This window comes from Sturnira hondurensis, unplaced genomic scaffold (genome assembly GCF_014824575.4).
Source record: "Sturnira hondurensis isolate 20B ecotype Veracruz unplaced genomic scaffold, ASM1482457v3 Scaffold0013559, whole genome shotgun sequence".
Classification (NCBI taxonomy): Eukaryota; Metazoa; Chordata; class Mammalia; order Chiroptera; family Phyllostomidae; genus Sturnira; species Sturnira hondurensis.
The window spans coordinates 91,275-163,363 of record NW_028086190.1 but is presented as its reverse complement, the minus strand read 5'-3'; the positions used below and the strand labels follow the sequence as shown (position 1 = coordinate 163,363).

At 40.3% G+C, this 72,089-nt stretch overlaps 1 protein-coding gene and 1 pseudogene across 1 annotated transcript; both read right to left on the bottom strand.

Annotated features, from left to right (window-relative positions):
* Positions 1–21,311: 21,311 nt before the first annotated feature.
* LOC118997987 (interferon beta-2-like) lies at positions 21,312–21,984 on the bottom strand. Its single transcript, XM_037061884.1, has one exon. It carries the CDS (start codon positions 21,978–21,980, stop codon positions 21,417–21,419), a length of 564 nt encoding a protein of 187 aa, XP_036917779.1. The 5' UTR covers positions 21,981–21,984; the 3' UTR covers positions 21,312–21,416.
* A 47,763-nt stretch (positions 21,985–69,747) lies between these two features.
* Positions 69,748–70,769, bottom strand: LOC118997986 (interferon alpha-2-like; annotated as a pseudogene).
* Between the last annotated feature and the right edge of the window lie 1,320 nt (positions 70,770–72,089).

Here is a 72,089-nt window from a genome sequence, read left to right as displayed (position 1 = left end):
AATCACACACTAGATTAAATGGTTTTCATTGAATTTACAGAATGTTTCATCCCAAAGCAACATTCTTCCCATGTGCACAGAGATCATTCTTAAAGATAGAACACATGGTAGGACACAAAATGAGTCTTAATAAATTCAAAAATTGAAATCACATCAAGCATTTTCTCAAATCACAATGGCTTGAAACTAGAAATCAATCTCATAAGACACTCAAAAACTTGCAAATACATGGAGGCTAAATAACATGTTATTAAATAATACATGGATTAAGACTGAGATCAAGAAAGAAATCAAAAATAAACTAAAAACAAATGAAAATGAACACACAACAACCCCAAACCTATGGGACACAATGAATGCAGTCCTGAGAGGGAAGAGTTCATAGCATTACAGGCCTACCTGTGACAGAAAAATCTCAAATGAAAAATCTAACTCTGTACCTAAAACTACTAGAAAAATAACAACAAACAAAACCAAGAGTCTATAGAAGGGAGGAAATAATCAAGATCAGAGCAGAGATGCATCCACTCAAGATAGTGATGTAGGCCGACATTAGTTTCTCTTTGTACAACCATGCCAAAATTGCAAGTAAAATATAAAACAACCACCACTCAGGAATTCAGAAACTGAGTTGAATGGAGGTCTGACAACTACAGAAATGAAGAAATCACATCTATCCAGACAGGTACGAGGGTCATGGATTCAAAATGTGCTGGCCTCTTGCCTGTGTGCACAAAAATCTGGGAGGCATATCTCAGGAGCAAGGAATCTCACCCTATACCATCCCCACAGCTCAGGACTTTAGTGCCAGGAAGATAAGTCCCCACAACTTCTGGTTGTGAAAACCAGTGGGGATTGAGTTGGTGGAGGAGAGTGCTGGAGCCCTAAGCAGTTTGTCTTGGGCAACCCACACATGGAGGGACTCACCTACTCAGACAGGCTCCCTCTGAGATCCAGCACCACTGACCTGGAGAGCAGCCCACAGTGTCAGCAGCATTATGGATGAGATATGAGAGAAATTCAGAAGGACTACAGAGTCCTTTGGAGGAAAAGGGATGGCACGACTACTTTCTCAAGGTAGAGAAATGGGAGAGTGCTGACCCTCGCCTTGAGAGGCTTTTATTGGGTTCAATTTGCTCAGGAATCAGGTAAAGTTCATTAACCATTTCAGGCAGTAAGGATCAAAGAATAGAAAGCATACAAAGAACTATGAAGGACTATTTTGAGTCAGGGTCTATTAGCTAAAGGGCCACAAAACTTTGAGAAACAAGCTTATTTCCTGCTCAGACTCCTATCATTTAATTGAGAGCATTCTTAGTAGACAGGTTTTATGGAATTTTTTTATTTTTTCTTAAACCTGATCACCAGGGGAACCTGTCCTTTCCAGCACAGGGCTGCACCACCCTCTGTCATTATTTCAGGCTTAAGTCAGGCAGTGGAAGTAAGGCAGCCAAGAGATTGGGAGACTTCTCACAGACAGAATGAGGACTCAGGCTATATCAAAGCTGAGGGGTGAAGGTCCATCACCCTTTTCTGATGTAGCCCCCCAAGTCATTCCCTGGGGTCTCCCCATGATCATGCCTGTCTTAGGTCATGCATGCCTTGAGGAATCTTACCCATTATTGGCTAATGGATCAAGCATGGGGGGCCAGGCAGGGTGAAGTAAAGTCGGTAGAGGTGGTACCCCTAACAGGGAGATAAGCTTTGTCTCCTTAGTGGCATATGGTCCAAAGGTTGGACCTCACTCAGTCTCAGCCATGCAAGGAGTGGGGCGGGGGGAGGTTAGAGCTTCTGAAACCAGGCAGGGCAGTTTCCAACAAACCACAATGGCAGCTATATACCGAGGTGGTATATATATGGGGAGACTGAAGTGCCTGGCATCAAGGCAAGCAGAGGCCATTGTCCTTTGCTGAGCCCTGCTCTGCACTGAGCTAGTAGGCTGGTGCCATATCTGAGACTTCATCAACCTGGCTAACACTGTGTGATTCACCTTGGAGATCCACAGAGGCTCTACCCCACTCAATTTATTGGCCCACTCAAGCTGCTTTTCCATAAGAATGGCTTGGCTTGGCTCCCAAATCCTGTCAAACAAGTAGCAGCTGGCTTCAGTGAGCCCTATCAATAGCCAGATTAGACTCAGAACTTGGCTTCATCTAGGAATCTCCAAGTTCAGCAAAAAATAGCAGCGTTGCTTTGTAGTTAAGCCAGTGTGCTCTGGGAAAAACACATGTAGGGGCCAATCACGGTCTGCACCATCTGGGAAGTCCCAGGGCCAATGCATCCAGTGGATAGCTACATACCACTTCAGAGTACCACCACCCTTCCCCTGCATAGCTGATCCTCCATGGAAGGTGGTCTGTGGTAACAGACAGTCTGTGTACCTGACTGGCCTCAGTAAATCCCTCTCACTGATCTGCCAACAGCAACCAAGGCTCCACTACAACAGGAGAGTAACCTCACACCATACAAATGGTGCAACTTGAGTACCCAACTTGGTTTATAGAGGAGGCTGCACCACTGGACCCTACAAGACACCTACTATATTAGGCCACACCACCAAGACGTGAAGTCAAAGCACCGCTACCTAATTCATAGAAGCAAACTCAGGGAGGCTGTCAAAATGAGGAGTCAAAGAAACATGACCCAAATGGAAGAACAGGTCAAAACTACAGAAAAGAGCTAAACAAAATGGAGATAAGCAATGTATCAGATGCAAAGTTAAACACTCCATTTATAAGGATGCTCAAGGAAATTAGTGAGGACCTCAGGAGCATAAGAAAGACCCAGTCAGAAACAAGGATGCAATAATTAAAATAAAGAACAATTTACAAGGAAACAACAATAGAAAGGATGAAGCCAAAAATCAAATCAATGATTCTGGAACAAAAGAAGGCAAAAACAACCACTAAGAACAACAAGAAGAAAAAAGAAACCAAAAAAAAAAAGTGAGGATAGTATAAATAGCCTCTGGACAACTTTAAGAGGTCCAATATTCACCTCATAGAAGTGCCAGGAGAAAAGAAAGAGCAAGAAATTGGAAATCTATCTGAAAAAATAGTGAAAGAAAACGTTCCTATTTTGATAGAGGAAATAGACATGCAAGTCCAGGGAGGACAGAGAGTCCCAGTTTTGATGAGTACAAAGAGGCCCACTGCAAGACACATTATTATTAAAAGGCCACAGGTGAAAGATAGAGAGAGACTATTAAAAGCAAGAAAAAAGAAGTTAGTTACTGGAGCCCTGGCTGGTGTAGCTCAGTGGATTGAGGGCAGGCTGCGAACCAAAAGATCACCAGCTTGATTCCTTGTCAGGGCACATGCCTGGGTTGCAGGCCAGGTATCCAGTGGGGGCCACGTAATTGGCAACCACACATTGATGTTTCTCTAACTCTCTTTCTCCTTCCCTATCCTTCTCTCTAAAAATAAATAAATAAAATCTTAAGAAAAAGAAGAAGTTAGTTACTGGAAGGTTGCCAAATGGGATGGGGAAGGGGGAGAATGGGTGAAGAGGTGAGGAGATTAAGAAGTCCAAAAGGGTAGTTACAGAATAGTCATGGGGATTTAAAGTACAATTTAGGAAATGGGGCATCAAAGAACTTTTACATATGACCCATGGACATGAACAATGGTGAAGGGATTGCCTGAGGGAGTACGGGGCACATGGTGGAGAGGACCAAAGTGGGGGAAAATAAGGACAATTGTAATAGCATAATCAATAAAATATAAATTAAAAAAAAACAAAACAGAAATAAATGCTGAAGACACTACAAAAATTCAAAAGATCAATGAATCCAAGACATGAGTCTTTGAAAAGATAAGCAAAATTGATGAACCTTTTCCCAGATGCCACAACAAAGAAAGAGAAAGGACTAGAATTAATAAAAGGACACATGAAGGAGGAGTAACCACTGTTACCACAGAAATACAGAGAATTGTAAGAAAACACAGTGAATGAATATATGTCAAGAAATTGGATGGACAGCCTGGGCGAGAATACATTTCTAGAAACATACAATTTAGTCCAACACTAAATCTCGAAGAAGCAAAAAACCTAAATGGACTGCTAACAACGAATGGAATTGAAGTAGTAATCAAAAAACTCCCAGCATAGGAAAAAATCCCTGGATCAGATGGCTTCACGGGTGAATTTTACCAAATATTCAAAGAAGAACTCACACCTCTCCTTCTCTAAATATTCAAAAAAATTCAAGAAGAGGGAAGACTACCAAGCTCTTTTGCTGAGGTCAGTATTTCTAAGTCCAAAGCTAGGTAAAGATACAACAAAGAAAGAAAATTATAAGTCAATATTCCTGATGAACTTAGATGCTGGAATTCTCAACCATATATTAGCAATCTGGATCCAGTAATACATTAAAAAGATCATACACCATGATCAAGTGAGATTTAACCCAGGGATCCAAGGTTGGTACGATATTCACAAATTCATAAATGTGATACATCACATAAAGAAAATGAAGGATGAGATATGGCATAATCATATCAATAGATACAGAAAAAGCATTCAATATAATCCAATACCTATTTATGATTAAAAACACTCAGGAGAGCAGGAACAGAGGGAGCACACCGCAACATAATAAAGGCTATAAACAAAACAAACAACAAGTGCTGGAGAGGTTGTGGGGAAAAGGTGACCCTACTTCACTGTTGGTGGGATTGCAGACTGGTACAACCACTATGAAAAATAGTATGGAATTTTCTAAGAAAACTAAAAATGAACGTGCCTTTTGACCCAGCAATTCCACTCTTAGGAGTATATCCTAAGAACCCTGAAAGACCAATCCAAAAGAACCTATGCACCCCGATGTTCATAGCAGCACAATTCAAGATAGCCAAGAGTTGGAAGCAACCTAGATGCCCATCGGTAAATGAATGGATGAAAAAACTATGCTACATTTACACAATGGAATTCTATGCTGCAGAAAGGAAGAAGGAACTACTACCCTTTGCAATATCATGAATGGAACTGGAAAGCATTATGCTGAGCGAAATAAGCCAGGCGGTGAAAGACAAGTACCATATCATATCACCATTAACAGGAATCTAAACAACAAAACAAACAAGCAAGCAAAATATGACCAATGACACTCAAATATGGAACAGGCTGACTGCATCCAGAGGGCAGAGGGGAGAGAATCACAGGGGAAAAGGGGATGGACTCTCATGAAGAAGTATAAAGGACACATGGACAATAACTAAGGGTGGGGGGCGGAAATGGGAGGGAGGCGGGGAGCATAGGGCAGGAGGCAGGGTTGGGAATATAACACAGAAAGCTGTACTTGAACGAGAATTAAAATAAAAAAATTATTTAAAAAAATAAATAAAGGCTATAAACAAAAACCTACAGCCAACATCATACTCACTAGGGGAAAACCAAAAGCATGTCCCTTAGCACCATGAACTGGAAAGAGGTGTCTGCTTTCACTACTCTTATTCAACATAGCACTGGAAGTCCTAGCCACAGTCATCAGACAAGCAGAAAAATAAAAAGCATCCAAACGAGAAAGACGGAAGTAAAACATTTCCAGGTGACATCTATTGTACTTTGAAAACTCTAACCGCTCCACCAAAAAAAGTACTAGACTTAATAATTGAATGAGCAAAGCAGTGCGACACAAAACCAATACTCAGAAGTTGATGGTATTTTTATACACCAATAATGAACTATTGGAAAGAAAAACTATGAAAACAATCCCATTTATATTTACCGCAACAACAAAAATAAGTAACTACGAATATATTTAACCAACAAGATAAAGGACCTATACTCAGAAAACTGTAGGACACTGAAGAAAGAAATTGAGGGAGACACAAGTAAATGAAAGCATAGGCTGTGTTCATGGATCAGAAGAATTAATTTCATTAATATGTCCATACTATCCAAAGCGATCTGTAGATTGAATCTAATTCCTAATAAAATACTAATAGCATAGTTCACAGCTCTAGAACAAATACTCCAAAAATTTGTATAAAACCAAAAGACCTTGAATAGCCTTAGCAATCTTGACAAAGAAGAAGTTAGAGGGATCACAATACCTGGTAAGCTACACTATAAGGCAGGGGTCACCAAAGCCTGGGCCACACACTGGTACTGGTCTGTGGCCTGTTAGGAACCCAGGCATGACGAAAGCTCACCTGAGCCCCAATTCCTGCCCTCCACTCATCCTGCCAATACTTGGAACCAAAAAGGTTGAGGACTGTTGCTATAAGGCCGCCATAATCAAAACAGTCTGGTGCTGCCATAAGAACAGACACATAGATCAGTGGGAGAGAATAGACAGCCCAGAAACAAACCTATGTCTCTATGGTCAATTAATGTTTGACAAAGGGGCAAGAGCATGCAATGGAGTAAAGACAGGCTCTTGAATAAATGGTGTTGGGAGAACTGTACTGGTACATGCAAACAAAATAAAAGTAGACCAGCATCTTACACCATACACCAAAAACTCAAATGGATAAAACACTTAATTAGAAGTCATACTACCATAAAATTCTTAGAGGAGAACATAGGTACTAAAATTTCAGATAATATTGCTATTTAGATAGCAATAGTTTTGCCACTATGTCTCCTTGGGCAAGAGAAACAGAGGAAAAATAAACAAATGGGACTACATAAAATTAAAAAGTTCTGCACAGCTCAAGAAACCAACATCAAAATAAAAAAGAAACCCACTGAATGGAAGAACATATTTGCCAACAACTGGACAAGGATCTAACCTCCAAATTATATGAAGAACTTTTATGACTCAGCACTAGAAAGACGAACAAAATCTAATTGAAAAATGGGCAAAAGACCTGAACAGACACTTCTCCAAGGGGGACATACAGAGGGCCCATAGACATGTGAAAATATGTTCAACATCACTAACCATCAGAGAGACACAAGTTAAAACCACCACAGTGAGATATGGCCTCGCAGATATGGTCAGAAAAGTCACCATTAATACATCAACCAAACAACAAGTACTGGTGAGAATGTGGAGAGAAGGGACCCTCACTGCACTGTTAGTAGGAATGCAGAGGGTGCAAACACTGCAACACAGTGTGGAATTTCCTCAAAAACTTAAACGTGGAACTTTCTTTTGACCCAGAGATTCCACTGCTGAGAATATGCTTTAAGGATTCCTAGTCACCAATTCAGAAGAATAAGTACCTTTATGTTCATAGCAGCATTGTTTACAATGGCCAAGATTTGGAAACACCTTCAGTGTCCATCATTAGATGAATGGATGAAAATGCTGTGGTATATTCACCCAGTGGGACACGATGCAGCAGTAACAGTGAAAGAATCCTTACCTTTTGCAACAGTGTGGATGGAACTGGAGACTATGATGGTAAGTCAAATAAGCTTGTTGATGAAAGACAAATACTATATGATCTCACTTATAAGTGATGCCTAATGAACAACACAATGTGTAAAAGAGAAACAAGGGCATAGGAACACAGACCAGACTGAGAGCTGTAAGAGGGGAGGTGGGAGGTGGAGACCAGTTGAAAGAAGCTAATGGGATAAGTCAAAGAACATATATGCATGATTCATGGACCTGGACCCTGGACCCTCCATCCCACAAGCATTCCTCCTCAGCTTAGGTCATGTCCATGGCTAGTACATGTAAGTTCTTTGGCTTCTCCATTTCCTATACTATTCTTAACTCCCCCTGTCTGTTTTCTACCTACTATTTGTGTTTCTTATTCCCTGTACCTTTTCCCTCATTCTCCCATCCTCCCCGCACTGATAACCCTCCATGCCACTTCCATTTCTATGATCCTGTTGCTGTTCTCATTGTTTGTTCAGCTTGTTTTTGTTTTTTAGGTTCAGTTGTTGATAGTTGTGACTTTATTGTCATTTTAATGTTCATGGTTTTCGTCATCTTCTTTTTCTTAGATAAGTCCCTTTTAACATTTCATACAATAATATACACTTGGTGATGATAAACTCCTTTAACTTGACCTTATCTGGGAAGAACTTTATCTGCCCTTCCATTCTAAATGAGAGCTTTGCTGCATAGAGTAATCTTGGATATAGGTCCTTGCCTTTCATGAGTTTGAATACTTCTTTCCAGCCCCTTCTTGCCTGTAAGGTGTCTTTTGAGAAATCAGCTCACAGTTTTATGGGAACTCCTTTGTAGGTAACTGTCTCTTTTTCTCTTGCTACATTTAAGATTCTCTCCTTATCTTTAATCTTGGCTAATGTAATTTGATGTGCTTTGGTGTATTCCTCCTGGGATCAGACTTCTTTGGGACTTTCTCAGCTTCCAGGACTTTCTGAAAGACCATTTCTTTTGCCAGATTGGGGCAGTTGTCCTTCATTATTTTTTCAAATATGTTTTCAATGTCTTCTTTTTCCTCTTCTCGTTCTGGCATTTCTATGATTTCAATGTTGGAATGTTGAAAGTTGTCCTGGAGGTCCCTAAAACCTTCCGTGTTTTTTAAAATTCTTGTTTCTTCATTTTGTTGTGGTTGAATGTTTATTTCTCCCTTCTATTCCAAATCGTTGATATGAGTCCCTGTTACATTCCTATCACTGTTGGTTCCTTGTACATTTTTCTTTATTTCAGTTTGCATAGCCTTGACTTTTCCCTCTGTTTTGTGTACATACTGAACCATTTCTGTGAGCATCCTGATTACCAGCCCTTTGAACTCTGCATCTGAGAAGTTGGCTATTCCTTCATCTCTTAGCTCTGTTTTTGCAGCTTTGATCTCTTCTTTCATTTGGGCTATACTTTTTTGTCTCAGCATGCCTGTTATGTAATTAATAGCAGAGCCTTAGGTATTCACCAGGGTGAGGCTACCTTTGTTGCTGTGTTGTGGCACTGCATGCAGGGTGGGAGGGGTCTGAAAGGGGACAATGCCACTTGCTGGGCTCTTGGTCAGCTTTCAGTCACTCCCTCGACTACCCATAAGCAAATTGGACCCTTCTGATGCTGATTCTGGGGTAAGTGAGCATTTGTACATTCTAGGACCCTGTGAGTCTCTCCAGTGATTTCTCCTGTGAAGCTGGGAGTTACTCCAACCACTACAACCCCCATGGGTTTTTTTTAGTCAGAGGCTTTGAGGCTTTATTTCCTCACATTGGAACCCTGGGTTGAACAGTCTGTCTCCATCCCCAGCTGATTCTCCCAGTTTATCCACAAGCAAATGTGGGACCACTAGCAGCCAACTGTTCCTACCTATTCTAGCCAATGCCTTGCTGTATGTCCCCTCCACTCCAGCTGCCTATCTCCACCCTTTCTACCTGTCTGAATGTTGCTTTTTTAACTCTTTGGTTGTTGGACTTCTAGACAGTACAATTTTCTAGCCGTTCTGATTATGTTTTTTTTTTAGGTTTGTTCTTGTCCCACTTTTGGTGGTGCAAGAAGGCAAAGTGTACCTACATATGGCTCCATCTTGGCCAGAAGGTCAAAATATTTAAATTTAAAATGAAGTTGTTCTTAACAACAGGAAGAAAGAACCTGATAGCTCCATCCTTAGTACAGTTGGATTATTATTAAAATATAAAGATTTCATTGAATTAAGACCTCACATTTTTTACCAAGTACAGTTGAAATACATTATTATTTTATATTAGTTTTAGGTGTAGAGCATAGTGGTTAGACATTTATGATATGTAATTTATATTATGATAGATCTAATATGTATATGCTACCATAAATACTTTCATTTCCTGTCTGAAATACAGAAATAAGATTAAATAACATTGAGATAACTATGTATTACTATTACTATATCGTGGGGATCCCTTGTTTTGTCCCAGCGACATGGAAGGCTGCTGGAAACCCAGGCATCCTCTTAAAGGGTCAGCACACAAACTCTCACTCACAGGTACTCATGTTGGGCACCCAAGGAGAGACAGTGGCTTGGGGAGCACCAAAGTCATGCAGGGAGAAACTGAACTATATGGCTTCAGGGCTAGGGTTGGAGGAACACCTGCCAATGTTCCTGGGTGGAGTCCTCTCCAGTAATATAGATTCAACACAATCAAAAAAACCAATGGCATTTTTCACAGAGCTAGAACAAATAATCCTAAAAATTATATGTAACCTGAAAAGACCCAAAATAGCCACAGCAATCTTAAGAAAGAAAATGAAATGGAAGTTATCACACTGCCTTCTATCACACTACACATTAAGACCACAGTAATCAAACCAGCATGATACTGGCATAAAAAGACATACAAACCAAATGAAATAGAAGAATAGAGAGCCCAGAAATAAACCCATGCCTAGTATTCAATTAATATATGACAAAGGAGGCAAGAACTTACAAAGGGGTAAAGATGGTTATTCAATAAATGGTACTGAGAAAATTGTAGAGGTACATACAAAAAATGAAACTAGACCACTTTTACACCATACACAAGAATAAACTGAAAACTGATCGAAGTTTGAATGGAAGGCCTTAAAGCATAGAACTTCTGCAAGAAAACATAAGCACTACATATTCTGCAATTGCTTTTAGCAATATTTTTTTCTGACATATCTACTTGGACAAAGGGAACAAAAGAAAAAATAAACAAACGGGATTCCATCATGCTAAAAAATGTTTTGCATAGCAAAGGAAACCATCAACAAAATAAAAACACAACCTACTGAATAAGAGAAGATATTTGCCAATAAGATATACAAATTTAAAAACAACTCCTAAAACTCAACACCAAATAACAAACAATCCAATTTAAAAATGGGCAGAAGACTTAAATAGATATATCTCCAAAGAGGACATGCAGATTTCCAACAAATAAATGAGGAGAGGCTCAATATCACTACTCATCAAAGAAATGTAAATTAAAACCACAATGAGATACCCCTTTGCACCAGTCAGAATGCCTACCATCAAAAAATCAACAAACTACAAATGTTGGTAAGGTTTTGGAAAAGGGGAACCCTGGTGCACTGTCAGTGGCTCGTAATCTGCTGCAGCCACTATGAAAACAGTAGGGAGGTTCCTAGAAAAATTTAAAACAGAACTACCATACGACCCAGAAATTCTACTCTGAGGTATTTATCCAAATAAATCCAAAACACTAATTTGAAACGTTATGTGAACCACTTGGTTCATTGCAGGATTACTTACAATAGCCAAGATATGGAAGAAATCCATGTGAATAAAAAAAACAGTGGTACATATATACAACAGAATATTACTCAGACATAGAAATAATGAAATTTTGGCATTTGCAACACTCTAGACGGGTCCAGGTCGAAGGTATTGTGCTAAGTGAAGTAAGTCACATAGAGATAAATAAGTACCATATGATTTCACTTATAAATGAAATCTAAATAAACAAAATAAGTGAATAAGAAAACAGAAACAGATTCATATATACAATGAAGAAAGTGAGGATTGCCAGATAGAAGTGGTGAGGGAATGGGTAAAAAAGATGGAGGGAGTGAGAAATTACACAACAGTCATAAAGATGTCAGGTAGGACATAAGGAAGATAACCAATAATATTGTAGATGATAACTATGTGTGGTGCCCAGTGGATACTAGCACCATCAGGGAATCACTTCCTAAAGTACACAATTGTCTATCCACTATGCTGTATGCCTGAAGCAAATATGCAACAAAATAAAAGAAGTAATTGAAATGTAATTAGTTGTTTACATTTGGAAACTTGGCTACACAGTCAAAGTAAAATGTGCTTTGGCAGTGAGTATCATGGGTAATTTATCATTTAGGCTACCTTCAGTTTTCTCTAGGAAAGTAATAGAAAGTATAAGCCTTGAAGGATGAGTAAGAGTTTAACTATTGTGTGGGAGGCAGAATTTCCCAGTGTTAAAAAAATAATGGCTCCCAAGGGAAGGGCCTGGTTCCTTTGGCCAGAATGGTTGGACTGTACTGACAGAGATTATGGCTGTAATGAGGCTGGTGCAGCGGAAAGGGGCTCAGTGATAGACTGTGTTCAAGATGTTAGGCTTTATCCTAAGTTACCTTAGGATTTCAAGCTAGAGAGAAAGTTGAGCACTTAAGAGCAGGCCCAGAAAATTTATTAGAATAACAGCTCTTAAAGGGTGCTCTGTGGGCTTCCAGGGGTCCCCTAGAAACTTTAAGGGGGTCCATGAGGTTAAAATTACTTTCACAATAATGTCAAGTCACTATTTGGTTGTTTTTTTTTTTTTACCACATTAGCAACTTGTACTGAAGGTGTAAAAACAATGGTGGATAAGGCTACTGGTGCTACATCGGTCAAGGCAGTAGCACAAAAATGAACTAGTAATTATTGTATTTTTCAGGATAATATACCTGAAGTTAAAGAAGCCAGTTTCACCTAAGAATGCCCTTGATGCAATAGTCAGATTATAATTGCACTACACTTTACCTTTGAGTATACATCCTTTTAACATTCTCTGTGAGAGTCTTTTACAGGTCCTGTGTGATGAGCACTTTTGCTGCATTGATGATTGTTGGGAGAAGCCTCACCGTGGTTTGACTTGTAAGCTGAAATAGCCGCTCTTTTCACAGAAGCCACTTTTACTTGACAGAATGACAGACAAACTATGGGCATCAACAATTTGGGCATTTGGCAGACATTTTCTCAAGGTATTTATGAAATGAAACTGTCACTTCAAGAAAAACATTTGTTGCACATTGTAACAGTTGAGTTCACAATAGAATATTAGAATTTTGGGGAATCTACCACTGTGAACTTGACAACTTCCCAATACTTAAAGATTTTCATGATGACAACAGTGGTGATATTAATGAGTGAATTACTTGAGTATATACATTAAAACATATGTAGATTTGTAAAATCTGAATATCGCAGCGAAGCAGTATTTTCGAAATGATCAATGCATACAGGATAAAACCGCACATGTGTAAAAGAAAATGATTCAAAGGACAGACAGGTTGACAGGTTTTCATGTAGCAGAAGTTTAAGGGTTCACTGTTCTAGGCTGGTCTGATGATAGCAGATTATCAGAACTCAACTGAAAGTTCAGTTTGAGCTTTAGACTCCACATGGCAACTAATGGTTAAGAAACTATCATGTACTGAGCTCTGGTGTGATAGATATTCCATTAGATAAATATATTTTCTAGTCAAATTAACTTTATTTTTCTAAGATATTCTTAATCATGATGAATTGTTTTATTAGTGTGATTTTTAATTCTGTCACAGTGTAAAGCATATGAAATTGGGACAATACTGATAGGATTTGAATCCAAATTGTGCTACTTGATAGCTCCCATGCTCTGTTGTCTTTGCACATAGTAGGTACCGATAAATGAGAGTTGTTATCATGGAAACCCATGCAGTGGAGAATAATCAGCTGTGTAAGAGCTTAGTAAATTTGCTGAAGAGATAAAAAAATGCTTTCTATAAAGTGCTCAGAGCAGTTTCTGTTACAGACAGAACACTCAATGAAAGTTAGCTGTTATTACAGGTTTCAATGTTATTTAGAAGTCAAACTGATTTTAATGCATGAGTCCAGTCTATTTTCAATTTGTGTGTTTAATAATCGTATGAGTTCAACTTGGTATATAACTTTGACTGCTCTGCAAATTTTAAGAATAGTGTTTTAATTTTCATTACTTTCTAAATTTGTCATTTTACGTTTTCTCTCTGACTTGACTATAATTTATCATTATGGTTTTAAAAACCTAAATAATGGTTAAAATTTGTTTTAAACTAATTTAGGCATTGTTATCTGAGCAAACAACTTATCGTATCTTTTTCCTTTGGAGGAATTTTCTTTGTAGTTCAATGTGTGATAATTTTTGTGAATGATTTATACATATTTGCATGAGATTATATTTCCTGTTCTAGTTCATAGTGCCCCAGAGTCTGAGTTTCTAATGTACTCTTTGAAGGTATATTTTCCAGCTCTTCTTGTTCTTTTTTATTATTTACATTATTTTTATAGACGAAGAGCATTGTGCAACAATTTCAATGCTAACATCAATTTTCTGGTCACATTTCTTTATAATGCTAAAGTTTGTGCTTAATGCTTTATACTACTTGAACATTAGCTCCATGTCTTTTATAATTTAATTTTAGGTTTTACTTGTCTCCTGTGGGTATTTTCCCTCTTTCTCAAATGTAGCACACTTTTTTTTCCCTCTTCACTTTGTGTTTTATTCTGCCAAACAAGATGTTCTTGAATCGTAAAGTCGTGTACTTTTAAATATTTTTCTTTTTCTTAAATTTATTTAATTATTCTTCAAGTACAGTTTTCTGTCTATTACTCCCATCTCATCCCACCCCCCATGCTCCCCCCTCCCTCCCATTTCCACCCTTCTCAGTTGTTGTCCATGTATCCTTATATATATGTTCCTCTAAATCCCTCCCCTATTTCCCCTGAAATTCCCTCCCCTCTTCCTTCTGGTCCCTGTCAGCCTGTTCTCTATTCCAGTGTCTTTGGTTATATTTTGCTTGCTTGTTTGTTTTGCTGTTTAGCTTCCTGTTAAAGGTGAGATCATATGGTATTTGTCCTTCAACACCTGGCTTATTTCACTCAGCATAACGCTTTTCAGTTCCATCCATGTTGTTGCCAAAGGTAGGAGCTCCTTCTTTCTTTCTGTGGCATAGAATTCCATTGTGTATATGTACCATAGTTTTTTGATCCATTTATTTCCTGATGGGCACCTAGGTTGCTTCCAACTCTTGGCTTTTGTAAATTGTGCTGCTATGAACATTGGGGTGCATAGGTTCTTTGGGATTGGTGTTTTAGGGTTCTTAGGATACAGTCCTAGCAGTGGAATTGCTGGGTCAAAAGGCAGGTCAATTTTAGTTTTCTGAGAAAATTCTATACTATTTTCCATAATGGTTGAACCAGTCTGCAATCACACCAACAATGGACCAGAATCCCCTTTTCCCTACACCTTCTCCAACATTTGTTGTTTATTGCTTTGTTTATGATAGCCATTCTCACCAGTGTAAAGTGGTATCTCATTGTGGTTTTCATTTGCATCTCTGATAGCAAGCGATATTGAGCATCTCTTCATGTGTCTCTGGATTGTCTGTATGTCGTCCTTGGAGAAGTGTCTGTTCAAGTCCTTTCAGCGTTTTTTAATTGGGTTAGTTGTCTTCTTAGATTGAAGTCGTGTGAGTTCTTTGTATATTTTGGAGATTAAACCTTTGTCTGAGGTATCATTGGCAAATATGTTTTCCCATAGTTGGTTGTCTCTTTATTTTAATGGTGTTTTCTTTAGCTGTGCAGAAGCTTTTAAGTTTGATGAGATCCCATTTCTTTATTCTTTCCGTTATGTCCCTTGTTCCAGGGGATGTATCAGTAAAAATATTGTTGCATGGAATATCTGAGATTTTCCTGCCAATGTTCTCCTCTAGGGCTTTAATGGTTTCCTGGCTTATATTTAAGTCCTTTATTCACCTTGAATTTATTTTGGTGTATGGTGTAAGTTGGTGCTCGAGTTTCATTTTTTTGCATGTGGCTGGCCAGTTCTCCCAACACCATTTGTTGAAAAGGCTATCTTTATTCCATTTTATGTTACTACCCTCTGTGTCGAATATTAATTGACTGTAGAGATTTGGGTTTATTTCTGGGTTCTCTATTTTAGTCCATTGGTCTATGTGCCTGTTTTTATGCCAGTACCAGGCTGTTTTGATTATAGTGGCCTTGTAATACAGTTTGATATCAGATATTGTAATCCCTCCTACTTTGTTCTTCTTTCTCAACATTACAGCTGCTATTCAGGGTCTTTTATGGTTCCATATAAAGTTTTGAAGTGTTTGTTCTATGTCTGTGAAATATGCCATTGGCACTTTATTAGGTATTGCATTGAATCTGTAAATTGCTATGGGCAGTATGGACATTTTGATGATGTTAACTCTTCCAATCCATGAACACGGTATATGTTACCATTTGTTTCTGTCTTCCTTGATTTCTGTCTTCAGTGTTGTGTAGGTTTCTTCATACAGGTCTTTAACCTTCTTGGTTAGGTTTATTCCCAGATATTTTATTTTTCTTTTTGCTATATCGAATGGGATTTTTTTCTTGATTTCTGCTTCTGCTGTTTCATTGTTGCTATGCAAAAATGCCTTTGATTTCTGGATATTGATTTTGTAACCTGCTGTTTTGCCAAATTCATTTATTAGTTCGAGCAGTTTTTTGGTAGAGTCTATAGGATTTTCCATGTACACTATCATGTCATCTGCAAACAATGACAGTTTTGTTTCCTCCTTTCCGATTTGGATGCCTTTTATTTCCTTTTCTTGTCTGATTGCTGTGGCTAGAACTTCCAGTACTATATTGAATAGAAATTGTGAAATTGGGCAACCTTGTCTTGTTCCTGATCTTAAGTGGAAAAGCTTTTAGTATTTGTCCATTGAGTATGATGTTGGCTGTAGGTCTTTCATATATGGCCTTTATAATATTGAGGAATGCTTTGTCTATTCCCTCTTTGCTGAGTACTTTTATCATAAATGAGTGTTGTACCTTATCAAAAGCTTTTTCTGCAACTATTGATATGACCATGTGATATTTGTGTTTGCTTTTGTTTATGTGGTGTATTACATTTACTGACTTACGAATATTGAACCATCCTTGCATCCCTGGGATGAATCCCACTTGGTCGAGGGGTATGAACTTTTTGATGTGTTGTTGGATGCGATTTGCCAATATTTTGTTGAGGATTTTAGTGTCTATCTTCATCAGCGATAGTGGTCTGAAATTTTCTTTCCTTGTTGTGCCTCTCTATCTGGTTTTGGAGTTAGGATGATGCTGGCTTCATAAAAAGAGTTGGGGTGTTTTCCCTCATTTTGGATTTTTTGGAATAGTGTGTGAAGAATAGGGGTTAGCTCTTCCTGAAAAGCTTTGTAGAATTCTCCTGTGAAATCATCTATCCAGGGCTTTTGTGTGATGGGAGTTTTTTGATTATTGCTTCAATTTCATATGCTGTTATTGGCCTGTTCAGGTTTTCTGCTTCTTTTTCATTCAGTTTTGGAAGATTATATTTTTCTAGAAATTTGTCCATTTCACCTAGGTTTTCCAATTTCTTGGCATACAGTTCTTCATAGTAATTTCTTACAATCCCTTCTATTTCTGTGGTATTTTCTCCTCTTTCATTTCTGATTGTGTTTATTTGTGTCCTCTCTCTTCTTTTTTTAATGAGCCTACTTAAAGGCTTGTCTATTTTGTTTATCTTTTCCAAAAACCAACTCTTGGATTCATTGATCCTTAGAATTATGCTTTTAGTCTCTATGTTATTTAATTCTGCTCTGATCGTGCTTATCTCCTTCCTTCTACTTGCTTTGGGCTGTCTTTGTTGTTGTTGTTCAAGTTCTTGCAGGCATAGGGTTAGGTTGTTTGTTTGAAATGTTTCCATCTTCTTTAGGTAAGCCTGTATTGCTATGAACTTCCCTCTCAGGACTGCCTTGGCTTTGTCCCATAAGCTTTGGATTGTTGTGAGTTCATTTTTATTTGTTTCCAGAAACTTTTTGATTTCTTCCCTAATTTCAATCTTGATCCATTCATTGTTTAATAGCATACCATTAAACCTCCATGGTTTTGGGTGTTTGGGGTTTTTTCCCTTGGGGTTGGTTTCGAATTACCATCCCTTGTCAAATGTAACCCACTTTCATTGAATTCTCCTAGATGCCACTGTTGACGTTGATGCCGCCAGGTCAAATGACTTTTCTCCATTGCGTTTTCTTGCATTGTCTTTGACCATTTTTCTGTTACAGTTTTAGTACTGAATTTTTACTATTATTTTATTTTAGGCTTTACTCCCCATGCAAAGAAATCATGGTGTTCGTGTTTAAAACCAATCAAGCATTTTTTCTTTTATTAAATCTCCACATCTGTTATCTTAATCACTTTATGTTTGGTTGTTAAATTCATTGGTTATGCTTCACTGTTTGCATTACTTTTTATGTTTGACACTCGCCACACTCCCTCCAACTCCCCAGTTGTCATTACAGATGACTTATCTTTTAAAGCAATTTAAAGATTTCTTAATTTTTGAATGAAAAACTGCATAATGCTTTAAGAACAATTTTAAATTAATTTTAACTAGTATTTGCCACCAGCTGCTACTGGGACTGTTGCTTTTAGTCAGCATAGTTAAGTGTGCATCAAAACAAAACAAATAGATATGCATGTGAAGATATGCATGTGAATTATGTTCATGTATAAGCAGATGAGAAGGTCTAAAAGTTTTTGAATAGAAGTTGAGTCCATACTATAGAAAATAAAAATATATTAACTTTGGATGCTCTCGTAATAACAGTAAGTTGAGTGCAGTATGCTAAATTAGTGCCACATATTCCAAATCTCAACATAAAAATTCTTTAGGAGTCATGTCAATTTGAATTTAACAATTGTCATTTTAAGATAAAGCAGGGGTGTCAAATTCATTTTCACTGGGTGGCCACATCAGTCTTTCCATTGCATTCAAAGGGCTGAATGTCATTTGAGGGCTTTATAAATGTAACCACTCCTGAAATAGGGGCAAGCAGCTCGGCTCTGCCGCTGGGTAGAAACAAGGTGCTTGGTCAGATAAAACAAGGTGGAGGGCCTGATTTGGCCCAGAGTCTTGTGTTTGCCACCTGTGAGATAAAGGATGATTATAAAACAATGACTTTGATATTTTTATCTATCCTGTAAGCTGTATCTGAAGACAGTACTCATCCTGGAGTAGAGAATCTTTTTGAAGGAAGATAACATGGCTGCCATCACTAGTCCTCATAGCTTCTGATGTGTTTTCCTAGACTTACTCTGAAACTGTAGCAAGGCTCACTTACAGTGAAGAAAATAACTGAAAATAAGTATGTGAGTGTCACCTAGAGTATCCCATTCCCACCCCCTGCCACCCTGCCATCTGCTGCAGTAGACATCTAGTAGCCTTTCTCTGGTGATTCATTAAGCAGTGATGCAGTGGATCAAACTAAAACAATGAAAGAATAAAGACTTTAGGTAGCCTTCCTCCTGTGTGCTCCAGGCCCTCAGCCTTAGAGTCTTGCTTGGCTGGTGGGGGTGGAGGGGTGGGGGTGGATACAGTTCCAACCAAAGTTACGGAACTCTGGTGTTATACTGCCATCTACTGTATGTACATCAAATACTGGCTTCGAGACTGGTGTGTGGGCTCTCTTCCCTGACCCACAGCTAAAGAGAAGGCAGGAAATCAGAAATAAAAGAAAAATTTTGATGTCCTACCCCTTTAAAGACAAAGAGACAAATGTATATAAAATGCAAAGTATTCTAATTCATAGTAGTAATTCTAATAATGCCAAATTTATGTTTTTACATCCGTATATTTATTCACCTTCTTACTCCACAGTAAGTTTACATATTTGATTGCTGTATTTGTATAAACAACCCAATTTAAACCAAAAGAGACATTTATATTTAATTGACAGTATTGTTTGCAAACATTGTTGTGGTTGTGGTTGTGGTTAGAGGGAAAGGGAAGGAGAGAAGGAGAGAAACATCAATGTGTGGTTGCCTCTCTTGGTCCCCTGCTGGGAACTGGCCAGTAACCCAGGCTCATACCCTGACTGGCAATTCAGCCACGATCCTTTGGATGGCAGGTACACGTTCAATGCACTGAGCTACAACAGCCAGGGGAGCACCAAAGTTTTTAGAGCCAGAAGAAAATTCACTGTCCAGGAAGAGATTCACTGATACGAGTAGCTCATGATGAGTCCAGAAATGTGATTTTTTTGTCAGCCACCTTTAGAAATCTCATGTAATAATCAGAGGATCATTCTAATGATGTGGACTAGAGAAAGCGAAATTTCATCTCTATCCCTTGGGGCTTAGATTCTGATTTCCCTTTGAAGGAAGTTGAACCCAGGATTCTGGTCCAGGACCAAGATGGCTGATCATGATGAATCTCTGGGTCTCACTATGAAGTGCTGAACGAGGAAGACTATATGCTGGGATCCTTGGAATTACTAAAATATGATCATGCAGGCTCCCATCATGCTCAAGGAGCAATATGGAAAGAAAGCAGTCAGGTGGGAGGCTGTGGGACAGAAATCAGGTGCATGGGGAAACAATTCAAAGCAGGAAATAGCAGGAGAAAATGCCTCAATACAATCTTATTGTGATTCTTCCCTTTGAACTTTCAAAACTTCCACTTACTAGTTATGTGATTCTGGGACAGGTGCTGAATCTCTCCGATACTTAGTTTCCTGATCTGTAAAGTGGCAATATCGTAGTTGTGCCTATCTCAAGTGTGCTGGTGAGGAGGGATAAGTCTGGTTACAGGTATAAGAGTTCGACCCAGGGCCAGGGTGGCACCTGCTTGTAACAGAAACAGTCATAATAACCCTAGAACCCACAGGGTTCTTACACAAAGGCAGAAATCCAGCCCTACTGGCCATGTGCCCAGAGGATCCCAGGCAGACTTCATTTTCTCAGTGTAAGCCCTGGGGAAACTCAGTGCCCTCTCTATCTCACCTGAATTTCCCTTCTTTCCCGCATCCTGGTTTTTCACTGGGCCTGAAAGGACTTCATCTGCTGCCCTTGCCCAGGATGTGGCCCCAGGGACTATGTGGACCCACAGAGGCAGAGCAGCAGCAAAAGCAGATAAGATTTTCCTGAAATTCTGTGTAAACAAGGCAGGGGAGACCAAGAACAAATTTGCTTTTCTGGGGTAGGGGGTGGGGGATGGGAATGGGGCAAAAACCTAGCCAGATAGTAGGGATACACAGTAGAGTCCTTCCTCCCTCTGGTGGCTGTGCCCTGGAAGCAGTCAGAGTCCACAGCTCCCCTCAGAAACCCCGATGTCTTGGCTTTCCTGAGAAGACTGAAAGGAAGGGGCTGCTGCTTTATGGTGTATCAGAATTGCCTGGGGCTCTCACCTTTAGCTTTGGCAGGGCACGTAAATATTTGTAAACCTTACAGGGTTAGGGTGGTAAGCAGAGCACTCCAGAGATAACAGGGATGAGTTCAGGGTGAACACAGGAGCTGAAATATTCCCATGGTTCTGCTGAAAGCCAGTCAGAGTCTGACTTCAGGGCCAGAGAGCCTGGGGTAGAGGGGAGGAGCAGTAGGCTCCCTGGTTGAGTTCCAAAGACACCTACCTGCCTCTTCCGTTTTATTTCAGGAGAGGCTCAGGCTACATTTATTGCCAAATCTGCATGGCTTTCTTGAGTTTTAGACTCCTGGAAAACAGAGGCCAGAATGACTTCACGGGCATATTTTAGAATGAACATGGAATAGGTGCCCTGAACCTTTTGATGTGGGTGGTTCTATGAGTCAAGTTGAAATAAAAACTGCCATGCTGAGTTTGTTTCAAAAAATTTATTTTGCAAGGTAAAAGCCTAAATAAATTAAAAATAACTTAATAAATAATTTAATTAAATTTCAAAAGTCTAGCTGTCCTTTCAAAGGCAGTGCATTAGCTGTCCATCAAAGAGTGACCGGCTCAAGCGTGCCTGAGGTCATGGTGGGCGTCCCTCCTTCCCAGAGGCACAGGCTGATGGATGTTCAGTTTTTGAAGACAAAATCTGTAAGTTGGTAAAGGACAGAAAAGTTCTTGAGGATGTGCCCTCGCACTACTATCCAGGCACATCTGCTGTACAACTTGGCCTCCAGATACTGTACAATCCTTAGGTAATATTCCTTGACCTGCTGCAGGGTGGTGTTTTCTTTCAAGATGAACTTTTCCTCCCCCATGATTTCCTCCAGGGCTGGCTCCAGATGGTCCATCTGCCAACTGAGTTCCTCAGAGAGTTTCTCAATGATGGTCTCATTCCAGCCCGTGCTAGAGAAGTTTCTTCTGAAAAGATCAAAGATCTGCTGGAGCATCTCATGGGTGACCAATATGGCTTCCTCCTTCTGGAACTTCTGTAGTTTAATCTCCTCGGGAAACTTGAAGTCCCTTCTGTCCTGGAGGCAATTGTGAAGGGTTCCATTCAACTGCCGTATGAGAGTCCAAGAGGCTGAGACACTGCCTCTCTGTTGGACCTGAAGCACATCGTAGCTCATGGAAAGAGCTGTGGTAGAGAAACACAAGAGCAGAGCCACCTGGACGATGCCCGCATTGGCCATGATGACGAGAGAAACGCTGCTGCTTACTTCCACCTAGACACCAAGGCACTGTGGCAAAGGCTTCCAAAGGGCTCCCAGAGTGAATGAACTTTCTCCGTGAGTACCAGCTATTTATAAGGCCATCTATCTCGGGGGGATTTCCCATTTTCAGTTCTCCTTTTCCATTTTCTTTTGTCATTTTTTATATGTTTTATAGTTTTCATATGTTTATTTTACAATTCACTGACATACAATAAACATCATACTACTCTGAGGTATACGGCATAGTGATTAGACATTTGCCTACCTTGCAAACTGATTATCCCCAAAAGTCTAGTACCCATCTGGCACCACACATAGGCATTACAACATTATTGACTGTATTCCCCAGGCTGCACTTTACATCTCTGAGACTATTCTATAACTGCCAATTGATACTTCTGATTCCTTCATGTTTTTCACCCAGCCTCCCAAACTGCCCCCCCATTTGGCAACCATCAATTTGGCATGTGTATCTATGGATCTCTTTTTGTATTTTTTGTTCATTGCTTTTGTATCTTAGATTCTACAAATAGGTGAAATCAGTGGGTATTTGTATTTCTCTGACTTTTTTCACTTAGCATAACGCCTTCTATCTGGGCCCACCCATAGTGTCACAAATGGCAGGATTTTATTCCTTTTAATGCCTGACTAATATTCCATTGTACAGATATTGTTTTATTCTCTAGTTTATGAAGGGGCACTTGGGTTGCTTGTAGATCTTGGCTGTTGTAAATAATGCTGCAATACACATAAGTGTACATATATCTTTTTGACTTAATGTTTTAGATTTTCATAAAATCAATACCCAGAAGTGGAATTGCTGGGTCATATGGTAGTTCTCTTCTTAATTTTTTGAGGAAACTATACTTTTTTCCATAGTGGCTGCACCAATTTACAATCCTTCCAATAGTACATAATGTTTCCCCTCCTCCCAAACCTCATCAACATTTGTTGTCTGCTGATTGATTGGTGTCCATTCTGACAAACATGAGATGATAACACATGGTGGTTTCAGTTTGAATTTCCCTGATGGTTAGTAACATGGAGCATCATTTCATGTGTTTTTGACTGTCTGTAAATGGCCCATCTCAATATTTCTGAGGCCATTTTTTTGTTAGAATGTAGGAACACATTTTCATAAGAGAGGTATGAATTAAAAATCTAATTACAATTTTATATCATGCTTATAAAAGCAGGGAGACATGATATATTTTAAAAGACTTTACTACAAAAATAAAATTGTAATAATAATAAAATAATGATTATCAGTTATTTAGAGTATTTTTAATCTTTATATATCTTTAGAAGGAAAGGGAAGGTGAGAGGGAGAGAAATATTAATTTATGGTTGCTTCTCGTGGAGTGTGTCCCCTGCTGGGAACTGGCCCCTGCTAGGAACTGGCCTGCAACCCAGTCACGAGCCCTGACTGGGAATCGAACTGCGATCTTTTGGATCCAAGGTCTGCGTTCAATTCACTGAGCTACACCAGCCAGGGCCTAATTATCAGTTTTTAGAAAACCTTGCGTTATCTTTCAGTCTGAAACCCTACTGTGTGCAAGGAACTGCAATACCAACTTTCATGGATCATTCAGTTAAGTAGGGGAAACAAGTATTAAGCAGAGAGATAGACAAAAATAAAAAGCCGTGAGGAAAGAAGTGTTGCAGAGAAGAGATCTGTGGCTGTGAGGGTCCGTATAATAGAGTAGGAGAGGTCAGAGAAGACTACCCTTCGTCAGCGACACTCGAGCTGAATTTAGAATGAAGGTAGCTGGGACTGTTGGTGCAAAAACTCTGTGTCAGGGAACAAACAGTAAGGGCCAAGGACAGGCCCACAGGCCACTGTGATTAACTTTCAAGTCAGAGTGTAGTGAGAGAATGGCCTAAGATGAGGCCAGAGTGCTGCTGGGAACCAGATAGCACAGGGATTGTGAAGCCATGTTAAGAAATATTTACTCATCCTAAGAGCAGTAGAAGTCATAGCAGAGTGTGAAGTGCAGTGGAGTAACTGGATTTGTTACTTTGGCAGGGGTGGTGGTAGAATACCATCTGCACAGTAAGCAGTAAGCAATGCAGGGATAAATGCAGACAGAAGAGTGAGGGGATTTACCAATACCGTAGACCAGGGAGCTGGTGGTGGAGAAGGATGAATTCATTGATGTGAAATCTCTCATTTCCTGACAACACCAGAACCAAATGTTTGAAGAAATTCACCACAATTTTACAGATAGCTGCATCAGTGTTATTGGCCATGGTGATTACAACACGTTTAAAGCCAGAGGGACATTACATTTATCGTACCAAATTGCAGTAGAGGCAAATGCAGATTTATCATTCTGGAGCAAACATGAGCTCCAGGTTTCACACCATCAGCAGAAGTCCTGTCTTCTCATCTTTGCAATATGCTCAACGTTATCTCCCAAATAGCCCTCCACTCCCATTCCTTCTTCTCACTTGGCTCCATGGAGACAACTCTCCCCAGAAAAGAGTATCTATGGGTAATGTCTGACGTATTTCTACAAAACAAAACTACTTCCATTGAATGGTGTTTATGCGATGCCTCCTAACTGGGGTGCAGAGGAAGCAATTCATCCTTCTAAACTGGGGAGTAGGGAAGACCTGATCATCATTCATTCAAATGAGTGAAGAGTGTCAAGGGTTTAAAAGATGTAGCACTCAGTCCTCACACACAGAGTCGACACTCTGGGAAGATAGCAGTGGTGGCAGGATGGTTTTGAGTTTCCCTGAGTCCCCACACAAAACCAGACACTGCAACTAGATAGAAACCAAAACCCCCTTTTACAGAAAGCCACAAAATGCCAGCAGATGAGGAAAAACCACCAATCATCACAAGACCTGCCTCATAGCACGGTCCATGTGGGAGAAAGCAGAGGGAAGCAATGGATCTACAGAGCCCCAAATAGCCAAGAGGTATTTACTGGAAAGCCATCCAGACCGACTGGAGAACAGCCCCTGAAACTGGAAGGGGTTCTGCGCAGTATAACTGCAGGGAATATGAGGAGCCTCAGTAAGTTCTGAAAGGCACTGGAACAGTTGAATATGTTAGTAATGTTACAACCAACAAGGCAGAGCACTTTTTCAGAAAGGACCTGAGCAGAAATTACTTTTAACTGCTGCATAGTATTCCATTGTGTAAACATACTCCTGCTTTTTTATGCCTTCATTTATAGAAAGGCACTTAGGCTATTGTAAATAACGCTGCTATGAACATCAGGGTGCATATCTTTTTGCATTGGTGTTTGGAGATTCTCAGGATTTATTCCCAGAATTGAATTGAGAGGTCAAAAGGGAGTATAATTTTTAGTTTTTTGAGGATACTCCGTAATGTTTTCCACCGTGGCTGCATCAGTCTGAGTTCCCACCAACAGTGCAGTAGGGGTTTCCTTTTCTCCACATCCTCACCAGCGCTTGTTGTTTGTTGAAGTACTGATTCTGACCACTGTGAACTGATATCTCATTGGGGTTTTCATGTGCATTTCTCTGATGATTAGTGAGTATTTTGATACTTAAAAGAAAGAATTCCCCATTCATCCTTTTGAAAACAAAGTTTATATAATCTGTATTGAAAATCATGCACAAATCTTAATATAGTTCAAAACATTACTACAAAATAAAAACTTCCGCACACCTGCGAAGCCAAAAAGTGAAAACACCAACACTACCATCAGAACAAAAACCTCTCTCTTGTCCTCTCCCAAACATTATCCCTCTTTCCTTCCCCATCAGTACTCTCCTCTTTGACATCAGCACAGCCTTTTAACACCCTATATTCTGCCTATTTCTGAACTTTGTATAAACACCTACTTGCACTCAATGGCATGTCTTTGAGTCGTCTATGTTGCTGTCTGTCAGTGCAGTGCATTAAATTGCGTCAGTGTTTCATGTCTGTTTGGACATGCCATGATGTTTTATCCTTTCCACTACCCGTGAACATTGGGTTTTCTCCTGATTTTTTCTTGTCATTATCATTAATTCTGCTATGGAAACCTTTGGATGTATCTTGGTGCACAATTATACCCACTTCTGTTCAGTGTATGCGTAAAGTGCAGTAACTAGGTTAGAGGATGTGCACTTGTGCAGACTTAGCAGAGAAAGCAAACATGTTTCCCAAATGCGTGCACCAGTTTACATTCTCATTATCAGTGCACCCGAGTTAGCGTTGTGCCATGCTGTTGTCAGCACCTGGTATTGCCAGGTTTCTTCATTTCAGCCATTGCAGTGGTATATAGTGATACCTCCTTACAGTTTCAACTTGTATTCCCTGCTTATTAACAAGGTTTAGCACATTTTCATATGCTTATTGGCCATGTAGATATTTTAGCTGTCAGAAGCCCGTTCAAATCTCCTGTTGGCTATCTCTGATTTTTTTATTATCTACAGATAATTGTGTACATACAAAATACAGGAGAATCTGTAGACACACTAATAGAATTAAAAATAAACTTATCAAGGTCACTGATCAATGTTAAATATTAATCACCTCTTTTTATACCAGTAACAAGTAATTGGAAAGTGGCATTTAAGATGTGATACCATTGACAATAACAAAANTATTGCCAGGTTTCTTCATTTCAGCCATTCCAGTGGTATATAGTGATACCTCCTTACAGTGTCAACTTGTATTCCCTGATTATTAACAAGGTTTAGCACATTTTCATATGCTTATTGGCCATGTAGATATGTTAGCTGTCAGAAGCCCGTTCAAATCTCCTGTTGGCTATCTCTGATTTTTTTTAATTATCTACAGATAATTGTGTACATACAAAATACAAGAGAATCTGTAGACACACTAATAGAATTAAAAATAAACTTATCAAGGTCACTGATCAATACTAAATATCAATCACCTGTTTTTATACCAGTAACAAGTAATTGGAAAGTGGCATTTAAGATGTGATACCATTGACAATAACAAAAAGCCTACTACCAAGAAACTGTCACAGCCAAGAGAAGTCTGAGAAGACATTACCGGTTAGTGTACTGTGGCATTCTGATTGAGATTCCTGAACAGAAAACAACGTTAGGCAAAAAATCCTAAAATATGAATGCAGTGTGGCCTTCACTTTTTTAACGTAGGATATACAGGTCAGGTTACTTTCATCTTTTTCTTGCCCTTTAAATATAAGTCTACAGCTAAATTTTTCCTTTGAATAAGATGGCCAGAAACCAATGAAAAACATAACATAGTATTTTCCTTGAGTTGAGACTGATTTTTTTCACCTTGATCACCCAAAGGAATTAAGTAACTTATCCCATTTGTTCTCATGGTGAGTGAGCAAGGTCCATTTACCCACATGTAAGCATCAAGAAGGGAAGTTACACTCTGCAACAGGAGGCTACCAAGGTCAGCCTTCTCCTGAGAAACACACATTTATGTACTGAATAAATGTTTAGTTAGCTAATATTTATTAACACGTCATACAGAAAGAGAGTGAATCTGAGACACGTTAAGGCTCTCTTACATGGATGGGAGTGTCCTTCAGTTAATTCCTGAGCCTGTCCTAAGTAAGATCAGGCTCTCCTTCAGGTACTCCCCAAATCAAAGCACCAGCACCTGTACCAGTCAATTCCAGCCCATGGGGAGAACTAGAAGAATGAGAGATCTGCTCTGCACCTGAGCAAAGAAACCCAACACTGTATAAGCCAGACCCCAGTAGCATTTCAGGAGCCATACTCTCTGTCATTGTGTGTCCCCCATGCATCACACTCTGTCCCTCTCTCTTTTCCTCTCACCCAGTTTTTAGTAAAACCTTTCTCTTCTGAATCTGCTTTGCCTCCTCTCTTGATTTCAATCCTGCAGGATGAGATGGCAATAATCCCTCCATCCATAACCATCTTATTAAGCTATTTTAAAAATGCTATTTGATAGTTTTATTGTTTGCTTGATTGTCTGTCTTATACATTCTTTCTGAGGTTTATTCCAAAGCATTTAATCATTTATTATTCTTGCTACAATTATGAATGAAATGATTTTCTCATTACGCTTTCTAATTTTGAATAGGGCTAAATTTTATTACATTTTCATATATATACATATATTTGTGTATATATGTATATATATATATGTATATATGTGTGTGTGTGTGTGTGTGTGTGTGTGTCTGTGTATGAAAGTTACTAATTTGGTTTTGTGCCTGGCCAACTTTGTAATGCTATGCCTAACAGTTTTTGTTAATTTCTCAGATCTTTAGATAAACAAATATTTTGTACACAAGTAAAAAAATTAAATGACTACAACTGTTAAGTGTGATGATGATAAGGAGCAACAAGGACTTGCATTCAACTTCTATTGGGCACATAAATATACACAACTACGTGGAAAACATTATGGCATCACTTAATGAAACTGAAAATGTGCATAGCCTTTGGCCCAGCAAGTGCAACCTTAGCAATTACCCTGGGGAAATATTATGCAGATATGCATCAGCATAGCACAAGAATATTCATAGCAGCAGTATTCATAAGAGTCCCAAACCAGAAACAGCCCAAATATCCCTTAGGAAGTTGTATGGATATATATATATATATATATTGTAGCCTATGCATGTAATACAATCATAAATGATAAAAGTAATGACAACTATATATACAAATGGGATAAAATCTCACAAATATCATGGTGAGTAAAAGACACTAAACTCAGCCCTGGCTGGCATAGCTCAGTGGATTGAGCATGATTCTGTGAGCCAAGAGGTCACCAGTTGGATTCCCCATCTAAGCCACATGCCTGGGTTGCAGGCCAGGTCCTCGGTAGGGGTCATGTGAGAGGCAACCATGTACTCATGTTTTTCTTCCTCTCTTTTCCTCTCCCTTCCTCTCACTAAAGATAAATAAAACTTAAAAAAACTAAACTCAAAAGAATACACATTTCATTTATATATTGTTGAAAATAGGTAAAACTAGATTGTATATTTAGGGTAAAATTATAAAGAAAAAGGAAGAAGTGATCATCATAAATTCAGCACAGAGGTTGCCTTTAGTGAGGAGGGATGGAGTTATATGCACAAAGGGGCACACAGGATGAAGACTGGTTATGAGGCTACCAGAATCTTGCAAAATTTGACTGTTTTTATTGGTTGGTGGTTACATGAATACTCACTTGAATTGCTCATTAGAATTTATACTTCCTTTTTGTGCACTTTTGTAGATGATTGTTATATTTGACAATAAAAAAGGTCAGTGAGACTTCTGGCCAAGATGGAGGCGCAGGTGGAAATACTGTACCTCCTTGCACAACCAAATTTAAGGACAACAAAGATTTAGAAACAAAAACAACCAGAAGAGAGAAAATTGAACTGTACCGAAATCGAACAACAAACCATTCATCCAGACCGGTAGGAGGGGCAGAGTTGGCAGCCAGTGAACAGGGGCCCTGGCAGGAAGAAGCTGTGGTTAGCAGAACTGGGTGCAGGGAAGAATCAAGAAAACCCAATGAGGCACGCAAGGCAGTTGGCTGATTGTGGACACACATTCATGTGCAGATAAACCAGGCAAAAAAAAGGGCAGTGAGACAGACAGTGCAACACAGGGCCCCAGCATTTGTAAATAAACCCTAAAAGCACCGATTGAAAAAACTCGCAGGGGTAGAGGTGCTGGGAGAGGCTCCCAGCCTCACAGGAGAGTTTCTTGGAGATACCCACAGGGTCCTAGAACAAGCCCACACACTCAGAAAATAGCATCAGAAAGGCCCAATTTGCTTGTGGGAAGTGGCAAAGGGGACCGATATCTGAGAGAGAGTGGAGCAAGGTTCATTGCTCCCTCTCTGACCCCACCCCCACACACAACATCACAATACAGCAACAGGGTTACCCCGCCCTGGTGAACACCTAAGACTCAGCCCCTCATACGTAATAGGCACAATCAAACCAAAACATTACAGCTCAAACAGAAGAGCAAATCAGCCCCAGAGCCAATACTTCTAAGTCACCAAGAGATAGTCAACCTATCAGATACACAGTTCAAAACACTGGTGATCAGGATGCTCACAGAACTGGTTAATTTTGGTAGCAAATTAGATGAAAAATGAAGGCTCCACTAAGTGAAATGAAGGAAAGTGAACAGGGAACCAAGAGTGATGGAGAGAAAACTGGGACTCAAATCAATGGAGTGGGCCAGAAGGAAAGAAGAAACAACCAAACAGAAAAGAATGAAGAAAGAAGAATTCAAAAAAATGAGGAGAGGCATAGGAACCTCCAAGACATCTTTAAACACTCCAACATCTGAATTATACGGGTACCAGAAGGGGAAAAAGAAGAGCAACAAATGGATAAGTTATTTCAACAAATATAAAGGAGAACTTCTTCAATCTGACAAAGACTTGGAAATAGACTTCCAGAAAGACCAGAAAGCTCAGGGAGTCCCAAAGAAGTTGAACCCAAATGGGAACACACCAAGGCACATCATAATTACATTACCCAAGATTAAAATGAAGGAGGGAATTCTAGAAGCCACAAGAGATAAGGGGACAGTCAGCTACAAAGGAGTGCCCATTAGACTGTCAGCTGATTTCTCAAAAGAGACCTTAAAGGCGAGAAGGGGCTGGAAAGAAGTATTCCAAGTCATGAAATTCAAAGACCTACATCCAAGATTGCTCTATCCAGCAAAGCTTTCATTTAGAATGGAAGGGCAGATAAAGTGCTTTTCAGATAAGGTCAAGTTACAGGAGTTCATCATCACCAAGCCCTTATTATATGAACTGTTAAAGGGACTTATCTAAGAAAAAGAAGATAAAAAATATGAACAGTGAAAGGACAGCAAACTCACCGTTTAACGACCACACCTAAAACAAAAGCAAACTAAGCAGACAGCTAGGTGAGGAGTGGAGCCACAGAAGTAGAGATCATATGGAGGATTAGCAACAGGGGAGTAGGAGTAGAAGAAGGGGAGAGCAGGTATAGAGAATAAGTAGCATAGATGGTGGAAAGAAAAAAGAAAGGGAGAGGGCAAGAGTAGTGTGCGAAATGAAGAAGCTAAAGAACTTATGAGACATGGACATGAACTAAAGGAGAGAAATGTGGGGGGAGGGGGTGTGCAGGGTGGAGGAGAATCAAGGGGGGAGGAATGGGACAACTGTAGCAGCAAAATCAATAAAATATATATTTTTTAAAAAGTCAGTGAATGAGAAGCAAAGCTGTTTCTGTTTTCTGAATCGCTAATAGCTGATAATCCTCAACAATGTAAACCACAAGCATAGGTTTTCCCATACTTCTTAGTTTTCTAAATCAGAATGTGAACAAGCAGAATTGGAAAAGAGGCAGAAGGTCAACAGAATCCAAGCTCACTGTGGGCAGTAAGTATCATTTAATCTTCAGTGATAATACACATGAGTGGTTTTCAAAAGGTAGTTGGACAACACCTGGGGTTTCCACTCTTCCTGGGTCTCCAAGGTCCTCTATTTTCCATCCACATATCTATGTGAGGAAGGTTTTTCTTCAAAGACATGAAACAAAATAACGTATCACAACAGGTTGAATTCAGAGCAGACATGGGAATCCAATTATCTTCTGTTAAGAGTCGGACTTTAAAAAGACTTGAAAAAATTTAAAACATTTTCATTAGGATTTTTTTTGTCTTGAAAAATATAGTTATTTTTCATAAGAGTTTTTAACATATAATGGATTGTTTAAAGAATAAATATTTAAAACATTCTCTGTTTTCATTGATAACACAGTAAATATTAATAAATATAACCCATGGAAATGCAATCAATCTCTTTGGGGTCTCAATACTTTTTCAGAGGATCAAGGGATCCTGAAGCCAAAACATTTGAGAACCACTGATATTAATAATATTGACAATTACCCATTTGGAATATTAGTTGAGAATGATTATTATAGATTACACTAATAACCTCTCTTGTTCCTTATTCTATTCAAATTGCAGAATAACAAATGGTATTTTTTCTAACCCCTGGGCATCAACTGTGGTGTGAGGGTTTACTTGGAGTCAAGTCCATTGAAAAAGGAAGAGGAGGTAAGCTACTGAGTACACAGGAAAGGAAGAAGGTAGTGAAATGAGTGGTACTCTCACTCTAAGTCCTGGTTTCCTTGGAGATATTTGGCTCAGCAGCATGGAGAGTTCCTGTGAAACTTTGGGACCACAGTGAAAAGGTCTGTATTTGGGGTGAAGGAATCGTTTGTCTCCCAAGTTTTCCAGCTGCTGCCTCACTCTCACCCTCACTCGGTGCCCCAGCTGATTCTGCCCTGATTCAGGCAGGGGGTTCCCTGTAACCACAAGTCAACAGCTGATGAGGTGGTGACTCCATGTTTAGGCCTCCTACCTGGTATGAAACAGGGAGACTGTGCATCTGGGGTCTAAGTGCCACTGGCTTCAAACTCCTCTCTTCCTTTTTCCTTTCCCACCTCTTGGATATCTAGCCACAAGGCTTTGACTAGACTCACTTCTCAGTGAGACTCACTACTCTAGACACTGCATGTAATTGAAATCATGCAGTATTTGTCTTCTTGTCTTATTTCAGTTAGCATAATGTACTCCAATCCAACTATCCTGTAACATCTTATGAGGTGAATTTCTTTGCTTTTTAAAAATTTTATTTTTATTTTCCTTTTAAAAAATTTATTTATAGTTGATATACAGTATCAGTTGCAGACATACGATATAGTGTTTAGACATTCATTCAAATTATGACATGATCACCCCAACAAGAATAATGAGAACCCATTAACTATATTCCTTGTGCTGTAGTTGACACCCCCAAATTTCCTTTCTTGTTAACACTGAATCGAATAGTATCCATTGCACAGCTGCACCATATTTTATTTATCCATTTATTTACCTGTAGGCACTTGTTGCTTTAACCTACTCAGCTATGGTGAGTAATGGGGCTGTGAACATGAGTGTAGAAATCACTCTTTGAGACCCTACTTTCACTTCTTTTGGGTATACACCCAGAAGTGGAATTGCTAGATTATATGGTCATTCTATTTTTAAATTTTTGAGGCACTACCATACTTTTTTCCAGAGCAGCTGCATCATTTAACATTCTCACCACCAGTGCTCAAGGGATTCAACTTATCCACATCCTTCCCAATACTCTTTTTGACAGTAGCCATTCTAATGAATGTGAGGTGGTCTCTCATAGTGGTTTTGATTTCCATTTCCCAATGAAGAGTGATGTTGAGCATCTCTTCATGGCCTTGTTGACCACTGTTTATATTCTTTGGAGAAATGTCCCGTAAAGTCCTGTGCCCAATTTTTAATTAGGTGAGGTTTCTGTTGTTATCTATGCAAAACTTTTATCCCTGTCCCCCATGCTCTTGTCCTGTGGTTTTTGAGACTCTGTAACTTCTCAATCAGTTTATCTTTGTATGTGACCAGTTCTTCCTCCCCAGCCCCCTAAATGTAGAAGAATCAACCAAGAATAAGAGGTAGCTGAATGACTTTACATGATTAATACAGCAGACTCAGAGATAAATAATTATGTACTGACTAATTGCTGCGTGCACAGTTAATAACAACAGCAGCAGTAAGGAATATCTCACATCTGCGGGTTCCCCACCTAACCCCATAGCATCTCCAGTGGTTATAGGCAGCAAGCAGGCAACAGTGCCCAGGCCCTGGGCTTTCCTCCACAGGTGATCCTGCCACCCTAAGCTGTATCTTAGGGAACCACATTCAATTTAAAAACAAATCGGTTTTTCTAAAAATTACTTATGTTTCTCATACTTAAATATGTACAGTGTCAAAATGGGCAGGGTAGGACAAAATGGCAGCTGAAATACAACCCAGAAAATATGGCTGATATCAAACCAGAGAGCCGAAAGGGCGGGTTTTGCCAAAACAGATATCCGCATAGCAACCTGAGCCCGAGGAAAGCCACCAATGATATATTGCCACTTTGCTCAAAGGGGACCAATCCCCAGCTCCCACGAAGAGAGCCAACTAAAATAAAACCCTGTCACATTCCCTGCTTGGGGGTGACTTCCCTGGCCCCACTCTGTGGACCCGAGAACCTCACCCGGGTGCGCAAACCCCAATGAAGCTCTATATTGTCTAACTTTGTGGCTGATTGTCATTTCCTCCTCTGCGGAGCCTAAGGAAACCTTTCAAACAGTAGTGTCATAATTAAACAGTGCTTTATGAACAATTAATATTTAAATAATGTAGACAGCATAAAGTTTTCAAATGATTTAAATAAAAATTATAAATGTTTGTTCAGGAATAATGAATGGATTGTCATTTCCATGTTCTAAATGACTTATTGTGACTTACAACATTTAAATTTTCTTGTAATTTATAAATGTGCTATTATTTAGTTTTTCATCTATTATAAAAGTAGAGATGAAGATCACATGCTGAGTCTTAGAAGGGAGCCATCTAGTTGACCAGATGAATGGTTTTCAGTCTCAACGTCTTCTTTATTTCCTGGGTTCTCCTGTGAGTGTGTCACTGCAGCACAAGCACCCTCTTATTTCTACCCTGACAATCCGCCAGCACAATGACTGCATTTGTTCTCTTCAGGTAGAGTCTGATTCCTGAGAAGCACCTCTTCACAGCCAGTCTGGAGTTCTCACTCCCGAAGGTGACTGTTCCACCTCCCTTTCCTTCTCTAAACATGTGTCCAGGCCATCCAGCTGCTAAGAAAGTCCACTGAGGAATGTGTCCAGGAGGGTCTCACTCCAAGCTGTTAAAGAGCCACTTATGCCAAGCAGGTTGAAAATACACTGGAGCCTCACACATGACAACCATGGCTTTCTTCTTCTCAAACTGGCTCCCATCCTCAAGTATCTGAGGAAATGGGAAGCCAGTGCTGGCCCTCAGACAGGAAAGAACAGATTTTTCCTCCATTTGACTGAAAAGTGTGCAGGAACCTGCACTGCCAGGGCTCTAAAGCAGGCCACAGCCCCGGAGTGCAGGGCTGACAACACAGCACCACCAGGGCCCAGCAATGCACAGGGCCATTGGGTGAGCCGNGGCGGGGGGGGGGGGGGGGGGGGGGGGGGGGGGGGGATTCCACAGGACTGTCAGAGGAGAAAGTCTCAGAAAGTTCTGAGGACTTTGGGTGATGAATGCCTTCCAAATAGGGAACAGAGAAACTTTATTTCCAGTTTTATCCTGTGCCCTCTTTCCCTTCCACTTTTTATTGTATGAAGTTAATTAAAATGTGCATCTAGTGACATGAGGGTTTAGATGAGGACCCTAAAGTACAAGTGCCAATGCAGCATCTTCCACAGCATTATAACATAGTTTCCATACCTCCTACATTGTTTTGGAGGAGAAAAGCCTAGATGTCAGAGAAGGGAGAGAAGGCAGAAACACTCACCCAATAAATGGCAGCTTTTTTCAGGACAGCAGGAAATACAAAGGAGCAGATTATGATTTTTTACAATTTCCTCCTTTTGGCATTTTGTTTACTTCTTAAAAAAATTCACTTATACTTTTTTCTGAGCGGACGGGGGCCCATTCACTTGGTACCCTGCCGAATAGCCCTACAATTGATGCTGAAAGGAGAGCATTTTCATTGACAACAGACATAGACCACCTCAGCTCAGAGCCCTTCTTCCACAAATCCCAGCACTTCCCAACCTGTGAGAACACTGTGAGACATGAACCCTAAAAGTAGAAGTTCCCCATTTCCCTACCTTAAGCCTACTTCACAGAGTTCTTCAATCCCTCTGGCAGGTACCAAAGTCACAATCCTCATGAAGCAGCTCTCTGCTTCAGGAGCTGGAGTACGAGGTCATCAGCCTGCATAAGATAGTCCAGAGAAGTATGTGCCTTGTTACTCTGGATCATGGTGACACTCAGGAAAGACACAGGTCTTACAAGTCCATGTAAAATCCGGTGGCAGCAGGACGGGATCTTGCAAGGAAGTCCTCTGCAGCTCCGGAGTCACCCAGAGCAGCCACGTTCACAGCAGCATCTCCTCTATAATTAGTCCAGGCTGTATGGCCTCCTCTCTCTCTCTCTCTCTCTCTCTCTCTTTCTCTCTTTCTCTCTCTCCCTCTCTCTCTTTCTTTCTGTGCCCTGACCAGGTATCAAACGCACAGACTTTCTGGTGTATGGAATGATGCTTCAACTAACTGAGTCACCCACCCAGGGCTGTGATATTAACTATTAAAATAGGACAATATAGTAAAGGGATTGAATTTTTATCTTAGTTTAAAAGGGCAGATGATGTTGATATGGGGTGGAATTTAAAAACAATTTATTTATGAAAAAATTGTGCATTTATTCTTACATATTTAAACATTAGTCACCTTCAGAGTACTCTCTATTTGATGCAATACAACTACTGAGACATTTTTTCCACGGCTCAAACAGTTTTGAAGTCATTGATTTTGATGCCTCTTAGTGCTTCTGCCATTTTTTTGTTTCACTTCTTCCACATCAGCAAAACGTTTTCTTTGGGAGATTTTTTTTCATCTGGGAAACAAACAAAAAAATTGCTCAGGGTGAGATAAGGTTAATAGGGAGTGTTGGGACACTGGGGTCATGCCATTTTTGATCAAAAATTGCACATAGTGTGGACAGGTGTGCTTGTGTCTGTGTTGAAAGAGCGGTTGAAAAATTCACTTGGAATGTTTTAAGTTGTCCCAGAGACTAATTCAGTATCCTTATTTTTTTTATTGTTTTCTTCTTGTTCTGACTGGTTGTTTTTGCTTCCTTATGTTCCAAATCCTTGATTTGATTCTCACCTTCATCTACTCTACTCACTGTAAATTGTTTTTTTATTTCAGTTAGTGTATCCTTCATTTCTTACTGTATCTTTATGCTGCTGAGATCCTCACTAAGTTCCTTGAGTATCCTCATAACCAGTGTTTTAAACTCTGCATCTGATAGGCTGCTTATTTCCATTTTGTTTAGTTCTATTTCTGAACTTCTGATCTGTTCTGTCATTTTGGGCCATGTTTCTTTGCGTCCTTGTTTTGACAGCCTCCCTGTGTTTGTTTCTATGTATTAGGAAGAGTTGCTATGATGCCTGTCTTGGTAACAGGGCATAATAGAGTGGGTGTCCTGTAGGATGCAGTGGCAAAGCCTCTCTGATCACCCAAGCTGAGTTCTCAGTGTGTGCCCTCTGTGTGGGCTGGGTGCACCATCCTCTTTCAGTTAAGCCTTGGTTGTTGGACTCTTTTCTCACTATAAACTGTACAGCTGCTTACTTACTTCTCCCTTCTTACTGCTCTCTTTCAAACTGCATGGCAAAAATCACCTGCTACAGATAGGATGTTTCTTCCCTCATGACTACTCCCCATGTGGCAGAGAGAGAGACAGAGAGAGCTGGACTGAGAGGGATTCATGGCAGCTACATTACCTTTTCTTCCTGTCTCTTCTAATCCCTTCCAGCCTCATTGGCAAAGCACCCTTCTCCTTCCCAAGCTGCCAGGCCCAGTGCAAGAGAATGGCTGCCACGTTTGAGTTTAAATCCTCAGCCTGGCCCTCTTCCATAACCCCATTTCTGATTCCTCCCACTATGGGCTGGCTACATCTGCCCATCCCTTTAGCTTCTGCCTTTCCTTGGCTGTCCTTGTTAGTCCAGGCAGGCACAGCCCCATGATGAGGAGCCAGCTGCCTCCAAGCTCCCCAGCCTGTGCTGCAAAGCCTGGGCTACCTCAAGGGCTAAAGTCACACCCATCTCCCTCATCCTGAGTGCAGGAGGTTCAGCAATTTAGCATACCTATCAAGGTAGCAGACTTGCCAAAGACGGGCAAAGTAACTCTTGAGGTCTGTCCCTTCTACTTCCCAACTAGGTTTATGGGCTTGTTTGTTTTTTCCTGAACCTCCTATACCTCATATCATATGTACCTTAAAGATAGCACCTGAGTGATCTTAAACCCACTGAGGATATTTTAGGAAGACATTATCACAAATATCATTTCTTAAAAATAAATTTGGTGCACCCATTGTCTGCCAAACACCTTTTAGGTGCTGGTTTCCTAGAAGTTTCTAGCCTGCCAGTGTGTGACTCTCCCTGTTCCCTAAAGGACACACCATTTCACAGTAAAACTTGCCTGCCTCACTGTGTGGTAAAGCAGGTGACATCATCTCCTCAGGTGTTCCATCCACCAGTGACAGCTTACCACACACGCAGGGACACCAGGGCTGCAATGGTCTTCACAGCTTACCATGGCATGTTTTCATGGAATCAGTAGTGCACAGATTATTTTTCATAAAAGTAATGGCAGAAGTCTCTAATTACATATGGGCCTTCAGGAAAGTGTTTTACAAACATTACTTTATTTAATCTTTACAGCTTCCCTATGAGATAATTACTATAATTATTTACATTTTGCAAATGAGGAAACTGAAAACGCAGAACTTCCTTAATTTGCTAAAAGCACAATTTATTATGTAAGTGCTACTTACTGCTTTAAAGTTCTGTTTGCACATTACTCCTCATTAACCTTAAGTGTTCTTCTTTACAATCTTTGTGCCTATAATTAAGCAATCAATCTAACAGTTTAACATCTGACTGCCCACAAGATGTAAGTCTCCTGAGGGCAGTAACACCAAGTCTGAGGGTCCAAAATGTGTCTGTCACAGAGAAGATGCACAGCATGTACAAAGAGAACGTGTTTCAAAAAGTGAGCCGACCTAGGGTTTCAGAACTGTGTGTGAAAATGAGTCTTCTGAAAACACAGATAGCAAGAATGAATTTCAAATAGATGCCTTTATGTTCCTGGATAATTTCCGAAGAAACTTCAGATGGGAACAGGGCATTCCAAAAATTCAAGAAATCTCCACAAAACACATCATTGGAAAGGCAGACTGGAACTTAGCAAGTAAAAAGGAATCTGCGTCCTTTTCTAGTGCATTGTAATGTCTCTGAAATGAGGGAATGTTGGTTTTTATTGACTATGAAAAATGGGAATTGGAGAATAAGAACTTGGTTAGTATTTATCTAAGACTGCAAGAACTTTGTCTGAGCACATACCACAATTTAGTGGTTCGGACAGTGCACTCTGGCATCTGTTCACGTCGCAGCTCCAGCCTGCACTGGCTGTGCAACGTTTCTCCTCTGTTGTATGGAAATGACCATCATGGCTTTTTGCTGAGTTGTGGTGAAGACTGAGTGATGCAATATGGCTAAGACCATGCTGAACAAAATAAGCACCCAACATCGGTTAGCTTTTCCAACAAGGGACAAAAGTAACTGAACCAACTACAGGTTGTGAATGAAAGTTTTCCTGAGATGGTCAGCTTCCCTTTCTTTAATTCTCAGCTCACTAATAAACATGTTTTATTTTCAATTTCATTCCCTATGTGAACATGGGCTTGAGTTCATGTGACAGGAAATGTCCTGTCCAAATGAGTAATATTCTGTCAGGTTTTCAGGTGATAGTTGACCCCTCACACATTAATAACATGGCCATCAGGTGTTCAGTGCAGTCACATCTGAGTGTGACTAAATCCTTGGAATCCGATAATTTCCATGGATGGTGACAAAAATGATAGATGATAGATAGACAGATGGATAGATAGATAGATAGATAGATAGATAGATAGATAGATAGACGTATTCTCTGACTTGACAAAGCTGAAAACTAGCCTTTTACTCACTAGCCTGCCCTCCTCCACACTTGTCTACAGCTACCATAATTTCACAAGCCTGGTTTGAAACCTGTCACCCCGTATTGCTCTTAATCCCTGACTTGTGTAGTTAAGTGACATTTTGTCATTTGGACAGAGAAGATGTTACTTTACTTTTTCATTTTCAGCATTTACTTTTGATTTGCCTTTCTGCATCACTTTTCCATGACTGCTTACTTGTACTTTCTAAGAATGTTAAAAGAGAGGGGAGTTCTCAGGTTTTGAAAAATTCTGGAGGAAATATATTACCTCTTCTTTCCCTTATACTTTCTCTTCCTTTTTATTTTTGCAACAAACCTCAAAGTGGAAATAGACAATATCTCAGAAACATCAGAACAACATCTATAAAGGAAAAAGACAAGTACAAAAAAGAAGTAATAACTTCAAAATTATGTAAAAATAGCTAAGGAATAACTGGGTTGCTTAACCACAACTCCAACAGAGCTAGGACAATGGCCTGCACCAGGACAAAGCGGCCATCACGGGAAGGAGCAAACCCACACTCCAACTCTTTGAACCCCCAAATGGTTGCAGTGACCACACTTTACTCTTCTTGAGAGCAAGATCAGAAGTTTGATTGTCTCAGTATATCCAGTCTGAGTTCTGTGTAATGATTGACATCTGGTAAATGTTGAGTAATTTCCTCACTTAAGTAAAATAAATAAAACCAAATTTAACAAACTGAATGTTTTTAGTAGAAAAGAAAGTAAGTTCCGTGACTATAAATCTCAGGTATATTTCACACTTGATCAAGACTTCCAAGGCAGATACCAAAGGTGCAAAAAAGAAGGTTTGAAGAAGAATCCTAGTGAAGCTTCCTTAAAAGCTGTTCTTGGGTACCAAGTTGGTGGTGAAGTAGGAGGATCTTTCTCATATCTCCTTCCAGAACCAAATTACATAAAAATAGACAAACAAACAAATAAAGATGATAAACAACTGAAGACTATCTGAAAAGAGACTTGTAACCAAGGCCAGGTAAAAACCACCATGAGACCTGTAGGAAGGGTGGGAGCCAAAAATGGGAGGGTCCCATTTCCATGGGCCACAGGCTGAGCCCCTACAGGTAGCCATGGGAGCTTCCCCTGAGGCTCCCCTAGTGGAGCCTGGACCACAGACCTGCTCCCAAGCACAGACAGCCAGTGCCAGGATCAGCTGGCCACATAGCACCCTGTGGTAAAAGCCTGGTGATTTTTGTCTGCTAGGGAGAGAGAGAGCCCACTGGAGATGAAGCCACTATTTTCTTAAAGGTGCCAGAGCACAGGTTTTTCTTTCACAGCCAATATCTCTGGGCTGCAGCAAAAAGAGGGCTATACAAATTGGAGACACCCAAAGAAAGTCAGAGTGGGAGGCATTGGGCATAGACATGGAGGCATGGCTGTGGGTATTTCTGTGCCAGTCATACCTCAATAGTGCATCAGAAATCTTTCTTGAAAAGAGCAAGCCTCTCTCAGGGAAAAAACAATCATTCCACCATGTGGGATACCGCTCATCCCACCCTTTGGAATCCTGCTAACCCTACCACACATCTTTTTTCTTTCTTTTTCCCTATTCTGCATCTTAACCCCTTGAGAATAGGGGTAAAAAAAGAAAAGGAGGAGACAGCAATATACACAGCCTCAGGGGTACCTGGGACTGACTTTAGAGTGCAGCCATTCTATTCATGCTCTTGGGAGCCATGCTGGCAGTTCCCTATCACGGGAGAACCATAAAAAAACCTCTTGGTTTCTGACAGACATAAAATCTGGGCTCTGGAGGCTCCACTCTCTTGCCTACTAAGGGTTTTGTCTTGCCACGTTCATGGAAATAATCTGACAGAGACTCAGACACTTGGCCTACGGGGAAGAAACACACCCACCATCTTCCCTGAACTCTGAATGGCATCTCTCATGGGAGACTCAGGCATGCCATCCCCCCAAGCCTTTTCAGAAACAGCAGAGTCAGTGACTAGTCTAAGACTGACAGCAGGCTGGAAGGCAGAGGCAAGCAGAGACAGATCAGGCAGTGCATTTGCTGAGACACCCCTGGGCCCTGTGTTAAGGGCCAGCCTTGCAGCACAGTTTGGCCCTTCCTGTGTCCAGCAAAACCCGGAGGAGACAGCCACACATATTGGGCCACTTGTAGCTTTGAAGAGCTGCTGAGGGCCAGACATGAACAGCATCTGACATTGGCTTACACCCACTATGTCAGAGCTGATTCCGAAGGAAGAAACCAACAGGCAGGTACTGATTTTTGCTGAGAAGAATTTCACTTTGTTCTTTTCATCATTTTTCTTTTGCATAGCCTGTTTATTATATATTTTCTTTTAAAATTTTTCTTTCATTTTCCTTTTCATATCTCTTATTTTACTCTTAACTTTTCTTACTCCATTTTCCTTCTTTTCTTTTGTTGTTTTTGTTATTCTTCTTTTTTCCATTTTACTCTTTCTATTTCTTATTCATTATTTCTCTTTCTCTTCTTGACTCATAATCACTTTTCTTTGCTTTGGCCTTTTCTTATCATTGTGTTTGTTTGTCTCTGTTACAATTTTATTTCTCTTTCCATAGGTATGAATGTTTGCTTTTTTGTCATTGATTTTGCTGTTGTTGGTGGGTATGCCTGTCTTGCTTTTGTTTTTTTGTGTTGTTTTGTTTTGTTCTGCCAGCCCCTGTACAACAGTGTAGAAGATGTGGGGGGGGGATGGAGCCTCTCAGCCAGCCAGTCGGAAGATAACACTAATGAACAGGTCAACTAACAAGGAAGACCCAAATACTACAGGAAACCCTAAATAATCTACACGAGGGACATTCCTAGAGCATTCAGCTCAGGGATCAAGGAGATTGCACCACTAGTCCCCACAGGACTCCTACTACATAAGGCCACTCCACAAAGAGAGGAGCCAAAGCAGGTCTATCTAAAAAATAGAAACAAACCAAAAGACACAGCTAGTCTCTGACCACAGCACCATGAATGTGCCGCATCTTATCTGATCTCAGGAAAAGGGACAGCTAAAATGGGGAGACTAAAATACAACTTCTAACCAAGCCAAAAGGAGAGAAGGAATCCCCCCAAAAGAGCTAAATGATACTGAGAAAAGTAATTTATCAGACACAGAATTCAAAGTACTGGATATAAGGATGCTCAAGGAACCTAATGAGAACTATGAGAAATGTCATTGGAACTACATCAGCCTGACAAAGGACATAGAAACTATGAATAAGAACCAATTCGAAATAAAAAATACAATACCTGAAATGAAGAATACTCTAAAGGGAGTAAAAGCAGGCTAGAGGAAGCAGAGGATTAAATAGGCGATTTAGAGGAGGAGGTAGAAAAACAGCCAGTCAAAGCAAGAAAAATAAAAAGATTAAAAAAGAAAAAGAATAGCTTAAGAGAGCTTTTTGACAACATGAAACATATCAATATTCGCATCAGAGGGATACCAGAAGAAGAAGAAGAAAGTGAGCAAGGGATAGAAAACCTGTTTGAAGAAATAATGACAAAGAACTTCCCTAACCTGGTGAATGAAAAACTCACACAAGTTCAGGAAGCACAGACAGCCCCAGTGAAGATGAACTCAAAGAGACCCACACCAAGACACAATATAATTAAAATGTCAAAGTTTAAAGACAAAGAGAAAATCTTAAAAGCAGCAAGGGAGGTAAGTTACCTACAAGGGAGCTCGAATAAGGCTGTCAGCTGATTTCCCAACAGGAACACTACAGGTGAAAAGGGATTGGCATGACATATTCCAAGTAATGAAAAGCAAGGACCTCCAACCAAGACTACTCCATCCAGAAAGGCTTTCAATTAAAATTGAAGAAAATATAAACAGCTTCCCAGACCAAAAAAAAAGAGGCTAAGGAGAACATTTCCATTAAACCAGGATTTCGAGAGATGCTAAAGTTACTACTTTAAGGAGAAGAAGAAATAGAGAAAGAGAGTAACATGGGTACAAAGGGGAAAATAGGAATGAATAAATACCTATCAATGATAACCTTCAATGTCACTGGGTTAAATGTTCCAATGAAAAAACATAGATAGCTGAATGGAATAAAAAAACAAACCCATATGTATGCTGTCTAAAAAAGACTCGCTTCAGAACAAAAGATTTATACACACTAAAAGTAAGAGATGGAAAAATATTCTGTGCAAATGGAGACCAAAAAAAGCTGGGGTAGCAATACTCATGTCTGACAAAATAAACTTTGAAACAAAGGCCATAATAAAGAGACAATGAAGGCCACTGCATATAAAAAGATATGCCCAACAAGAGGATATAAATCTTGTAAACATCTATACATTCAATGTAGAAGGTCCTAAACATATGAAGAAAATCTTGGTTGACTTTAAGGAAGAGATCGATAACAATACAGTCATTGCTAGAGATTTTAACACATCACTGTCAACAATGGATAGATCTTCCAGACAAAAAATCAACAAGGAAACACCTACATCAAATCACACACCAGATCAAATGGTTTTCATTGAATTTACAGAATGTTTCATCCCAAAGCAAAATTCTCCCCAAGTACACATGGATCATTCTCAAAAATAGAACACATGGTAGGACGCAAAATGAGTCTTAATAAATTCAAAAATTGAAATCACATCAAGCATTTTCTCAAATCACAATGGCTTGAAACTAGAAATCAATCTCAATTAAGACACTCAAAAACATACAAATACATGGAGGCTAAATAACATGTTATTAAATAATAAATGGGTTAAGAATGAGATCAAGAAAGAAATAAAAAAGAACCTGAAAACAAATGAAAATGAACACACAACAACCCAAAACCTATGGGACACAATGAATGCAGTCCTGAGAGGGAAGAGTTCATAGCATTACAGGCCTACCTGTAGATAGAAAAATCTCAAATGAAAAATCTAACTCTGCACCTAAAACAACTAGAAAAATAACAGCAAACAAAGCCAAGAGTCCATAGAAGGGAGGAAATAATCAAGATAAGAGCAGAGATGCATCCAGTCAAGATGGTGATGTAGGCAGACATGGCTTGCCTCTTTGTAGAACCACATCAAAATTACAATTAAAATATAGAACAACCATCACTCATGAACCTCAGAAATTGAGTTGAATGGAAGTCTGATAACTATGGAACTGAAGAAACCACATTTATCCAGACAGGTCGTGGATGCAAAATGTGCTGGCCTCTTACCCATGTGGACAAAAATTCGGGAAGCATACCTCAGGAGCAAGGAATCTAAGCCCTATATACCCCCACAGACCAGGATTCCAGTGCCAGGAAGATACATCCCCACAACTCCTGGTTGTGAAAACCAGTGGGGATGAATTGGTGGAGGAGAGTGCTGGAGCCCTAAGCAGTTCCTCTTCGGGAACCCATTCATGAACTCACCTACTCAGACATGCGCCCTCTGAGATCCAGCACCACAGTGGCAGCCATGTATCAGGTAGTATATGTGGATTGGCATCGGGGCGAGCAGAGACCAGATTCAAAAACCTTCCTGTAACAATCAGAGTATCATTCTAATTATGTGGACTAGAGAAAGCTAAATGTCATCTCTCTCCCTTGGATCTTAGTTTCCAATTTTCCTACCAAGTAAGTTGAACCCAGGATTCTGGTCCAGGATGGCTGATCATGATGAACCCCTGGGTCTCACTATGAAGTGCTGAATGAGGAAGACCATGAGCTGAGACCCTTGGAATTACTGAAAAATGATCATCTAGCCACCCATCAGGCTCAGGGGGCAATGTGGAAAGAAAGCAGTCAGGTAGGAGGCTGTGGGACAGAAATCAGATGTATATGGAAATAATGCAGAGCAGGGAATAGACATAAGGCATGAGAAAGTGGAACTGAGATTCCAGGTGAATCCATTAGAGCCTTCCCAGGTTAGGGGGGAAAGCTATGGAAGGATCCAGAACCTTTTAAGGAACCATTTTGCAGGTATCCTTTAACTATCCTTTGTTTTATCTTATCGTAGTAGGATTTTCCTTTTTGAGGGATCTAAAGAGTAAATAATACAGAGGGGTACACAGTCCACCCTAAGGCATATTTCCTCTAGGCCTTTCCCATAGGATCCCAGATGGGAAAATGACTTCAGAGATCCAATGGACCAAGCCTCCTATATTCTCATAACCAGCCAATGTGACCTCACGGGAGACACACAGAAGTTTAAGGTTTCTCTGAGAAAACTAACAACCTGGGTCAGCCAGGGCAATTTTCTTTTCACTGAGCCATTTTTTCCTTCCTTCTCCTACAAGAAATGTATATGACCAACAATTAGACTGTAAAGGACAACTATAAATCTTCAGCTTTCTTATCTTTCAGTGTGTCCTGCTAGAGGTTGATTCTATAAATTCAAAATAGTGCTCCTAGCACTAAGAGAATGGAGTGCACGTGTGAAGTCTTTTTTTAAAAAAATCTTCATTACTGCAGATATGACAACATATGTACGAGGCAGTCTTTATTAATCGTAGATGAAGTGAATGACATTTGTTGGTAAAGAAACAAGAAATTGTAGTGTACCATAGACTGGACTTTTGCATGACAATCTCTGAGCACTTATTCTATACCTCTGCATTTCCTGGAAGTGAGATCCCAAGACTGACTGTGCAGAGTTACTTTAAACCAGCAGCAATAGCCAGCAGCCTTGTCCAGTCCCTAAAGCTCCATGCTTTGGAAGGCCAGAGCAGGAACACCAGTGACACCAACACTGCAGAGCTCCTCAAAGGTTCAAATCCCTACTTTCCTGTTTCATCTGAATGTAAATTTATTGTAAAGTGTATGATGTCAATAATGCTATAATATAGACTTATCCTCTTTATTGTTCATACTTTCCAATAATGGCAATGAGCTTTGGAAATGGTGACTTATCTAAGGCCACACAGTTATCCAGTGACAATATCAAGAGTCAAACCCAAGAAAGTCTAACTGCAAATGCCAATCACTGTAATTATGTTATGCTGTATTATTGACAATGAACAGAGTTCATTGAGCTACTCAACCCCCATGCAGTTTACTCCTACTCAGAAAAATTCTTAAGTTTAAAGTGACTGTCACTGTTCACATGGTCCAGCTTTTCCCAGAATGTTGCTACTGTGCACCCAGATTTCTGGGGCTACAGGGATCTCTACAGTATGTGTTGCTGCAGCTGCCTAAAGGGGATATTTTCAGGTTGAAGCACCAGGGGTAAAAAGAGAGGCTAATTATTCTGCTGACCTCTTCCACCCTACACACTTTGCCCAGGGAGCAGAAGTGAGTGGGTAAGAGCTCTCAGCCTAAAGTTTCCATGTAATTAACAATGGGCCAAAAGCCTGGCAAGGGTTTATTGAGAGGAAGAATGGTATAGGCGGGCTGTCAGATAACCAGCACGTCCTCCACCAGCAGAGAGCTTAAGTGAGAAGGACCTCAAATGTACTTCCAATCCAGAAGTGGATGTGTTTCAACTACGCTGTTGGAAATCTACTTGACTCTCCCTTTTAAAGGGTCAATACACTGTGAACACCCATGCCCTCTCCTCCCATGCTCCTTTCTGTGAGTTAATTTGTGGAATCAGACTTCCGGTCAATAATAAATGGTGGTCTTATTCACCAAACTTGTATTTCCTTCCCACTGCTAGCAAAATTAGCCTTCCTTTCCCACTCTCTTTACAGTTAGGTGTGGCCATGTGAATTAACTCTGGCCAACTGAGTGTGGTTGGAAGTTATGGTTTTTTCACTCAGGTCTAGCCCATGAAAATGTGCCAATATGACCCCCCATGCTTTTTTCCCTTTCACAACTGGGTGGGATATACCCAAACATCACAGTCACACTTAAAGGCACATTCGATGTTGGCAAAGACACTAAATAGAAGGTACTTGGGTCCCTGAATCAGTGTTTGGGGGAGAGCCAACCAAGAGTTATCTGGATCAGAAATGTTTGCATGAAGGTGTTACATGAAGGGAAGATAAACTTTGTTTAAATGCTGATAATTTCATGCATTGGTTTGACAAACACTGACATAACTGATCAGAGTGTCATGAGAATAATTTTTTATGTCCTGATTTTCTTTGGAATTTATAAAATGGGGATAAAGCATGCTTTACTCCTTCTGGTGACAACCTCCAAGGCACAGGCCGCTACATTCTCCCCCTTTAGATGGCTGCCAATTCCTTGGAAGTAATTGTAAACAGCATTCCTAAGTAAGGGCAAGACAAATTTTCTACTTTCCTCTTCTGCTCCAGGTGTTCCAGACTGGCTAGAGAGTGACTTAATGGGCAAATGTTACTCCAAGATTTCCTGCAGTCTTCTGTGCAGAACAGGCTGCAGATCTGTGCTGTAGTCTGTGTGGAACCAGGTGAGGATCTGGTGGCAGGAACAGGTGGCTTGTGTCTTTTGGGTGTTAATGTCTCCTATTTTGCAGTGAAAATGAGTAAAGCCAGTCCTGTCATTCTGGCATGACTGAGAATTGTTCCCTTTCAGATGTCTCAGAAGCATAAAGATTTTCTGCTTTTCACAGTCATGAGACCAGGAGGGGCTGGAGCAAAACATCGCCAGCACTATGAGCAAATAGATTATGCCACTAAGTGATTCAATGGACCAGAGTGAAACTGGTTGCGTGGCCACAGCTCCCCTGCACACACGATGCTCCCTTCACTGTGTCTCAGTGGCTGAAGGGGGAATCCAACTCGCGGAAATGTCCAACAGGTGCCAACACCAGGCCAGTTTTAAAAAGTGCCCATTTATTCAGGTGTTAATGGCTCAGAGAGTGCTGCTGTATGTATTCAAATTCAGAATAGTTAGTTGGCAGAAAGGAGGGAACATGAATAAGAGAAATGGGAAAATATCTACAATCTGGGCACCAAACTAGGAAATACTGGGACTCTCAAGAGGAATGACTTGGGGACATGCCCAGTACCTGGCTGAGACTTACTACAGCCTAAGGCAAACTACGTTCCCCTATATACTCTTCCTGTTTTTTTAATGGTTAATTTTTCTACAGTGTTAAAGTAGTTGAAAAAATTAAAAGGTGAATGTATTAAAATTTAAAACACTATTTTAAGTTTAAATATTTTATACCAACACCAAAGTTCACTATAATTATAATAGCGATTGAAGTAAACACAATATACTAATCAGGTGCTAATTATAGAACAGGCTGTACTAATTATAGAACAGGCTGTACTAGCAAACTCATAGAAGATTCACATATTAAAAGCTTCCTTCTGTTTTATAGACAGCAGCAGTTGCAGCTTCTGTTTAACCAAGAAATGATTCTGACCACAAGGAATGATCCTGACCATAAGATACTGGGGAAGCATCAGTGACTCATATCCAAACCAGCAGAAACACTGCCTACACATCCTGTTTCCAGATACCAGCAGTGAAACTGCACATGGAACATTGCAACTACACAACGGTGTGTGCAAGAGATAATGTTGAAACCACTAAAGAGCAAAGCTGAGAAACTGCACATTGCCAGAGATTCCTTACTTCCCTTCTTCCCATGGTTTCCCTAGCCAGGTTGGCTTTGGGACCAGAGTCCGCCATCTTCCAGGTTGCCAGCACCTGAATGAATGAAACCACTTTCCTTTAGGTCAGCCCCTGCCTCTTGAGTATTGGCTTTTGAAGCAGCAGGCAGCTGGACTGCATTCAGTTACACTTCTGGGCAACTCTTGTGGGACAATGTGGACCCCAGTAAGGCCCTGACAGCCTGGACTGGAGTCCCAGCTACCTGTGGTAGGCTGACCCCATGGCAGGGATTAAAGGAATTTCACAGCAGCTACCGAGAGCTCTTTATTTCTGGGACTCTCCCCCATCTCCCTCCCAAGACATCAGCAACCTTTAAATGCTTTGCTGGTGAAAGGAAATAGGTCACCAGTGGGTTGATGAGCCCAAGAGAGGTAAAGTCCTGGTGTGCATGACCATGAGCCCTCAGCCCAGCCATCTGGGTTCTTTAACCCATTCATCTGGGATTCCGTAGGAATCAATAGGCACCACACAGTGGTAGGCACAGCTCAGTGACTAATAAAAATCCCAGTTTCCTTGGTGTGGGATTCAGACTGCATTTTCAGTGTTCTGGTTTATCAGTTTCTGGGTTTGGAATATTTGTTCTGCTTGAAAGCTCTCATCTGTTCTGTTTGGGAGCTTTGTAAGAGCTCTTGTCTGTCTGAAGTGAAACTTTGGCTACAGTTGTTTTCTGCTTGCTGTCTTATCTTTTAAGGACTTGGCTTGCTCTTTGATGTTTTGTTCACACAAGGACTCTTCTGTCTTTGTCACCTATGTGTTGTGCCATTTAAAACTTGTGGAGTTCATTCACACTAATGTCCCAGCCCCTCCTTTTAGAGGATTTAGTTGGAGACTACTCATTTATTTGAGGCTTGTCTTAGCTTTAGATGTTATTTTTGTTTTTGTTTTGAAATGGGTAGCTTGGTCCCGATAACATCAGACCACTTCCTAGGTCACATTTTAGCTGACTGGCCGTCTTACAGGTGTAAGTCAATGGCTAATTAGAATTGTTTTGCCAAAGGTCTGGTAAATAGAATAAAATCTCTTACATGCAAGTGTCCATGTTGTTGCATCATAAGAATTCTTCTCAGAAAGGATTTAAATCAACAGTTCAAAGGTGGGAGAAAGATCTTATTCCCTTCCCAGACTGCCAATCTCAGAGAGAAGAAAAACCAAGAAGGTAAATCTTTTAAACACTCTGTATCTTCCTCCTGGAGGTATGGAAGCTGTGGTGGTCCCAAGAACCATGGGAATTAATGTCATCCCCCAATCCTGTGGAAACAGCAGGGGTGACTGCCCCACCTCAATGGGAAGGGAAAAAGGGCATTTTGAAACCCAAATGGCTAAAACCAGCCAAGCCTGGTACCTTCCCCACTTCTGCTCCAGCCTCCTTAAAGTTGTCAAGGACAAAAGAAAACAAGAAAACCTTGCCTTCTCTATAATTATTAATAATAGTGTTTGTGTGTATGGTAAAAAGATATAAGAATTATCTCCATTTATTTTAGAATCATGTAGTCTGGAAAAATATTTGATATTAAAGCTGGTTTAAGCTTAATTGATATCTTTTAAAGTTATTAACATAAAATATGTGGGTTTTTTTTCCTGGTTTGCAGTAATTTCATGTTACTTCTCTGTTACAAATTTGTAAAGAAAATAGCTTGGGTAATAATTGACTTTAAAATCTCCTAAAGTTACTAAGAATCAATAAATAGATATAACCAAAAAGGAAAGTTTTGATAAGGTTTTCAGTAATAATTATAAATAGTCTTAAACACAATTTTCCAAAGTCTTGGGTGATTTGGAACATTGGAGTATTGCTGGGTTAGATGATGAAAATTATTAAATATCTAGATTTTTTAAAGTGACAAGATACTAAAATGTTACTTAATGTGAGTTTGCCTACTTTGGCTTCTTCCTGCAGAGAAGAAAAAATGAATTTAGGTCTGTTAATGAATACATATTGTACTTTTTTTGAAGTATGTCTCTTGAAAATGTATGTGTTTGCTATTGGGAGAAAACATTTCTAGAAGTTATGAAGTATATTCATGAAAGTATCAATCTTAAGAATTTTAATTAAGGTGAAAAGAAATTGCATGATTTAGTAATAGAAGGTATAAAATATGAAAACACTTGTTGAGGAAAAAGAAGAAAAAATAATTTGTTCTAAAATTGTTTATTTTTGAATGAGTTAAGAAGAAGAAAGCTAAAAGGGACCATGTAAATTGCAGAAATATTATGTAAGTTGTGGGGGGTGGTTATGTACATTGCACAAGGTCTGTGCATATTGAAGAAGGTTTGTAAAGAGAGATCTTGATGCCCCGGCTAGTGTAGCTCAGTGGATTGAGCGCGGGCCTGTGAACTAAAGGATCATGGTTCAACTCCCAATCAGGGCACATGCCTGAGTTGCAGGCCAGTTCCCAGCAGGGGACGTGTGAGAGGCAAACATACATTGATATTTCTCTCCCTTTCTCCTTCCCTTCCCCTCTAAAGATAAATAAATAAAATCTTTTTTTAAAAAGAGAGAGATCTTGAGAAGAAATTGTATAGGTAAGCTGAATAGTACATTAAATTAGGTAAATGAATCTAAATGTCAAAAGTAAGCTAGTACAAATTCTGTACCCATTCCAATGGGTCCCTGGAAAGCCATAGGGATCTGTCCTCCTTATGACTAAGACATTCTGAACTAATTATGCCTATTTGATATACATAAAGTATATTGGAAGTCTTATTAAATAAAGAAATAATATGTTTTGGATTAAGGAGAGAATTCTGGCCAAGATGAAGGTATAGGCAGATACACTTTGCTTCCTCTCACAACCAAAAAAAAGGACAACAAATTTAAAAACAAAAAACAACCAGAACTTCCAGAGAACTGAACTGTATAGAAGTCCAACAACCAAGGAGTTAAAGAAGAAACATTCATTCAAATTAGTAGAAGGGGCAGAGACAGGTAGCTGAGGCAGAGAGGATGCATGCTAGACAGTGAAGTAGGTGGGCAAGGCAGTGGCTGGCAGACAGGGCAGTCCCTCATTCATGTGTGGATAAGCTAGGAGGAACAACTGGGGAGTGAGACAAACCAGGTAACCCATGGTTCCAGCATGGGAAACTAAAGCCTCAGAACCTCTAGGGGTGAAAATCTGCTTGAGTTGCAGCAGTGGGAGAAAGTCTCAGCCTCACAGGAGAGTTCATTGGAGAAACCCATGGGCTCCCAGAATATACACAAACCCACTCACTTGGGAACCAGCACCAAAAGTGCCCAATTTGCTTATGGGTTTTAGAGGAAGTACTGAAAGCCAGTCAAAAGCTGAGCAACCACATTGTTCCCTCTCAGAACCCCGCCCCCCACGATGCAGGGAAGTGGGTTGCCCCACCCTGGTGAATACTTTAGACTCCACCCTTACAATGTTACAGGTGCACCAAGACAAAGAAATATGCTGCCAAATGAAAGAACAGATCAAAACCCCAGAAAAAGAAGTAAGTGATGAAGAGATAGCCAACCTATCACATGCAGAGTTCAAAACACTGGTAATCAGGATGCTCACAAAAATGATTGAGTATGGACAAAAAATAGAGGAAAAAGTGAAGGCTATGAAAAGTGAAAAAAAGAAAAATACACAAGGAATGAGCAGAGAAAGGAAGGAAGGAAGGATTCAAATCAATGATTTGGAAGAGAGGGAAGAAATAGACATTCAACCAGAACAGAGTGAAGAAACAAGAATTCAAAATTGAGGAGAGGTTTAGAAACCTCTGGGACAACTTTAAATATTCCAGTATCCAAATCATAGGGGTGCCAGAAGGGGAAGAAGAAGAGCAAGAAGTTAAAAATTATTTGAAAAAATAATGGAGAACTCCCCCAGTCTGGTGAATGAAATAGACTTCCAGGAAGTCCAGGAAGCTCATAGAGTCCCAAAGAAAGTGGACCTATGGAGGAACACACCAAGGCACATCATAATTACATTANGAGGTTTAGAAACCTCTGGGACAACTTTAAATATTCCAGTATCCAAATCATAGGGGTGCCAGAAGGGGAAGAAGAAGAGCAAGAAGTTAAAAATTATTTGAAAAAATAATGGAGAACTCCCCCAGTCTGGTGAATGAAATAGACTTCCAGGAAGTCCAGGAAGCTCAGAGAGTCCCAAAGGAAGTGGACCTATGGAGGAACACACCAAGGCACATCATAATTACATTATCCAAAATTAAAGATAAGAAGAGGATCTTAAAAGCAGCAAGAGAAAAGGAGACAGTTACCTACAAAAGAGTTCCCAAAAGACTGTCAGTTGATCTCTCAAAATAAACCTTACAGGCAAGAAGGGGCTGGAAAGAAGTATTTGAATTCATGAAAGGTAAGAACCTACATGCAAGATTACTCTATCCAGCAAAGTTATCATTTAGAATGGAAGGGCAGCTAAAGTGCTTCTCAGATAAGATCAAGTTAAGGGAGTTCGTCATCACCCAGCCCTTATTATATGAAATGTTAAAGGGACTTATCTAAGAAAAAGAAGAAGATCAAAACTATGAACAGAAAAATGACAACAAACTCACAACTATCAACAACTGAACCTAAAAAATGAAAACAATTAGAACAGGAACAGAATCACAGAAATGGAGATCATCTAGAGGGTTATCAGTGGGGAGATGGAGGGGGGAAAAGGCACAGGGACTAAGAAGCATAAATGGGAGGGACAAAATAGACCGGGGGAGGTTAAGAATAGTATAAGAAATGGAGAAGCCAAACCACTTATATGTACAACCCAGGAACATGAACTAAGGGTGGGGGGAATGATGAAGGGAGGGCAGTGCATGATAGAGAGGAATAAAGGGAAGAAAAAAATGGGACAACCGTAATAGCATAATCAATAAAATATACTTAAAAAGAAATAATATGGTCTATTTATATACACATATTTCTAGTTTTAAAATTGGTATTCTAGAGATTAATTAAAAATCTCCAAGGGTCTACAAAGTTCTGATATACTCTTATTTGTACCTTTAGTTGTTATAAGGTTGCTATAGGAAAGCAGATTCCTTTATCAATTGCATTATAATCAGAACCATAACCATGTCACTTACAAATATGTTACATCTTCAGAAAGATCCATGGAGAGGACTCTGACATATTCTAAATTATTAGACATATTTCTGAAAATAAATGTTTACATCATATTTTTAAACTGGATAAAGATTACTAGAACTCTGTGGAATAACTGGACCTATAGGAATACTGGCAAATAATCAGCATAAACAAAAATTGATTATGGGACAGAATAAACTGAAGATGAGTGTAGTTTTATAAGTTTTTAATAAAGATGTTGCTAATTTTTAATCCTTTTGTTTTTTACACATATAGAAACTTGTTTCTTTTTTCTTTTTTTAAATATATTTTATTGATTATGCTATTACAGTTGTCCAATTTCCTCCCTTCATTTCCCTCCACCCTGCACACCCTCTCCCACCCACATTCCCCCCTTTTAGTTCACGTCCATGTGCCTTAAGTCCTTTAGCTTCTACATTTCCCATGCTATTCTTGCCCTCCCCCATCTATTTTCTCCCTACTGTCTATGCTACTTATTCTCTGTACTTTTCCCCCCTCTCTCCTCCACCCACTTCCCTGTTTCTAACCCTCTACATGATCTCCATTTCTGTGGTTTGGTTTCTGTTCTAGTTGTTTGCTTGGTTTGCTTTTTTTTTTAGGTGTGGTTGTTAAAAACTGTGAGTTTGCTGTCTTTTTACTGTTCATATTGTTCATATTTTTATCTTATTTTTCATATATAAGTCTCTCTAACATTTCATATAATAAGGACTGAGTGATGATGAACTCCTTAAACTTGACCTTATCTGAAAAGCACTCTATCTGCCCTTCCATTCTAAATGAAAGCTTTGCTGGATAGAGCAATCTTGGATGTAGATCCTTGCTTTTCATGACTTGGAATACTTCTTTCCAGCCCCTTCTTGCCTGCAAGGTCTCTTTTGAGGAATTAGCTGACAGTCTGATGGGAACTTCTTGTAGGTAACTGTCTCCTTATCTCTTGCTGCTTCTAGGATTCTCTCCTTCATTTTAATCTTGAGTAATGTACTTATGATGTGCCTTGGTGTGCTCCTCCTTGGGTCCAACTTCTTTGGGACTCTCTGAGCTTCCTGGACTTCCTGGAAGTCTATTTCCTTTGCCAGATTGAGGAAGTTCTCCTTTATGATTTGTTGAAATAACTTTTCCACTTGTTGCTCTTCCTCTTCCCCTTCTGGTACCTCTACAATTTGAATGTTGGAATGTTTGAAGATGTTCTGGAGGTTCCTAAGCCTTTCCTCATTTTGTTTGAATTCTTGTTTCTTCATTCTTTTCTGTTTGGTTGTTTCTTTCTTCATTCTGGTCCACTCCATTGATTTGAGTCCCAGTTTTCTTCCCATCACTATTGGTTCCCTGTGCATTTTCCTTCACTTCACTTAGTGTAGCCTTCATTTTTTTCATTTAATTTGCAACCACATTCAACCAATTTTGTTAGTATCCTGATCACCAGTGCTTTGAACTGTTCATCTGATAGGTTGGGTATCTCTTCATCACTTAGTTGTATTTGCTGTGGAGCTTTGATTTGTTCTTCCATTTGGGCCATTTTTTTTGTTCACCAGGGTGGGGCAACCTAGTTGCTGGGTCGTGATGCTGTATATGGGGGTGGGGCTTGAGAGGAAACAATGGCACTTACTCCACTCTCTGTCGGATTTCAGTCCCTTCCACCACTTTCCCGAAGCAAACTGGACTCCTCAGGTGCTGATTCCCATGTGGGTGGGCTTGTGTACATTCTAGGACCCTGTGGGTCTCCCTAACAAAGTCTCCTGTGAGGCTGGAAGTCTCTCCCCGTGCCTCAACCCCCACAGGTGTTTTCAATTGGTGTTTTGAGGCTCTATTTCTTTTTTTTAAGATTGTATTTATTTATCTTTAGAGAGGAAAGGAAGGAGAGAAGGAGAGAAACATCAATGTATGGTTGCCTCTCGTGAGTCCCCTGCTAGGAACTGGCCTGCAACCCAGGTACGTGCCCTAACTGGGAATCGAACCGTGATCGTGTGGTTTGCAGGCCTGCCCGATGGTGTGGTTCGCAGGCCTGCGCTCAATCCACTGAGCTACACCAGCCAGGGTCTTGAGGCTCTATTTCCCAGCACTGGGACCCTCGGTTGCGTGGTCTGTCTCACTCCCCAGTTTTGCCTGCATGTGAATGTGGGACCCTGGTTTATCTGCATATGAATGTGGGACCACCTGGTCAGCCCGCCACCCTGTGTGCAGTGCCTCGCTTCACAGTGACCACCTTGCTGGGTCTGCCCATTGTCATCCTACGCCCAGAGTCTGCCAGCCTGCACTTGCAAGCTCAGATTCGTCCGCTGCTATATTGCATGCCCAGGGTGCCTTGTGTGCCCAGTGCCATCGCCCTTCATGCCTCTACCCTTCTCTGCTGGGCCGCCCAATTCCGCCCCACCTATAGGTCTGGATGAATGTGTCTATTTTAACTCGTTGGTTGTCTGACTTCTATACAATTAACTTTTCTGTCAGTTCTGGCTGTTATTTTGTTTCTAAACTACTTTTGTCCTTATTTTGGTTGTGCAAAGAGGCACAGTGTGTCTACCTATGCCTCCATCTTAGCTGGAAGTCTTTTTTTTTTCTTAGATGAGTTTGGTAAATTATGCTTTCATAAGCAACATTGAGGCATATTCTCCATATCTGATTCCTCTGGAATTTGGAAACTCTTAATGAGTGAGCATTATTATTTCCACGGCAATGTTTATTTGCATAAATCCAATAAGAATCTGATTTCTTCATAACAGGACACAAAAAGCCAGTTTCCAACTGTGGTTTTATCAACCAGGACTATGGCTGGAATGTCATGTCTAAGAGAGAAATGCCTAAACTTTGGATGTCAGTAAAAGCTTTATGGAATGAAGATTGACTTTGAAGCTGATAAAAGCCCCTTGGAGAAATCACCTGGCATCTTGCTTATTCATAAACTTCATGGCAGTCTTCCAGGTAAGAAACAAAGGTTGTTTTCCTGGGAGATGGCAAAGAAGAACCTCAAGACATTTTGGGGACCTTGAGAACTTGAGGAACTCACCCAAAGTTTAAGGTATTGCAGGCAGAGCCTGATGGCAACTGGATGGCTCAGCTTCTGTGCCTGAGGGGCTAATTAAAGCTCAGTCTGACAATTCCTTATCAGATTCCAGCAAAGCACATTTAAGAAAGACTATATAATCATCTGCTATTCCTGTTGTGTTTATGCAAATAATCAGGCTGAATCAAAACTGGACTTAATACAGTAAATGAATCGGCCTTGATTTAGCTCTTTGATAAAAAATAAGAGTGATTTTATGGAGCGAAATTGTGTTTCAATAGAGTCTATAATATACAGTTATGGGTATTAAACCCTAGTTCATTTAATTGTCTTCAAAACTTTATTTTTCATTTATGCACAAATTGAAGCAAGGATAATAAACCAGGTACAGAAGGTCACCAAGGCAGAAAGCCCAGGTGCCTAGTAAGAGGCACAGGAAAGATAAAAAATTGAAAGAGGCACATAGGCAGATGGTAAAATGGAATGGTGACTCAGATGATAAATGAGGGGGCCCAAGGTCTCCTCTAGACATCCCCAACCATCATTACTTCCCTACAAAAGCCCCAGATACAATTGACAGTGCTGATGGTCAGGAACAAGTTGCTGATTGGCTTTTAGTAGACATGGGAGCTAATACATGCTCCGTATTGAACACCATATTGACTTTCAAAAAACCTCACAATAGTTTCAATGATAGGGATAACAAAACAAATGCAGCAAAAAACTCCCTTCCAGCCTTTAGAATGCCAACTCAGAGATCATAAGTTATCACACATCTTCCTCAGCTTCCTCTACTTGCCTGAATGCCCCATCCCTCTGCTGGGATGGGAGTTGCTGTGAAAATTGCCCATCCAAGTAACTTTTTCTCCTGAAAGGTAGTAGCTTCATCCAAGGGTCCCACAGGAACATGCACTCCAACTGCAGATGTTTTTAACCTGTTCAGGGGGACCGAGAGGAGAACTGTTCCCTCCTGAGATCTATAAAGAAGTAAGTAAAACTGTTTGGGGCAGTGGGACTCCAGAGTGAGCAACCCATGTTCGCCCAAATGGCCTAGGATCTTCTCAGAGGAATTCCATTGCTCTATCATCAGAGAAGGCCTGCAGGCACCAACACACCCAGCACTCAGATCTAGGTCACTGGATGCCCTTTTCAATAAAGGAACCAGGGTTCCTAGAAGAAGTGACTGATTCCAGGACTGCAGAAGGAAATATACAGCATGAGCAAGAGCGTCATGCAGTGTCAGACAGAAAGCTCTAGCCCGTGCACACACCACTGTGGGATATGTCACAGGGACACACTAGCTCACTAAAGGAGCTCGTAGTTGCCAATTCTGGGCAAACCTGAGCAACAAGATAGTACTGGATTATATTTCAAAGCACAAAAATGCTCATTATTTCATAGCGACATCCATAAATTGTTGGATAAATAATTATGAGAGAAGAGATAAATCTCCTGTTTGGAGAATTCTAAATAATTTATATGGCTGTTATACCCTCAACGAGTTGGAAGATAACTCCCACTCTAAGTGTGGGCTACATACATGCACTTTCTTCTGAAGAGTAAAGTATGGAAAGGAAAATAGTAACTGCACAGTAGAAAAACCTGACCCCCCCACCACAGCCAGGTGGTGACGTGGAACATCAGCAGTAATAAGTCATGTTGATAGTGTATACATTCGATATGGTGTGAAGAAAATGGCACTTTGCAAACGGTCTTCTCAAAACCCTGTAACCCCAGAATAATCACCAGAAAAGCATCAGAGTACCTAACCAGCATTCCTCGCAACTGGCAAAGTCATTGAAAACAAAGGAATGCAGAGAAACTGCCACAGTGCAGAGGGGACTAAGGAGTTTTGAACAGAGGGTTAGGCTCTATGTAATATGTCAATATTGGTTCATTAATTGTGACAAATGTCCCTTACTACATATAAGATGTTAATGATGGGACATGGAGATGGGTGATATGAAATCTGTATTTTGAGCACACGAGAATCTTGTCCTGGTGCAGCCTCATCCTCTCTGTGGAATAAGACATGGAAGTGCCTAAACAGAGGTGTGGATGAGCTCCTGGATTCTTTACCACTTCATCTAGCATAGACCTGTGGGCTAGGTTCTCACTATTTACTGTGTCTCTGAGCAAGATTGGACAGTCTTGACCTCCAGTGCACAGGGTTTGGCAGGCAGAGAGGGTGGAAGTGTGGCCATTTCACACTCCCTGTGCTCACAGGACCCCATGGTCTCAAGACCAGTGACCTCCTGTCACATCTCCAAGGGAATCAAGATGAGCGCTGTGCTTCCCTATGTCTCTTCTCTAGCTACACTGCCCAGGGACCGACCTGTGCGGGGAGGGCCTGTGGTTAGGGCCTCTCCACTGCCAGGTCAGCACAGCCCACCCTCACTCCACCCCACCCTCCTTCCCACTTGGTTCTTTAATACTTTTGAATACATAACAAATTAATAAACTTCTGGATATGATCAGGCTATAGCTACAAAGGTTTTTCGGGGTAAGATGGGAATATGGAGCCAAATCATACAATTTTTATATATAAAGAACTTATACAACTCAACCTCAAGAAAACAATCCAATTAAAAATTGGCAAAGGACCTGAATAGACGCTTCTTCAAAGAGGATGTACAGATGGCAACAGACATGAAAAGATGCTCAATATCACTAATCATCAGAAAAATGAAAATTAAAACCACATAAGATATCACCTCACAACTGTCAGAATGGCTACCATCAGTAAATCAACAAACAAGTGCTTGCAAGAATGTGGAGAAAAGGGGACTCTTGTGTACTATTGGTGGGAATACAGACTCATTTCGAAACTGTGGAAAACACTATGGCATTTCCTCAAAAAATTAGAAATGGAACTGCCTTATGACCCAGTGATTCCACTTCTAGGAATATATCCAAAGAAACCCAAAACACTAATTCAAAAGAATTTATGCACCCTGTGTTCATTGCAGTGTTATTTATTAATGCAGTAGCCAGGATCTGGAAACAGCACAAGTGTCAATCAGTAGACAAGTGTTTAAAAAGCTGTGGTACATTTACACAATGGATTACTGCCCGCCATAAAAAAGAAGAAAATCTTACCTTCTGTGACAACATGTTTGGACTTGAAGATTATTATGCTAAGTGAAATAAGCCAGTCAGAGAAAGACCAATACCATATGATCTCACTTATGTGTGGAATCTAATGAACAAAATAATTGAACAAACAAAATAGAAACAGAAGCATAGATACATAGAACAGCTGTCAGAGAGAAGGGCATTGGAGGGCTGAGTGGAAAAAAAACTGAAGGCATTAAACAAAATATCAAGGTCTGTCCAAAAGGTACCAGCCATGTCATACAAAAAATAGAGACATTTCGCCCTGGTTGGTGTAGCTCAGTGGATTGAGCGCGGGCCTGCAAACCAGACGATCACGGTTCGATTTCCATTCAGGGCACATGCTTGGGTTGCAGGCCAGTTTCCAGCAGGGGCCAGTTCCCTGCAGGGGATGCACGAGAAGCAACCATACATTGATGAAAAAAAAAAATAGAGACATTTCACCTTGGGACCTCACACAGCTCTCCTAGTTACCATCAGCTGCCCCATCATATTTTCCTTGACCTCATCAATAGTCTGAAATCCCTCCCCTTTCAAAGGTGATTTTAATTTCAGGAAAATCCAGAAGTGTCAGGGTGCCAAATCTGGGCTGTAGCGGGACTGAGTCACCTGGATGATTTAATGTTTCACCAAAAACTTCTGCACAAGATGCGATGCATAAGCAGATGCATTGTCATGATGAAGCAGCCAATCACCAGTTGCCCAGAGCTGCAGCCTTCTGAATCATAGGAATAGTTTCTGCAGAGGAATGTTCAGCCTTAATGCAAAATTTGATGCAGGTTCATTGCTCTACTCACTCAGTTATTTTGAATGTAACGGCCACACAGTACACATGCTCACTTTCTGGTGTCTGCCATTCCCACTGACTAGTGCAATGAAGTCATCCTTGTTCATGCACGTGCATTCCAGTTCATTCCCTTTGGCTGCCAGGTTACCTTGATGTCCTGCAAACTATTCTGGTTATATTAACAACGGCTGGAATTTTTCTGGACAGACTATATACACACACATATGTGTATACATACAGGATCTAGCATGAGTAAAGCCTGCTTGAGGGTGGTTGGTAGGGTAATAATGTGAATGTAATAATTTATAGTTTTAATTTGAACATTTCACCTAAAATGTCGTAAGGTGTGCTTGAGTGTGATAGGTTATAGAATTACATGCTTACAATTTTCTAATAAAAGATTTTATAGGAAAAAGATGTTATTTGTGTCAGGCCCTGTATATACATACACATGTGTGTGTATTTATATATGTGTGTGTGTGTATATATATTACATATAATACATAGACACAGACAACAATATGGTGATAGCCAGAGGGAAATATGGGTGGGGGGAGGTGGAAGATGGGCAAAGGGGAGAAATAGAGATGGAAGAGACTCTGCTCAGGTCAGTGGGTGCACGATGCAGGGTGCAGATGGTTTTGTTGAGTTGTACACCTGAAACCTGTATGGTTTTGCTAACCAATGTCACCTCAATAAACTCAGTGAAGAAAAATCATAGAATTTTTGCCCATGGAAAACAAAAGCTATGAGGGAAACAAATTCATAATACTAAGTACAAGAAGCCAAACTGAAAAGGCTACATGCTGTATGATTCCAACTCTATGATATCCTGGAAATGGCAAAACTACAGAGACAATAAAAAGATCAGTGGTTGCCATGGGGTAGGGGGTGGAATAGGTGGAGCACAGAGGACTTTTAGGGCAGTGATAGTAAAATGGTAGGTTTGTGTCACTATAGATTCCTATAAACCCAAAGAATATATGTCAAGAGTGAACATAAATATAAACTATGGATTCTGGGTGATAATGATGTGTACTTGTTGGTTCAATTGTAACAAATGTTCCATCTGGTGGGAGATGTTGATAATGGGGAAGACTATTGCATATGTAGGTGTAAGAAGTATGTGGAAAATATCTTTATCTTCTCGTTTTATTTATTTTTTAATCCTCACCAGAGGATATGCTCATTGATTTTTAAAGAGAGGGAAAGGGAGGGAGAGAGGAGAAGAGAAACATTGATGTAAGAGATAAACATTAATTGGTTGCCTCCCGTATGAGCCCCACCCAGGGACTAACCCACAACCTAGGTATGTTCTCTGACTAGGAATCAAACCCATTACCTTTTGCGTTACAGGAAGATGCTCCAAACAACAGAGCCACACTGGCCAGGGCTCAGTTTTTCTGTAAACTTAAAAATGATCTAAAAATTAAAGTATATATTTAATTTAAAAATGATCTAAAAATAAAGTATAATGTATATATGTATTAAAATATATAAAATATAATAAATGGACTTCTTTCAGTACTAGGGTCAACTCTTTCCAAGAAATAGCCTTTTATGAAACGAGCTAAATCTGCAAGGGAATTAACTTCTGCATAGAACAGAAGCCATCTCCAGATCCGGTTTTGGTCTTTGTCCATCTTGGCCAGTAGGTGGCACTCATCCTTTGTAATTTTTTTAATAGCCCGCAGAATAAAATGGATACAACTTTCTATTTCCTTTTTGCCACAGCACTGTTACATCATTACAATAGGGACATTCCCTTTTTCAAAAATTTTCACAAGGAAGGGAGAAAATGCCTCTCATATGAAAGTTTCTGAGAAACCTAGGACTTTCACTCAATTTTTGCTTTCAGTTAGTGGCTTTATACCCTTAAGGAAAAATTGATAGCCAGGAACCTTAATAAAAAAGAAAGCAGCTGTTTGAAGGGGCAGTTACAGTTTGAGGAGTGAATGAAAGGAGGGTGCTGGGGATTTCTACACTGGAGAGGATAAAAAAGATTCAGGAGTGAAGGAATTGGATCCAGAAAGCAGAGGGGAAGGGGAAATTGTGCCAGGTGTCAGAATCAGCAGATGAATACTGCATATAGATACAGATAAAAATGTAGTATATTATATGTAGTATATGTCATAGTATGTATAGTAAAATATTTTATAGTATACATGTATACATATTATATTATGTATATAATTACACAAAATTGATGAGCCACTTTTCTCCCAATTCTGTTTCTTAAAATACCAGCATTTTGAAACTGGAAAAGACACCGGAGTTCAGACTGCCTATCACACCAAACAGAATAAGCACGGACAGGGATTGAATCTTTATGGACACTTTATTCAGATGGCCAGCGATCTGAGAAGATGGTGAGTTTATACCCTAATAGACCATCTTGTCTTTTCTTCCCAGGCCAAGTATTTATAGCAGGGAATAAGCAAGGTGTGGGTTTTAAAATTCAGAGAAAAGTTCATCAGATTAAAAAAAACCAACTTCAGCATTCTTGTCCTGGGCAGTGGTCTTAAGCTGCACCCCAGGTGGCTGTCTTGAGCTGCACCCCAGGTGGTGGTCTTGAGGTGCATCCTGGGCCGTGGTCATCTCACCCTAGAGTACAATGGCTCAGATGTCATCTTGAGTTGCTGGCAGTCCTTCTGAGGAACAAAGGTGGAGCTGCTGGTGGTCTCAGTTCCGTTCCTGAAATGAAAGCTTTTACATGCATTGATTACTAAGCTTATTAGCTATCACTTACACTAAAAATTTCCAACTCTTAAGTCCCCTATCAATGTTGTAGTCAGTTACAGAAAAAGGGTAGGAAAGTTTTCTATTCTTGTATAAATCTACAGGAAAAAATATAAAAATAGCCATATAAAAATAGCTGCTATGTGCTAAGCCCTCACTCAGTGAAAGTACTCTGCAAGGTGTTTTCAAATGTTCTAGTTTATTCAATACAACACTAGAATCATTTCTACCTTATTACATCTGAGAAAACTAAGGCTTGTGAAGTAAAGTAGATTCCCAAATATCACACATATGTCCCCACTGAATCTAGGTTCAGTATAGATAGTATATCACATGTTCTAAGTAACTAGTTAAGTTTCACCTTGTGGAATTCTCAAACTTCTTTCAAGTTCAATACTTCCTGAAGATCATCCTTACCTGATTGTCTCCTAGCTGTGCTGGCTGCTCTATCTCTGTGCCCTTCGCAGACTCTCCTCTTTTTGCCTTGAAAGTTGAACATCTTTATAAACTGTAGGCCATCTTCTCATTCTATACCCATCAGTAGTGACACCTGTTAGCATGCCCAATTTCCAAAACTGCAACAATTGCAAACCAATATCTCCAGGATGCACATTGCTAGAGATCCCCGATTCACATAGGCACCCACCCAGAGGAAGTCTGTCCTTAGATGTTTCAGGCACACTTTACAGAGTATCTCTTCTTTTCCCCCTTCTTATAACATCTGTAACTGAAAGGGGGGCTATGTAATAAATCTGACAAGCTCAGGGGACCACATGGCAGCCTTGACAAGCGCAGTGACCAAGAGTAACCACACCAGTTGGTCTGATCGTAAATTCTTAAGCGGGCAGGCCATGGCTTGTCCCAGGACTCCAGCTTCCTTAGCCAAGATCAGTCTTTGCCTAAAGTGAACTCTGTATCTTATTCTTAAGCATCTGGGATAACATGACTTTTAAATGTGAGAGTAATTTTCTTTTCCAGACACCTCAAAGGCACAATGGTAAGTGTCAGAACCCATGATCACCAGAGCAAGAGACCATACAAGAGATCGCCTTGCTATCTTATTCCTTGCATATCATCTCTGTTTGCTCTAAATGTTAACTATCCCATACCTACCAATGTAAAAGAAGTATGCGTTTCTCCATTTTTGCTTCTTATCTAGTCTTAGAGATTTCCCCACTTTGCTATTTGCTACCTCCTTAGTCTACCAATAGGTTTCAGTAAACTTCCTTACATTTTCTCCTTTGACCGTAAGTGCATATGAGGAACTGCAGAACTGCCATTTTTCAGAGCATTTTCTTAATCCATTGAGATTTGGCTTCCAGGCATGTGCTCAAAACTTTGGCTCAAATAACCTCATAAATCTTTTCTATAAGCTGGACATCCCTTCTTCAGCACACCCTTCAGTGCAACCCCTGCAAGACAGGAGTCTTTGCCCTCTACCTCTCACTGGAACATAAACATAATAAATATCCATTAAACAAAAGTACTGTTTTTTATCTCTCACTATTCAAAGCTGAAAAGTTGAAGAAATAAGTTTTGCATTTGCTTTCTCACCTCTAAATTCTCTGAACTATCTCAATTGGACATAGAAATATATAGTTTTAAAACATAACTGGGGAAAAGGAATGGTGAGTTCAAGTCACTGTGCATCTTTCAACACAGGGTGCAAGTTCAGCCTGTTTCTTTTTCTAAGATTAAACAAATCCAAGATGTCTTCTGGGAAAAGTTTTTCATAAATTAAAAAAGAAAACTTTTGATAAAAAGTAAAGGTAAATGTATGTTATTGTGTTTGAATACATGATTAAGATGAACTTGATATTATATGAAAAAACTATTCTAATTGCTAAACATAGTATGACTGAGATAAAACAGGTAAATGAATTAATGAATACATTAGAGCCCTTACCATATTAATTATAGTAGGTTTAAATTTCCAGTCTGATCATTTCAAAGTCTCTGGCATATCTAAATCTAGTTCTCACTCCCGCTATGTCTCTTCAAATTGTTTTTCACTTTTTAGTGAAAAAGTCAGTTTTTGTTGAAAGCTGAACATGATATACTGGGTAAAAGAAACTGAGGTCAGTTGGCTTTTAGAGAGAGGTTTCCCATTTATCTCGCTAGGAGTTGGCTGTGTTCTCTGTTTGCAGTAGCTGTAGGTGTCAGAGGCTAAAATTTTCTCCGTGCCCTTGCTTTTTCCCCAAATCCTGTTGTCTGTGGATTTCCCTAGAGACTTCTTCTTCAAGCCTAACTCTGGCAGTTCTTTCCCATTGTAATCCCCTGTTATCTACAGGAACCCTGCCCTTGGTGGCACATAGGGGTAAGTGTTCTATAATTCAGTGATCACCCTCGGTCTTTTAGTGAGCCTGTGCCCTTGGGCTATGACCTTCACAAGTGCTCCTCGGCTGTTTGAACACCCTATCAGGTGAAATGGGAAAGTTAGAGGGAGCTGAAGTGAGGTGTTTCCCTTCCCCCAAGTGGGTTAGGCTCTGGTAAAATAGTTTCTATTTCTATTTCTTTTTCTTTTTTTTATTGTTGTTCAAGTACATCTGTCTCCACTTTTCCCCTACTACTCTCCCCCCACCCCACCCATCCCCACCTCTCATCCTCAATCCTACCCATCTTTGGCTTTGTCCATGGGTCCTTTATACACGTTCCTTGATGACACTTTCCCTTAAATAGTTTCTACTGAGGGCGGGCCTTTGTTTAGGAGGACAGAACACTTAGAGTATTTAAAAATTATCTCTTTCCCTTCTTCCGTTGGCAGCACCAGGAGATTTTTCTCTGATCTTCAGAGTGAGAACCTGCTGATGGGGACTGGGGAAGCGGAATTTGAAGGTAAAATACCCACACGTGCGGACCCTCCCTAAAGACTGGATGTACTGCAGCTTTTAAATCTCAAGCCCATCCCCGCAGGCCCTCCAGTAGTTCTCAATTACAGTTTAAGCATTCCTACTGTTCCATCCCGCGGAACAGTCAACCGGGGTCCCGAGTNTAGAGGGACGGCAGAGCTATCTATGACTCCGGGTCTGCTGGGCTGATTTCGGGACCTGGTAACTGGGAAAGCTAAAAGTTCAGCAGGAGGGGAGACGGTCAGGTCAGTAAACTCTTTTGCTACTGCTTTGATTTCACGTATGAGAATTAGGGCCTCCTGAATGGAGGTTTTTCGGAGGGGAAGATTTCGGTGGGTGGCCGGCAGCTCAGGTCTGTTTAAATCAGGGGGTAAAATGGCCGCCGCATCGGGCGCGGTAGGAGGGGGTAGATTAGTGGGGGCGTATGGCGGTGGCTGAAACGGCAGAAGCACTGCCGCTACGAGGGGGGGGCAATCAGGATTGTTATAGCGGGCCGCCTTGTCCTCTAGGTCGGCCTGATCCGCTGGGTCTAGCTGATCGGCAAGTCCTGAGTTGGCGGGGCTTTTGAACTCACTAAGGGCAGGGTATATTGGGGCAGGTTTTGGACCTGTGTCAATATCAATGGATACTGAGGGACAGATTGAAGGGGCCTGCGAGGGCGGGTGCAATGGAGGCTCTTTGTTTGTATCTGGGAGATCTGGGACAGAGTGGGCTCTGGAGGGGGGGCAGGAATGGTTGGTAAGGATTTTCTGGCCCTCTCTGCATAAGCGTTGGATGTCTGGGGCATGACACTGATTAGTGAGGACGTCTTTTATGAGGTTATAATAATTGAAGGCGGTAATAGGGACGGTCTGTGGGCCGAAAACACAGTAGTAATCGTTAAGGCAATCCCCGACCCGATTCCATATTCAAGAGTCAATCGTGCCTTCCTGGGGGAACCATGGACACATTTTAAAAATAAAAGCAAAAAATGAATGTAAATCTTTCTTCCGAACCCGAATTCTATGCACCTTGAGGGATTCTTTTAATTGGCTAACAAATATATCATTCTGTGAACATGCTTGTCCCATGATTAGGCCTTACCTGGCCAATGCCGCCGTTGGGGGGGGAGTCACAATCCAGAAGTCGTCTTGCGGTCGGGCAGTCGCGGCGCTTTGAGCGGGTTTCTAACTGGGACGGCGGTCCGCTCAAGCAGTCTCCGGGGCCCCACGTTGGGCGCCAGTTGTTCCGTCCCCCAGTCAACTGGGGTCCCGAGTCTACCTGAAACGGATGAATAGGGATGGGAACAAGAGGTGCGAAGAAAGGCAGCAAGACAAAGGATTCTGATCAAGCTGCAAATTTTATTTTAGGCGGGGCTGTTATATAGGGGGCAGGGGAAAAGGGGAGGTGGTCCTGATAGGTTGTCCTGTGCATGCTCACTGCATGCTCCTGGCGACGATTGGTAGGTGGGCACGTGATCAGCATCTTGATTGGTAGTTAGTACTAGTGATCCAGGGATGCCCACAAGGGTGGGGGCTACCTGGCTCGGCTGCAGTATCCTGTTTGGGGCTGCCTCAGCCAAGCCCTCCTGGTGCTATCTTCTTGAAAAGATTGCATCCGCCGTCTTTAAGCCCCAACACCTACCAGCTCCAGATATGGGCCTGACCACCAGGTAAACTGTGATTCTCCACATTCCTCTTCCTCTCCGGTTATCAGAGCCCTGACTTGCCCTGTGACCTCAATTCTTAATGGCTCCAAGAAGACTTGTTGTTGTTGTTTTTATTTATTCTGCATTTTTTATCGATGTTGTGATATAGAGAATAATGACTTTTAAGCTGGTTACGTGTTGAACAAGAAACCAGGAGTTCCCCAATAAATGAACACATACACGTCAGTATAGCTATCTTGTATAGAATGATGCCTCTAGAGGTATGCATTTTTACAAAAACATTTTAACAACAATTTTGAACAATATAACTCAGTGCATTCTATGACTAAAGCAGAAATAACAAGCCTTTAAAAGACTAAACACATGGGCAATGGGACTTACTAAGTAAAGAGAATCATTTCAATAATTGTATTAGTTAAAGAGAATCATTTCCAGGCCGACTTTCTTACTTCTGCATCTTTCAACTCTGGTAATGAGGAGAATGATCAGATGATTTCCACTCGGACAACTTCTTAGAGGTACAGTCACTCTGTTTCTTCCCTTTCAGGGGAGGTACCTCTTCGTTGTTACTGTAGGGCCCTCCACTGCCTTCTTCTCCTTATAGCCTCAAATCTAACTAGTACTGATTTTAACATTAATTGGTGTTAATTTAATATTTAAATGCTAATGAACTGATTATTGTTTCTAGATTACTTACCCTAAAAAAAAATCAAAGACACAAGAGAACAGGAACTGCATTTATGTTCACTTTCAAATCAGAACATCACATAAACGTTGGCTTGGAGGATATCTATTTTTGCTTAAGTATAATAGTAACAGGTAAATGAATTATACCATCCATCCTTTTTTATTAATTGATTTTTTTATTTTTAGAGAGAGGAGGGGAGGAAGGGCAAGAGAGAAAGAGGAAGGGAGGGAAGGCGAGAGAGAGAGAAGTATATATTGATTCGTTGTTGCCCTTGTTTATGCATTTATTGGTTGACTCTTGTATATACCCTGACTGGGATCAAACCTGCAACCTTGGCATATGGACATGACACTCTAATTAACTGAGCTACCTGCCCAGGGACCATCTATTATTAAATCGAGTTGCACGTTTAGGCTTGGCATTTCTTTTCTTTTTTTAAAATAATAAACAATTACAATAAAGTTTCTAAAGTAAAAATTTAATGAACAAAACAAAATAATTATTAGACAAAATGAAAACGATAAAGAACATATTTTGTTCTACTAACAGTGTAAAGGTGCACATAATATTTATATGAAAAAGTAATTTAAATCTTATAGTTTAATAAATAAATAAATAGATCCACCTCATGGTCACCATGAGGCTAATATCCACAGGGTTAAATATAATATCCATTGATACTCTTGAAAACATTTGACAAGTCTGACTGAAATCAAGTCATAATTATAGCAGAAATGAGTCTTTAACATGAGAGAACACGCAGAATTGTGTTATCATTAGCCAGTGAGAACGATTTCCATGTTGACCCAGCTGTCATTTCTTACCTCAATCTTTTCTCCAAGTTGGCAGATAAAGACAAGCATCTGCTGACTTCTTCTCTGACAATCTCCCAGGCACAAGGGCTGTGCTGCTTCTCCTGCAGGTAGAGAGTGATTCTCTGGAAGTATTTCCTCACAGCCAGGAAGGAGTCCTCACTCATCAAGGGAGCCTCTTCCATCCCCACCTCCTGCATCAGACAGGCTTCCAGGTCACTCAGCTGCTGATCAAGTTCATTGCAGAGTTGGTACAGGAGGGTCTTGTTCCAAGCAGCAAACTCACCCTCTGTGGTGAAGAGGTTGAAGATCTGCCCGATGATCTCATGGATGGCAGAACTGGCTTGAGCCTCCTGGAACTGGTTGCCACTGAACGCCTCCAAGGGGAACCCAAAGTTGTTTCTGTCCTTCAGGCAGAAGAAAGGGCGGGGGGGTCCTTCTCATTTGTCCCAGGAGCACCAAGGCCCTCCCGTTAACCAGGCTGTGGGTCTGAGGCAGGTCACAGCCCAGAGAGCAAACGGAGTTGCAGCTGAGTGCCACCAGGGCCACCAGGAAGGAAAAGGTCAGGGCCATTGGGAACCTTGCAGATGCTGCTGGCCTGGCTGCAGGCCAGGTGACTCTCTGAACCTTGCTCTCCAGGCTCTGTGAGGTCTAACTGTGTGCATGTGTCTTATATAGGGAATGTACAGGTTTTCTGAATGTTTCCTTTACTTTCTATCTCTGCTTTTGCTTTCCTTGTGCACTTTCTACATACATTTGGAGTGGTGTTTCTAGGGCACTTTTTTTTTCATTATTAGTCCCCTGTCCACAGAGACTTTCAGATATTTTCTAACTGAACCCCCCCCAAAAAACTAACAATACATATGCAGTATATATATCTACGTACTCTATCTATATCTGTGCTTTATCCATTAAAAAGTGAAAGTTTAAACTGTACTCATTTTATTCAGTGAAGAATTAAGAATGAATAAATAAAAATTTCAAGCTACAAGTTAAATTTATAAGCTATTGACACAATTTAATATAAGATGTCAATTTGACATTTGATTTAATTTTATAGTTGAATTTAATTTTATAATTAAGCTTGCAGAGCTCTTAATGTAATATATTTACTTAAGTAAATAGTAATAAACAATTACATATTCAAATAAAAATTTACAAATAATACTTCTAAATACTACCAATGTATAGATATAATTTAAAATCATTCAAAATGGCTAAACACTATTGAAATATTATTTTCTTAACATTGACTTTTAGGTACTTAACTTTTAATTTGGCTTCATATCAAAAAAATACTTTTTAATTTTCGTAGCTGCTGTATTCCTCTAGAGATAATCAACATTTTGTCTGTTTAGCATTTGACAATGAGAACAGACAATTTAAACAAAATCACCAATTTGAATCTTTTTTGTATTTTGCATTAAATCCAATTTCCAAAAAGAGTTTTAGAGGTTTCAATCCAAGTCTAGTCTTTTCAAACAAAAGGAAATGGCTTTTTTCTAAATTCATAACTATAAATATTATCACATGAATGATTTTCAGCTCTAATTCTGAACAATTCTTTACACTGTTAATTTTCATAGAAAGTCAGGTTGCCTCAGACTTCTGGATTTTCTATTCTTTTTTTCTAATCCTTACCCGAGATATTGTTTGTTTGTTTTTTAAAGTTTGTATTTACTTATCTTTAGAGAGAGGGCAAAGGAGGGAGAAAGAGAGGGAGAGAAGCATCAATGTAAAAGATGCAGGAGAAACAGTGATCAGTTGCCTCACCTGCCTCCAACCGGGGACCTGGCCTGCAACCCCGGGCATGTGCCCTGACCAGAAATTAATCTGGCAACTTTTCTGTTTCCGGATGACACCCAATCAACCCACTGAGCTGCACCAGTCAGGATTGTTTGTTTGTTTAATTGATTTTAGAGAGAGAGGAAGTGGGAGAGAGAGAGAAATATCAATGTGAGAAACATCAGTTGGTTGCCTGCCATATGTGCTCTGACCGGGGATTGAAGCTTCAACCTAGGTATGTGCCCTGACCAGGAAAGGAACCCCTAATGCTTTGGTGTATGGGACAATGCTCCAACCAAGCCACCTGGCCAGGGCTAGATTTCTCCTCTTCAAATGGTAGGTGCTGTGATCTGAATGTTTGTGTCCCCCCCCAAATTCATATTTTAAAATCCTATGCCTGATGTAATGGTATTAGCAGGTAGGGCCTTTGATAGGTGCCTAAGTTGTGGGGGCCCAGACCTCGCAAATGGGATTACTGCCCTTATAAAAAAGTCTCCAGAGAGATCCCTATTCCCTTCCATCTTGTGAGAATACAAGAAGTCTGCACAAAGAAGGTGCCTTACTG

What these genes read in the sequence shown, in the direction of transcription:
- LOC118997987 (XM_037061884.1), bottom strand. Translation starts at nt 21,980, where the DNA reads ATGGCCAATGCGGGCATCGTCCAGGTGGCTCTGCTCTTGTGTTTCTCT.